This window comes from Nothobranchius furzeri, chromosome 10 (genome assembly GCF_043380555.1).
Source record: "Nothobranchius furzeri strain GRZ-AD chromosome 10, NfurGRZ-RIMD1, whole genome shotgun sequence".
Taxonomy (NCBI): Eukaryota; Metazoa; Chordata; class Actinopteri; order Cyprinodontiformes; family Nothobranchiidae; genus Nothobranchius; species Nothobranchius furzeri.
In genome coordinates, this window is record NC_091750.1 from 15,452,938 (window position 1) to 15,525,026 (window position 72,089).

Sequence of the window (72,089 nt, forward strand, 5' to 3'; positions counted from 1 at the left end):
GTCAAACAATGTCCCAAAGGTCACCGGATCTGGTGTCACTTTAAAGAAGTAGTCCAGTTACACATTTGTGGGCTTATAACTTGGCTTCTGAATGTCCTAGGGAGATCAGGTTTATTTTAGTGTACTCCAATCAACAGCCCCTACAGCCACAAAAAGGAATGGAGTCATTAGCACTTATGGTTTTTAAATGGCACCCAGAATTATGTTGCACGAAGCACAATTTCACATCATTCTGGGTTCATTTGTGTGAAAACAAGGTCCAATCAGGCTGAAACGTTACAGGAAGGTAGAATCTATTGAGTTGTAAGTGATCTGAACGTTTCATGATGATAGCACTTTCCTAAAGGGGTCAAACCATGTCCCAAAGGTCACCGGATCTGGTGTCAATTTAAAGAAGTAGTCCAGTTACACATTTGTGGGCTTATAACTTGGCTTTTGAATGTCCTAGAGAGATCAGGTTTGTTTTAGTGTACTCCAATCAACAGTCCCTACATCCACAAAAAGGAATGGAGTCATTAGCACTTATGGTTTGTAAATGGCACCCAGAATTCTGTTGCACGAAGCACAATTTCACATCATTCTGGGTTCATTTGTTTGAAAACAAGGTCCAATAGGGCTGAAACGTTACAGAAAGGTAGAATCTATTGAGTTGTAAGTGATCTGAACGTTTCATGATGATAGCACTTTCCTAAGGGGGTCAAACCATGTCCCAAAGGTCATCGGATCTGGTGTCACTTTAAAGTAGTACAGTTACACATTTGTGGGCTTATAACTTGGCTTCTGAATGTCCTAGAGAGATCAGGTTTGTTTTAGTGTACTCCAATTAACAGCCCCTACAACCACAAATAGGAATGGAGTCATTAGCACTTATGGTTTGTAAATGGCACCCAGAATTATGTTGCACGAAGCACAATTTCACATCATTCTGGGTTCATTTGTGTGAAAACAAGGTCCAATCAGGCTGAAACGTTACAGAAAGGTAGAATCTATTGAGTTGTAAGTGATCTGAACGTTTCATGATGATAGCACTTTCCTAAGGGGGTCAAACTATGTCCCAAAGGTCACCGGATCTGGTGTCACTTTGAAGAAGTAGTCCAGTTACACATTTGTGGGCTTTTAACTTGGCTTCTGAATGTCATAGAGAGATCAGGTTTGTTTTAGTGTACTCCAATCAACAGCCCCTACAACCACAAAAAGGAATCGTTTCATTAGCACTTATGGTTTTTAAATGGCACCCAGAATTATGTTGCACGAAGCACAATTTCACATCATTCTGGGTCCATTTGTGTTAAAACAAGGTCCAATCAGGCTGAAACGTTACAACAAGGTAGAATCTATTGAGTTGTAAGTGATCTGAACGTTTCATGTTGATAGCACATTCCTAAGGGGGTCAAACCATGTCCCAAAGGTCACCGGATCTGGTGTCACTTTAAAGAAGTAGTCCAGTTACACATTTGTGGGCTTATAACTTGGCTTCTGAATGTCCTAGAGAGATCAGGTTTATTTTAGTGTACTCCAATCAACAGCCCCTACAGCCACAAAAAGGAATGGAGTCATTAGCACTTATGGTTTTTAAATGGCACCCAGAATTATGTTGCACGAAGCACAATTTCACATCATTCTGGGTTCATTTTTGTGAAAACAAGGTCCAATCAGGCTGAAATGTTACAGGAAGGTAGAATCTATTGAGTTGTAAGTGATCTGAACGTTTCATGATGATAGCACTTTCCTAAGGGGGTCAAACCATGTCCCAAAGGTCACCGGATCTGGTGTCAATTTAAAGAAGTAGTCCAGTTACACATTTGTGGGCTTATAACTTGGCTTCTGAATGTCCTAGAGAGATCAGGTTTGTTTTAGTGTACTCCAATCAACAGTCCCTACATCCTCAAAAAGGAATGGAGTCATTAGCACTTATGGTTTGTAAATGGCACCCAGAATTCTGTTGCACGAAGCACAATTTCACATCATTCTGGGATCATTTGTGTGAAAACAAGGTCCAATAGGGCTGAAACGTTACAGAAAGGTAGAATCTATTGAGTTGTAAGTGATCTGAACGTTTCATGATGATAGCACTTTCCTAAGGGGGTCAAACCATGTCCCAAAGGTCATCGGATCTGGTGTCACTTTAAAGTAGTCCAGTTACACATTTGTGGGCTTATAACTTGGCTTCTGAATGTCCTAGAGAGATCAGGTTTGTTTTAGTGTACTCCAATCAACAGCCCCTACAACCACAAATAGGAATGGAGTCATTAGCACTTATGGTTTGTAAATGGTACCCAGAATTATGTTGCACGAAGCACAATTTCACATCATTCTTGGTCCATTTGTGTGAAAACAAGGTCCAATCAGGCTGAAACATTACAAGAAGGTAGAATCTATTGAGTTGTAAGTGATCTGAACGTTTCATGATGATCGCACATTCCTATAGGGGGTCAAACCATGTCCCAAAGGTCACTGGGCCTGGTGTCACTTTAAAGAATTAGTCCAGTTACACATTTGTGGGCTTATAACTTGGCTTCTGAATGTCCTAGAGAGATCAGGTTTGTTTTAGTGTACTCCAATCAACAGCCCCTACAACCACAAAAAGGAATGGAGTCATTAGCACTTATGGTTTGTAAATGGCACCCAGAATTATGTTGCACGAAGCACAATTTCACATCATTCTGGGTCCATTTGTGTGAAAGCAAGGTCCAATCAGGCTGAAACGTTACAAGAAGGTAGAATCTATAGAGTTGTAAGTGATCTGAACGTTTCATGATGATCGAACATTCCTATAGGGTGTCAAACCATGTCCCAAAGGTCACGGGGCCTGGTGTCACTTTAAAGAAGTAGTCCAGTTACACCTTTGTGGTTTTATAACTTGGCTTCTGAATGTCCAAGAGAGGTCAGGTTTGTTTTAGTGTAGTCCAATCAACAGCCCCTACAACCACAAAAAGGAATGGAGTCATTAGCACTTATGGTTTGTAAATGGCACCCAGAATTATGTTGCACGAAGCACAATTTCACATCATTCTGGGTCCATTTGTGTGAAAACAAGGTCCAATCAGGCTGAAACGTTACAAGAAGGTAGAATCTATTGAGTTGTAAGTGATCTGATTGTTTCATGATGATCGCACATTCCTAAGGGGGTCAAACCATGTCCCAAAGGTCTTCGGATCTGGTGTCACTTTAAAGAAGTAGTCCAGTTACACATTTGTGGGCTTATAACTTGGCTTCTGAATGCCCTAGAGAGATCAGGTTTATTTTAGTGTACTCCAATCAACAGCCCCTACAACCACAAAAAGGAATGGAGTCATTAGCACTTATGGTTTGTAAATGGCACCCAGATTTATGTTGCACGAAGCGCAATTTCACATCATTCTGGGTTCATTTGTGTGAAAACAAGGTCCAATCAGGCTGAAACGTTACAGGAAGGTAGAATCTATTGAGTTGTAAGTGATCTGAACGTTTCATGATGATAGCCCTTTCCTAAGGGGGTAAAACCATGTCCCAAAGGTCACCGGATCTGGTGTCAATTTAAAGAAGTGGTCCAGTTACACATTTGTGGGCTTATAACTTGGCTTCTGAAAGTCCTAGAGAAATCAGGTTTGTTTTAGTGTACTCCAATCAACAGCCCCTACAACCACAAAAAGGAATGGAGTCATTAGCACTTATGGTTTGTAAATGGCACCAAGAATTATGTTGCACAAAGCACAATTTCACATCATTCTGGGTCCATTTGTGTGAAAACAAAGTCCAATCAGGCTGAAACGTTACAAGAAGGTAGAATCTATTGAGTTGTAAGTGATCTGAATGTTTCATGATGATCGCATATTCCTATAGGGGGTCAAACCATGTCCCAAAGGTCACCGGGCCTGGTGTCACTTTAAAGAAGTAGTCCAGTTACACATTTGTGGGCTTATAACTTGGCTTCTGAGTATCCTAGAGAGGTCAAGTTTGTTTTAGAGTACTCCAATTAACAGCCCCTATTACCTCAAAAAGAAATGGTTTCATTAGCACTTATGGTTTTTAAATGGCACCCAGAATTATGTTGCACGAAGCACAATTTCACATCATTCTGAGTCCATTTGTGTGAAAACAAGGTCCAATCAGGCTGAAACGTTACAAGAAGGTAGAATCTATTGAGCTGTAAGTGATCTGAACGTTTCATGTTGATCGCACATTCCTAAGGGGGTCAAACCATGTCCCAAAGGTCACCGGATCTGGTGTCACTTTAAAGAAGTAGTCAAGTTACACCTTTATGGGCTTATAACTTGGCTTCTGAATATCCTAGAGAGGTCAGGTTTGTTTTAGAGTACTCCAATTAACAGCCCCCATTACCCCAAAAAGGAATGGAGTCATTAGCACTTATGGTTATTAAATGGCACCCAGAATTATGTTGCATGAAGCACAATTTCACATCATTCTGGGTTCATTTGTGTGAAAACAAGGTCCAATCAGGCTGAAACGTTACAGGAAGGTAGAATCTATTGAGTTGTAAGTGATCTGAACGTTTCATGATGATCGCACATTCCTATAGGGGGTCAAACCATGTCCCAAAGGTCACCGGGCCTGGTGTCACTTTAAAGAAGTAGTCCAGTTACACATTTGTGGGCTTATAACTTGGCTTCTGAATATCTTAGAGAGACCAGGTTTGTTTTAGAGTACTCCAATCAACAGCCCCTACAACCACAAAAAGGAATGGAGTCATTAGCACTTATGCTTTGTAAATGGCACCCAGAATTATGTTGCACGAAGCACAATTTCACATCATTCTGGGTCCATTTGTGTGAAAACAATGTCCATTCAGGCTGAAACGTTACAAGAAGGTAGAATCTATTGAGTTGTAAGTGATCTGAACGTTTCATGATGATCGCACATTCCTATAGGGGGTCAAACCATTTCCCAAAGGTCACCGGGCCTGGTGTCACTTTAAAGAAGTAGTCCAGATACACATTTGTGGGATTATAACTTGGCTTCTGAATATCCTAGAGAGGTCAGGTTTGTTTTAGAGTACTCCAATTAACAGCCCCCATTACCCCAAATAGGAATGGAGTCATTAGCACTTATGGTTTTTAAATGGCACCCAGAATTATGTTGCATGAAGCACAAATTCACATCATTCTGGGTTCATTTGTGTGAAAACAAGGTCCAATCAGGCTGAAACGTTACAGGAAGGTAGAATCTATTGATTTGTAAGTGATCTGAACGTTTCATGATGATAGCATTTTCCTAAGGGGGTCAAACTATGTCCCAAAGGTCACCGGATCTGGTGTCAATTTAAAGAAGTGGTCCAGTTACACATTTGTGGGCTTATAACTTGGCTTCTGAATGTCCTAGAGAGATCAGGTTTGTTTTAGTGTACTCCAATCATTAGCCCCTACAACCACAAAAAGGAATGGATCATTAGCACTTATGGTTTGTAAATGGCACCCAGAATTATGTTGCACGAAGCACAATTTCACATCATTCTGGGTCCATTTGTGTGAAAACAAGGTCCAATCAGGCTGAAACGTTACAAGAAGGTAGAATCTATTGAGTTGTAAGTGATCTGAACGTTTCATGATGATCGCACATTCCTATAGGGGGTCAAACCATGTCCCAAAGGTCACCGGGCCTGGTGTCACTTTAAAGAAGTAGTGCAGTTACACCTTTGTGGGCTTATAACTTGGCTTCTGAATATCCTAGAGAGGTCAGGTTTAATTTAGAGTACTCCAATTAACAGCCCCCATTACCCCAAAAAGGAATGGAGTCATTAGCACTTATGGTTTGTAAATGGCACCCAGAATTATGTTGCACGAAGCACAATTTCACATCATTCTGGGTCCATTTGTGTGAAAACAAGGTCCAATCAGGCTGAAACGTTACAAGAAGGTAGAATCTATTGTGTTGTAAGTTATCTGAACGTTTCATGATGATCGCACATTCCTATAGGGGGTCAAACCATGTCACAAAGGTCACTGGGCCTGGTGTCACTTTAAAGAAGTAGTCCAGTTACACCTTTGTGGGCTTATAACTTGGCTTCTGAATGTCCTAGAGAGGTCAGGTTTGTTTTAGTGTACTCTAATCAACAGCCTCTACAACCACAAAAAGGAATGGAGTCATTAGCACTTATGGTTTGTAAATGGCACCCAGAATTATGTTGCACAAAGCACAATTTCACATCATTCTGGGTTCATTTGTGTAAAAACAAGGTCCATTCAGGCTGAAACGTTACAGGAAGGTAGAATCTATTGAGTTGTAAGTGATCTGAACGTTTCATGATGATAGCACTTTCCTAAGGGGGTCAAACCATGTCCCAAAGGTCACCGGATCTGGTGTCAATTTAAAGAAGTGGTCCAGTTACACATTTGTGGGCTTATAACTTGGCTTCTGAATGTCCTAGAGAGATCAGGTTTGTTTTAGTGTACTCCAATCAACAGCCCCTACAACCACAAAAAGGAATGGAGTCATTAGCACTTATGGTTTGTAAATGGCATCCAGAATTATGTTGCACGAAGCACAATTTCACATCATTCTGGGTCCATTTGTGTGAAAACAAGGTCCAATCAGGCTGAAACGTTACAAGAAGGTAGAATCTATTGAGTTGTAAGTGATCTGAACGTTTCATGATGATCGCAAATTCCTATAGGGGGTCAAACCATGTCCCAAAGGTCACCGGGCCTGGTGTCACTTTAAAGAAGTAGTCCAGTTACACTTTGTGGTTTTATAACTTGGCTTCTGAATGTCCTTGAGAGGTCAGGTTTGTTTTAGTGTACTCCAATCAACAGCCCCTACAACCACAAAAAGGAATGTAGTCATTATCACTTATGGTTTGTAAATGGCACCCAGAATTATGTTGCACAAAGCACAATTTCACATCATTCTGGGTCCATTTGTGTGAAAACAAGGTCCAATCAGGCTGAAACGTTACAAGAAGGTAGAATCTATTGAGTTGTAAGTGATCTGAACGTTTCATGATGATAGCATTTTCCTAAGGGGGTCAAACCATGTCCCAAAGGTCACCGGATCTGGTGTCAATTTAAATAAGTAGTCCAGTTACACATTTTTGGGCTCATAACTTGGCTTCTGAATGTCCTAGAGTGATCATGTTTGTTTCAGAGTACTCCAATCAACAGCCCCTACAACCACAACAAGGAATGGAGTCATTAGCACTTATGGTTTGTAAATGGCACCCAGAATTATCTTAAACGAAGCACAATATCACATCATTCTGGGTCCATTTGTGTGAAAACAAGGTCCATTCAGGTTGAAACGTTACAAGAAGGTAGAATCTATTGAGTTGTAAGTTATCCGAACGTTTCATGATGATCGCACATTCCTAAGGGGGTCAAACCATGTCCCAAAGGTCACCGGATCTGTTGTCAATTTAAAGAAGTAGTCCAGTTACACATTTGTGGGCTTATAACTTGGCTTCTGAATATCCTAGAGAGATCAGGTTTGTTTTAGTGTACTACAATCAACAGCCCCTACAACCACAAAAAGGAATGGAGTCATTAGCACTTATGGTTTGTAAATGGCACCCAGAATTATGTTGCACGAAGCACAATTTCACATCATTCTGGGTCCATTTGTGTGAAAACAAGGTCCAATCAGGCTGAAACGTTACAAGAAGGTAGAATCTATTGAGTTGTAAGTGATCTGAACGTTTCATGATGATCGCACATTCCTATAGGGGGTCAAACCGTGTCCCACAGGTCACCGGGCCCGGTGTCACTTTAAAGAAGTAGTGCAGTTACACCTTTGTGGGCTTATAACTTGGCTTCTGAATAACCTAGAGAGGTCAGGTTTAATTTAGAGTACTCCAATTAACAGCCCCCATTACCCCAAAAAGGAATGGAGTCATTAGCACTTATGGTTTGTAAATGGCACCCAGAATGATGTTGCACGAAGCACAATTTCACATCATTCTGGGTCCATTTGTGTGAAAACAAGGTCCAATCAGGCTGAAACGTTACAAGAAGGTAGAATCTATTGAGTTGTAAGTGATCTGAACGTTTCATGATGATCGCACATTCCTATAGGGGATCAAACCATGTCCCAAAGGTCACTGGGCCTGGTGTCACTTTAAAGAAGTAGTCCAGTTACACCTTTGTGGGCTTATAACTTGGCTTCTGAATGTCCTAGAGAGGTCAGGTTTGTTTTTGTGTACTCCAATCAACAGTCCCTACAACCACAAAAAGGAATGGAGTCATTAGCACTTATGGTTTGTAAATGGCACCAAGAATTAGGTTGCACAAAGCACAATTTCACATCATTTTGGGTCCATTTGTGTGAAAACAAGGTCCAATCAGGCTGAAACGTTACAAGAAGGTAGAATCTATTGAGTTGTAAGTGATCTGAACGTTTCATGATGATTGCATATTCCTATAGGGGGTCAAACCATGTCCCAAAGGTCACTGGGCCTGGTGTCACTTTAAAGAAGTAGTCCAGTTACACATTTCTGGGCTTATAACTTGGCTTCTGAATATCCTAGAGAGGTCAAGTTTGTTTTAGAGTACTCCAATTAACAGCCCCTATTACCTCAAAAAGGAATAGAGTCATTAGCACTTATGGTTTTTAAATGGCACCCAGAATTATGTTGCACGAAGCACAATTTCACATCATTCTGGGTCCATTTGTGTGAAAACAAGGTCCAATCAGGCTGAAACGTTACAAGAAGGTAGAATCTATTGAGTTGTAAGTGATCTGAATGTTTCATGATGATAGCACTTTCCTAAGGGGGTCAAACCATGTCCAAAAGGTCACCGGATCTGGTGTCAATTTAAATTAGTCCAGTTACACATTTTTGGGCTCATAACTTGGCTTCTGAATGTCCTAGAGTGATCATGTTTGTTTCAGAGTACTCCAATCAACAGCCCCTACAACCACAACAAGGAATGGAGTCATTAGCACTTATGGTTTGTAAATGGCACCCAGAATTATGTTAAACGAAGCACAATATCACATCATTCTGGGTCCATTTGTGTGAAAACAAGGTCCATTCAGGTTGAAACGTTACAAGAAGGTAGAGTCTATTGAGTTGTAAGTGATCTGAACGTTTCATGATGATCGCACATTCCTAAGGGGGTCAAACCATGTCCCAAAGGTCACCGGATCTGTTGTCAATTTAAAGAAGTAGTCCAGTTACACATTTGTGGGCTTATAACTTGGCTTCTGAATATCCTAGAGAGATCAGGTTTGTTTTAGTGTACTACAATCAACAGCCCCTACAACCACAAAAAGGAATGGAGTCATTAGCACTTATGGTTTGTAAATGGCACCCAGAATTATGTTGCACGAAACACAATTTCACATCATTCTGGGTCCATTTGTGTGAAAACAAGGTCCAATCAGGCTGAAATGTTACAAGAAGGTAGAATCTATTGAGTTGTAAGTGATCTGAACGTTTCATGATGATCGCACATTCCTATAGGGGGTCAAACCATGTCCCACAGGTCACCGAGCCTGGTGTCACTTTAAAGAAGTAGTGCAGTTACACCTTTGTGGGCTTATAACTTGGCTTCTGAATAACCTAGAGAGGTCAGGTTTAATTTAGAGTACTCCAATTAACAGCCCCCATTACCCCAAAAAGGAATGGAGTCATTAGCACTTATGGTTTGTAAATGGCACCCAGAATTATGTTGCACGAAGCACAATTTCACATCATTCTGGGTCCATTTGTGTGAAAACAAGGTCCAATCAGGCTGAAACGTTAAAAGAAGGTAGAATCTATTGAGTTGTAAGTGATCTGAACGTTTCATGATGATCGCACATTCCTATAGGGGATCAAACCATGTCCCAAAGGTCACTGGGCCTGGTGTCACTTTAAAGAAGTAGTCCAGTTACACCTTTGTGGGCTCATAACTTGGCTTCTGAAGGTCCTAGAGAGGTCAGGTTTGTTTTTGTGTACTCCAATCAACAGTCCCTACAACCACAAAAAGGAATGGAGTCATTAGCACTTATGGTTTGTAAATGGCACCAAGAATTAGGTTGCACAAAGCACAATTTCACATCATTTTGGGTCCATTTGTGTGAAAACAAGGTCCAATCTGGCTGAAACGTTACAAGAAGGTAGAATCTATTGAGTTGTAAGTGATCTGAACGTTTCATGATGATTGCATATTCCTATAGGGGGTCAAACCATGTCCCAAAGGTCACTGGGCCTGGTGTCACTTTAAAGAAGTAGTCCAGTTACACATTTGTGGGCTTATAACTTGGCTTCTGAATATCCTAGAGAGGTCAGGTTTGTTTTAGAGTACTCCAATTAACAGCCCCCATTACCACAAATAGGAATGGAGTCATTAGCACTTATGGTTTTTAAATGGCACCCAGAATTATGTTGCATGAAGCACAATTTCACATCATTCTGGGTTCATTTGTGTGAAAACAAGGTCCAATCAGGCTGAAACGTTACAAGAAGGTAGAATCTATTGAGTTGTAAGTGATCTGAACGTTTCATGATGATCGCACATTCCTATAGGGGGTCAAACCATGTCCCAAAGGTCACTGGGCCTGGTGTCACTTTAAAGAAGTAGTCCAGTTACACATTTGTGGGCTTATAACTTGGCTTCTGAATATCCTAGAGAGGTCAGGTTTGTTTTAGAGTACTCCAATTAACAGCCCCCATTACCACAAATAGGAATGGAGTCATTAGCACTTATGGTTTTTAAATGGCACCCAGAATTATGTTGCATGAAGCACAATTTCACATCATTCTGGGTTCATTTGTGTGAAAACAAGGTCCAATCAGGCTGAAACGTTACAGGAAGGTAGAATCTATTGAGTTGTAAGTGATCTGAACGTTACATGATGATAGCACTTTCCTAAGGGGGTCAAACCATGTTACAAAGGTCACCGGATCTGGTGTCAATTTAAAGCAGTGGTCCAGTTACACATTTGTGGGCTTATAACTTGGCTTCTGAATGTCCTAGAGAGATCAGGTTTGTTTTAGTGTACTCCAATCATTAGCCCCTACAACCACAAAAAGGAATGGAGTCATTAGCACTTATGGTTTGTAAATGGCACCCAGAATTATGTTGCACGAAGCACAATTTCACATCATTCTGGGTCCATTTGTGTGAAAACAAGGTCCAATCAGGCTGAAACGTTACAAGAAGGTAGAATCTATTGAGTTGTAAGTGATCTGAACGTTTCATGATGATCGCACATTCCTATAGGGGGTCAAACAATGTCCCAAAGGTCACCGGGCCTGGTGTCACTTTAAAGAAGTAGTGCAGTTACACCTTTCTGGGCTTATAACTTGGCTTCTGAATATCCTAGAGAGGTCAGGTTTAATTTAGAGTACTCCAATTAACAGCCCCCATTACCCCAAAAAGGAATGGAGTCATTAGCACTTATGGTTTGTAAATGGCACCCAGAATTATGTTGCACGAAGCACAATTTCACATCATTCTGGGTCCATTTGTGTGAAAACAAGGTCCAATCAGGCTGAAACGTCACAAGAAGGTAGAATCTATTGAGTTGTAAATAATCTGAACGTTTCATGATGATCGCACATTCCTATAGGGGGTCAAACCATGTCCCAAAGGTCACCGGGCCTGGTGTCACTTTAAAGAAGTAATCCTGTTACACATTTGTGGGCTTATAACTTGGCTTCTGAATGTCCTAGAGAGATCAGGTTTGTTTTAGTGTACTCCAATCAACAGCCCCTACAACCACAAAAAGGAATGGAGTCATTAGCACTTATGGTTTGTAAATGGCACCCAGAATTATGTTGCACGAAGCACAATTTCACATCATTCTGGGTCCATTTGTGTGAAAACAAGGTCCAATCAGGCTGAAACGTTACAAGAAGGTAGAATCTATTGAGTTGTAAGTGATCTGAACGTTTCATGATGATCGCACATTCCTGTAGGGGGTCAAACCATGTCCCAAAGGTCACCGGGCCTGGTGTCACTTTAAAGAAGTGGTCCAGTTACACCTTTGTGGTTTTATGACTTGGCTTCTGAATGTCCTAGAGAGGTCAGGTTTGTTTTAGTGTACTCCAATCAACATCCCCTACAACCACAAAAAGGAATGGAGTCATTAGCACTTATGGTTTTTAAATGGCACCCAGAATTATGTTGCACGAAGCACAATTTCACATCATTCTGGGTTCATTTGTGTGAAAACAAGGTCCAATCAGGCTGAAACGTTACAGGAAGGTAGAATCTATTGAGTTGTAAGTGATCTGAACGTTACATGATGATAGCACTTTCCTAAGGGGGTCAAACCATGTTACAAAGGTCACCGGATCTGGTGTCAATTTAAAGCAGTGGTCCAGTTACACATTTGTGGGCTTATAACTTGGCTTCTGAATGTCCTAGAGAGATCAGGTTTGTTTTAGTGTACTCCAATCATTAGCCCCTACAACCACAAAAAGGAATGGAGTCATTAGCACTTATGGTTTGTAAATGGCACCCAGAATTATGTTGCACGAAGCACAATTTCACATCATTCTGGGTCCATTTGTGTGAAAACAAGGTCCAATCAGGCTGAAACGTTACAAGAAGGTAGAATCTATTGAGTTGTAAGTGATCTGAACGTTTCATGATGATCGCACATTCCTATAGGGGGTCAAACAATGTCCCAAAGGTCACCGGGCCTGGTGTCACTTTAAAGAAGTAGTGCAGTTACACCTTTGTGGGCTTATAACTTGGCTTCTGAATATCCTAGAGAGGTCAGGTTTAATTTAGAGTACTCCAATTAACAGCCCCCATTACCCCAAAAAGGAATGGAGTCATTAGCACGTATGGTTTGTAAATGGCACCCAGAATTATGTTGCACGAAGCACAATTTCACATCATTCTGGGTCCATTTGTGTGAAAACAAGGTCCAATCAGGCTGAAACGTCACAAGAAGGTAGAATCTATTGAGTTGTAAATAATCTGAATGTTTCATGATGATCGCACATTCCTATAGGGGGTCAAACCATGTCCCAAAGGTCACCAGGCCTGGTGTCACTTTGAAGAAGTAGTCCAGTTACACCTTTGTGGGCTTATAACTTGGCTTCTTAATGTCCTAGAGAGGTCAGGTTTGTTTTAGTGTACTCCAATCAACAGCCCCTACAACCAGAAAAAGGAATGGAGTCATTAGCACTTATGGTTTGTAAATGGCACCAAGAATAAGGTTGCACAAATCACAATTTCACATCATTCTGGGTCCATTTGTGTGAAAACAAGGTCCAATCAGGCTGAAACGTTACAAGAAGGTAGAATCTATTGAGTTGTAAGTGATCTGAACGTTTCATGATGATCGCATATTCCTATAGGGGGTCAAACCATGTCCCAAAGGTCACCGGGCCTGGTGTCACTTTAAAGAAGTAGTCAAGTTACACATTTGTGGGCTTATAACTTGGCTTCTGAATATCCTAGAGAGTTCAAGTTTGTTTTAGAGTACTCCAATTAACAGCCCCTATTACCTCAAAAAGGAATGGAGTCATTAGCACTTATGGTTTGTAAATGGCACCCAGAATTATGTTGCACGAAGCACAATTTCACATCATTCTGGGTCCATTTGTGTGAAAACAAGGTCCAATCAAGCTGAAACGTTACAAGAAGGTAGAATCTATTGAGTTGTAAGTGATCTGAACGTTTCATGATGATCGCACATTCCTATAGGGGGTCAAACCATGTCCCAAAGGTCACCGGATCTGGTGTCACTTTAAAGAAGTGGTCCAGTTACACATTTGTGGGCTTATAACTTGGCTTCTGAATGTCCTAGAGAGATCAGGTTTGTTTTAGTGTACTCCAATCAACAGCCCCTACAACCACAAAAAGGAATGGAGTCATTAGCACTTATGGTTTTTAAATGGCACCCAGAATTATGTTGCACGAAGCACAATTTCACATCATTCTGGGCCCATTTGTGTGAAAACAAGGTCCAATAGGGCTGAAACGTTACAGGAAGGTAGAATGTATTGAGTTGTAAGTGATCTGAACGTTTCATGATGATAGCACTTTCCTAAGGGGGTCAAACCATGTCCCAAAGGTCACCGGATCTGGTGTCAATTTAAAGAAGTGGTCCAGTTACACATTTGTGGGCTTATAACTTGGCTTCTGAATGTCCTAGAGAGATCAGGTTTGTTTTAGTGTACTCCAATCATTAGCCCCTACAACCACAAAAAGGAATGGAGTCATTAGCACTTATGGTTTGTAAATGGCACCCAGAATTATGTTGCACGAAGCACAATTTCACATCATTCTGGGTCCATTTGTGTGAAAACAAGGTCCAATCAGGCTGAAGCGTTACAAGAAGGTAGAATCTATTGAGTTGTAAGTGATCTGAACGTTTCATGATGATCGCACATTTCTATAGGGGGTCAAACCATGTCCCAAAGGTCACCGGGCCTGGTGTCACTTTAAAGAAGTAGTCCAGTTACACCTTTGTGGTTTTATAACTTGGCTTCTGAATGTCCTAGAGAGGTCAGGTTTGTTTTAGTGTACTCCAATCAACAGCCCCTACAACCACAAAAAGGAATGGAGTCATTAGCACTTATGGTTTTTAAATGGCACCCAGAATTATGTTGCACGAAGCACAATTTCACATCATTCTGGGTTCATTTGTGTGAAAACAAGGTCCAATCAGGCTGAAACGTTACAGGAAGGTAGAATCTATTGAGTTGTAAGTGATCTGAACGTTTCATGATGATAGAACTTTCCTAAGGGGGTCAAACCATGTCCCAAAGGTCACCGGATCTGGTGTCAATTTAAAGAAGTGGTCCAGTTACACATTTGTGGGCTTATAACTTGGCTTCTGAATGTCCTAGAGAGATCAGGTTTGTTTTAGTGTACTCCAATCATTAGCCCCTACAACCACAAAAAGGAATGGAGTCATTAGCACTTATGGTTTGTAAATGGCACCCAGATTATGTTGCACGAAGCACAATTTCACATCATTCTGGGTCCATTTGTGTGAAAACAAGGTCCAATCAGGCTGAAACGTTCCAAGAAGGTAGAATCTATTGAGTTGTAAGTGATCTGAACGTTTCATGTTGCACATTCCTATAGGTGGTCAAACCATGTCCCAAAGGTCACTGGGCCTGGTGTTACTTTAAAGAAGTAGTCCAGTTACAGATTTGTGGGCTTATAACTTGGCTTCTGAATGTCCTAGAGAGATCAGGTTTGTTTTAGTGTACTCCAATCAACAGCCCCTACAACCACAAAAGGAATGGAGTCATTAGCACTTATGGTTTGTAAATGGCACCCAGAATTATGTTGCATGAAGCACAATTTCACATCATTCTGGGTCCATTTGTGTGAAAACAAGGTCCAATCAGGCTGAAGCGTTACAAGAAGGTAGAATCTATTGAGTTGTAAGTGATCTGAACGTTTCATGATGATCGCACATTTCTATAGGGGGTCAAACCATGTCCCAAAGGTCACCGGGCCTGGTGTCACTTTAAAGAAGTAGTCCAGTTACACCTTTGTGGTTTTATAACTTGGCTTCTGAATGTCCTAGAGAGGTCAGGTTTGTTTTAGTGTACTCCAATCAACAGCCCCTACAACCACAAAAAGGAATGGAGTCATTAGCACTTATGGTTTTTAAATGGCACCCAGAATTATGTTGCACGAAGCACAATTTCACATCATTCTGGGTTCATTTGTGTGAAAACAAGGTCCAATCAGGCTGAAACGTTACAGGAAGGTAGAATCTATTGAGTTGTAAGTGATCTGAACGTTTCATGATGATAGAACTTTCCTAAGGGGGTCAAACCATGTCCCAAAGGTCACCGGATCTGGTGTCAATTTAAAGAAGTGGTCCAGTTACACATTTGTGGGCTTATAACTTGGCTTCTGAATGTCCTAGAGAGATCAGGTTTGTTTTAGTGTACTCCAATCATTAGCCCCTACAACCACAAAAAGGAATGGAGTCATTAGCACTTATGGTTTGTAAATGGCACCCAGATTATGTTGCACGAAGCACAATTTCACATCATTCTGGGTCCATTTGTGTGAAAACAAGGTCCAATCAGGCTGAAACGTTCCAAGAAGGTAGAATCTATTGAGTTGTAAGTGATCTGAACGTTTCATGATGATCGCATATTCCTATAGGGGGTCAAACCATGTCCCAAAGGTCACCGGGCCTGGTGTCACTTTAAAGAAGTAGTCAAGTTACACATTTGTGGGCTTATAACTTGGCTTCTGAATATCCTAGAGAGTTCAAGTTTGTTTTAGAGTACTCCAATTAACAGCCCCTATTACCTCAAAAAGGAATGGAGTCATTAGCACTTATGGTTTGTAAATGGCACCCAGAATTATGTTGCACGAAGCACAATTTCACATCATTCTGGGTCCATTTGTGTGAAAACAAGGTCCAATCAAGCTGAAACGTTACAAGAAGGTAGAATCTATTGAGTTGTAAGTGATCTGAACGTTTCATGATGATCGCACATTCCTATAGGGGGTCAAACCATGTCCCAAAGGTCACCGGATCTGGTGTCACTTTAAAGAAGTGGTCCAGTTACACATTTGTGGGCTTATAACTTGGCTTCTGAATGTCCTAGAGAGATCAGGTTTGTTTTAGTGTACTCCAATCAACAGCCCCTACAACCACAAAAAGGAATGGAGTCATTAGCACTTATGGTTTTTAAATGGCACCCAGAATTATGTTGCACGAAGCACAATTTCACATCATTCTGGGCCCATTTGTGTGAAAACAAGGTCCAATAGGGCTGAAACGTTACAGGAAGGTAGAATGTATTGAGTTGTAAGTGATCTGAACGTTTCATGATGATAGCACTTTCCTAAGGGGGTCAAACCATGTCCCAAAGGTCACCGGATCTGGTGTCAATTTAAAGAAGTGGTCCAGTTACACATTTGTGGGCTTATAACTTGGCTTCTGAATGTCCTAGAGAGATCAGGTTTGTTTTAGTGTACTCCAATCATTAGCCCCTACAACCACAAAAAGGAATGGAGTCATTAGCACTTATGGTTTGTAAATGGCACCCAGAATTATGTTGCACGAAGCACAATTTCACATCATTCTGGGTCCATTTGTGTGAAAACAAGGTCCAATCAGGCTGAAGCGTTACAAGAAGGTAGAATCTATTGAGTTGTAAGTGATCTGAACGTTTCATGATGATCGCACATTTCTATAGGGGGTCAAACCATGTCCCAAAGGTCACCGGGCCTGGTGTCACTTTAAAGAAGTAGTCCAGTTACACCTTTGTGGTTTTATAACTTGGCTTCTGAATGTCCTAGAGAGGTCAGGTTTGTTTTAGTGTACTCCAATCAACAGCCCCTACAACCACAAAAAGGAATGGAGTCATTAGCACTTATGGTTTTTAAATGGCACCCAGAATTATGTTGCACGAAGCACAATTTCACATCATTCTGGGTTCATTTGTGTGAAAACAAGGTCCAATCAGGCTGAAACGTTACAGGAAGGTAGAATCTATTGAGTTGTAAGTGATCTGAACGTTTCATGATGATAGAACTTTCCTAAGGGGGTCAAACCATGTCCCAAAGGTCACCGGATCTGGTGTCAATTTAAAGAAGTGGTCCAGTTACACATTTGTGGGCTTATAACTTGGCTTCTGAATGTCCTAGAGAGATCAGGTTTGTTTTAGTGTACTCCAATCATTAGCCCCTACAACCACAAAAAGGAATGGAGTCATTAGCACTTATGGTTTGTAAATGGCACCCAGATTATGTTGCACGAAGCACAATTTCACATCATTCTGGGTCCATTTGTGTGAAAACAAGGTCCAATCAGGCTGAAACGTTCCAAGAAGGTAGAATCTATTGAGTTGTAAGTGATCTGAACGTTTCATGTTGCACATTCCTATAGGTGGTCAAACCATGTCCCAAAGGTCACTGGGCCTGGTGTTACTTTAAAGAAGTAGTCCAGTTACAGATTTGTGGGCTTATAACTTGGCTTCTGAATGTCCTAGAGAGATCAGGTTTGTTTTAGTGTACTCCAATCAACAGCCCCTACAACCACAAAAGGAATGGAGTCATTAGCACTTATGGTTTGTAAATGGCACCCAGAATTATGTTGCATGAAGCACAATTTCACATCATTCTGGGTCCATTTGTGTGAAAACAAGGTCCAATCAGGCGGAAACGTTACAAGAAGGTAGAATCTATTGAGTTGTAAGTGATCTGAACGTTTCATGATGATCGCACATTCCTATAGGGGGTCAAACCATGTCCCAAAGGTCACCGGGCCTGGTGTCACTTTAAAGAAGTAGTCCAGTTACACCTTTGTGGTTTTATAACTTGGCTTCTGAATGTCCTAAAGAGGTCAGGTTTGTTTTAGTGTACTCCAATCAACAGCCCCTACAACCACAAAAAGGAATGGAGTCATTAGCACTTATGGTTTTTAAATGGCACCCAGAATTATGTTGCACGAAGCACAATTTCACATCATTCTGGGTCCATTTGTGTGAAAACAAGGTCCAATCAGGCTGAAACGTTACAGGAAGGTAGAATCTATTGAGTTGTAAGTGATCTGAACGTTTCATGATGACACTACTTTCCTAAGGGGGTCAAACCATGTCCCAAAGGTCACCGGATCTGGTGTCAATTTAAAGAAGTGGTCCAGTTACACATTTGTGGGCTTATAACTTGGCTTCTGAATGTCCTAGAGAGATCAGGTTTGTTTTAGTGTACTCCAATCATTAGCCCCTACAACCACAAAAAGGAATGGAGTCATTAGCACTTATGGTTTGTAAATGGCACCCAGAATTATGTTGCACGAAGCACAATTTCACATCATTCTGGGTCCATTTGTGTGAAAACAAGGTCCAATCAGGCTGAAACGTTACAAGAAGGTAGAATCTATTGAGTTGTAAGTGATCTGAACATTTCATGATGATCACATATTCCTATAGGGGGTCAAAACATGTCCTAAAGGTCACGGGGCCTGGGGTCACTTTAAAGAAGTAGTCCAGTTACACATTTGTGGGCTTATAACTTGGCTTCTGAATATCCTAGAGAGGTCAAGTTTGTTTTAGAGTACTCCGATTAACAGCCCCTATTACCTCAAAAAGGAATGGAGTCATTAACACTTATGGTTTTTAAATGGCACCCAGAATTATGTTGCACGAAGCACAATTTCACATCATTCTGGGTCCATTTGCGTGAAAACAAGGTCCAATCAGGCTGAAACGTTACAAGAAGGTAGAATCTATTGAGTTGTAAGTGATCTGAACGTTTCATGGTGATAGCACTTTCCTAAGGGGGTCAAACCATGTCCCAAAGGTCACTGGATCTGGTGTCAATTCAAATAAGTAGTCCAGTTACACATTTGTGGGCTCATAACTTGGCTTCTGAATGTCCTAGAGTGATCAGGTTTAATTTAGAGTACTCCAATCAACAGCCCCTACAACCACAAAAAGGAATGGAGTCATTAGCACTTATGGTTTGTAAGTGGCACCCAGAATTATGTTGCACGAAGCACAATATCACATCATTCTGGGTCCATTTGTGTGAAAACAAGGTCCCTTCAGGTTGTAACGTTACAAGAAGGTAGAATCTATTGAGTTGTAAGTGATCTGAACGTTTCATGATGATCGCACATTCCTAAGGGGGTCAAACCATGTCCCAAACGTCACCGGATCTGGTGTCAATTTAAAGAAGTAGTCCAGTTACACATTTGTGGGCTTATAACTTGGCTACTGAATATCCTAGAGAGATCAGGTTTGTTTTAATGTACTACAATCAACAGCCCCTACAACCACAAAAAGGAATGGAGTCATTCGCACTTATGGTTTGTAAATGGCACCCAGAATTATGTTGCACGAAGCACAATTTCACATCATTCTGGGTCCATTTGTGTGAAAACAAGGTCCAATAGGGCTGAAACGTTACAGGAAGGTAGAATGTATTGAGTTGTAAGTGATCTGAACGTTTCATGATGATAGCACTTTCCTAAGGGGGTCAAACCATGTCCCAAAGGTCACTGGGCCTGGTGTCACTTTAAAGAAGTAGTCCAGTTACAGATTTGTGGGCTTATAACTTGGCTTCTGAATGTCCTAGAGAGATCAGGTTTGTTTTAGTGTACTCCAATCAACAGCCCCTACAACCACAAAAGGAATGGAGTCATTAGCACTTATGGTTTGTAAATGGCACCCAGAATTATGTTGCATGAAGCACAATTTCACATCATTCTGGGTCCATTTGTGTGAAAACAAGGTCCAATCAGGCGGAAACGTTACAAGAAGGTAGAATCTATTGAGTTGTAAGTGATATGAACGTTTCATGATGATCGCACATTTCTATAGGGGGTCAAACCATGTCCCAAAGGTCACTGGGCCTGGTGTCACTTTAAAAAAGTAGTCCAGTTACAGATTTGTGGGCTTATAACTTGGCTTCTGAATGTCCTAGAGAGATCAGGTTTGTTTTAGTGTACTCCAATCAACAGCCCCTACAACCACAAAAGGAATGGAGTCATTAGCACTTATGATTTGTAAATGGCACCCAGAATTATGTTGCATGAAGCACAATTTCACATCATTCTGGGTCCATTTGTGTGAAAACAAGGTCCAATCAGGCGGAAACGTTACAAGAAGGTAGAATCTATTGAGTTGTAAGTGATCTGAACGTTTCATGATGATCGCACATTCCTATAGGGGGTCAAACCATGTCCCAAAGGTCACCGGGCCTGGTGTCACTTTAAAGAAGTAGTCCAGTTACACCTTTGTGGTTTTATAACTTGGCTTCTGAATGTCCTAGAGAGGTCAGGTTTGTTTTAGTGTACTCCAATCAACAGCCCCTACAACCACAAAAAGGAATGGAGTCATTAGCACTTATGGTTTTTAAATGGCACCCAGAATTATGTTGCACGAAGCACAATTTCACATCATTCTGGGTTCATTTGTGTGAAAACAAGGTCCAATCAGGCTGAAACGTTACAGGAAGGTAGAATCTATTGAGTTGTAAATGATCTGAACGTTTCATGATGATAGAACTTTCCTAAGGGGGTCAAACCATGTCCCAAAGGTCACCGGATCTGGTGTCAATTTAAAGAAGTGGTCCAGTTAAACATTTGTGGGCTTATAACTTGGCTTCTGAATGTCCTAGAGAGATCAGGTTTGTTTTAGTGTACTCCAATTATTAGCCCCTACAACCACAAAAAGGAATGGAGTCATTAGCACTTATGGTTTGTAAATGGCACCCAGATTATGTTGCACAAAGCACAATTTCACATCATTCTGGGTCCATTTGTGTGAAAACAAGGTCCAATCAGACTGAAACGTTACAAGAAGGTAGAATCTATTGAGTTGTAAGTGATCTGAACGTTTCATGATGATCGCACATTCCTATAGGGGGTCAAACCATGTCCCAAAGGTCACCGGGCCTGGTGTCACTTTAAAGAAGTAGTCCAGTTACACCTTTGTGGTTTTATAACTTGGCTTCTGAATGTCCTAAAGAGGTCAGGTTTGTTTTAGTGTACTCCAATCAACAGCCCCTACAACCACAAAAAGGAATGGAGTCATTAGCACTTATGGTTTTTAAATGGCACCCAGAATTATGTTGCACGAAGCACAATTTCACATCATTCTGGGTCCATTTGTGTGAAAACAAGGTCCAATCAGGCTGAAACGTTACAGGAAGGTAGAATCTATTGAGTTGTAAGTGATCTGAACGTTTCATGATGACACTACTTTCCTAAGGGGGTCAAACCATGTCCCAAAGGTCACCGGATCTGGTGTCAATTTAAAGAAGTGGTCCAGTTACACATTTGTGGGCTTATAACTTGGCTTCTGAATGTCCAAGAGAGATCAGGTTTGTTTTAGTGTACTCCAATCATTAGCCCCTACAACCACAAAAAGGAATGGAGTCATTAGCACTTATGGTTTGTAAATGGCACCCAGAATTATGTTGCACGAAGCACAATTTCACATCATTCTGGGTCCATTTGTGTGAAAACAAGGTCCAATCAGGCTGAAACGTTACAAGAAGGTAGAATCTATTGAGTTGTAAGTGATCTGAACGTTTCATGATGATCACATATTCCTATAGGGGGTCAAAACATGTCCTAAAGGTCACGGGGCCTGGGGTCACTTTAAAGAAGTAGTCCAGTTACACATTTGTGGGTTTATAACTTGGCTTCTGAATATCCTAGAGAGGTCAAGTTTGTTTTAGAGTACTCCGATTAACAGCCCCTATTACCTCAAAAAGGAATGGAGTCATTAACACTTATGGTTTTTAAATGGCACCCAGAATTATGTTGCACGAAGCACAATTTCACATCATTCTGGGTCCATTTGCGTGAAAACAAGGTCCAATCAGGCTGAAACGTTACAAGAAGGTAGAATCTATTGAGTTGTAAGTGATCTGAACGTTTCATGGTGATAGCACTTTCCTAAGGGGGTCAAACCATGTCCCAAAGGTCACTGGATCTGGTGTCAATTCAAATAAGTAGTCCAGTTACACATTTGTGGGCTCATAACTTGGCTTCTGAATGTCCTAGAGTGATCAGGTTTAATTTAGAGTACTCCAATCAACAGCCCCTACAACCACAAAAAGGAATGGAGTCATTAGCACTTATGGTTTGTAAGTGGCACCCAGAATTATGTTGCACGAAGCACAATATCACATCATTCTGGGTCCATTTGTGTGAAAACAAGGTCCCTTCAGGTTGTAACGTTACAAGAAGGTAGAATCTATTGAGTTGTAAGTGATCTGAACGTTTCATGATGATCGCACATTCCTAAGGGGGTCAAACCATGTCCCAAACGTCACCGGATCTGGTGTCAATTTAAAGAAGTAGTCCAGTTACACATTTGTGGGCTTATAACTTGGCTTCTGAATATCCTAGAGAGGTCAGGTTTAATTTAGAGTACTCCAATTAACAGCCCCCATTACCCCAAAAAGGAATGGAGTCATTAGCACTTATGGTTTTTAAATGGCACCCAGAATTATGTTGCACAAAGCACAATTTCACATCATTCTGGGTTCATTTGTGTGAAAACAAGGTCCAATCAGGCTGAAACGTTACAAGACGGTAGAATCTATTGAGTTGTAAGTGATCTGAACGTTTCATGATGATCGCACATTCCTATAGCGGGTCAAACCATGTCCCAAAGGTCACTGGATCTGGTGTCAATTCAAATAAGTAGTCCAGTTACACATTTGTGGGCTCATAACTTGGCTTCTGAATGTCCAAGAGTGATCAGGTTTAATTTAGAGTACTCCAATCAACAGCCCCTACAACCACAAAAAGGAATGGAGTCATTAGCACTTATGGTTTGAAGTGGCACCAAGAATTATGTTGCACGAAGCACAATATCACATCATTCTGGGTCCATTTGTGTGAAAACAAGGTCAATTCAGGTTGTAACGTTACAAGAAGGTAGAATCTATTGAGTTGTAAGTGATCTGAACGTTTCATGATGATCGCACATTCCTAAGGGGGTCAAACCATGTCCCAAACGTCACCGGATCTGGTGTCAATTTAAAGAAGTAGTCCAGTTACACATTTGTGGGCTTATAACTTGGCTTCTGAATATCCTAGAGAGATCAGGTTTGTTTTAATGTACTACAATCAACAGCCCCTACAACCACAAAAAGGAATGGAGTCATTCGCACTTATGGTTTGTAAATGGCACCCAGAATTATGTTGCACGAAGCACAATTTCACATCATTCTGGGTCCATTTGTGTGAAAACAAGGTCCAATCAGGCTGAAACGTTACAAGAAGGTAGAATCTATTGAGTTGTAAGTGATCTGAACGTTTCATGATGATCGCACATTCCTATAGCGGGTCAAACCATGTCCCAAAGGTCACCGGGCCTGGTGTCACTTTAAAGAAGTAGTGCAGTTACACCTTTGTGGGCTTATAACTTGGCTTCTGAATATCCTAGAGAGGTCAGGTTTAATTTAGAGTACTCCAATTAACAGCCCCTATTACCTCAAAAAGGAATGGAGTCATTAGCACTTATGGTTTTTAAATGGCACCCAGAATTATGTTGCACGAAGCACAATTTCACATCATTCTGGGTCCATTTGTGTGAAAACAAGGTCCAATCAGGCTGAAACGTTACAAGAAGGTAGAATCTATTGAGTTGTAAGTGATCTGAACGTTTCATGTTGCACATTCCTATAGGTGGTCAAACCATGTCCCAAAGGTCACTGGGCCTGGTGTCACTTTAAAGAAGTAGTCCAGTTACAGATTTGTGGGCTTATAACTTGGCTTCTGAATGTCCTAGAGAGATCAGGTTTGTTTTAGTGTACTCCAATCAACAGCCCCTACAACCACAAAAGGAATGGAGTCATTAGCACTTATGGTTTGTAAATGGCAACCAGAATTATGTTGCATGAAGCACAATTTCACATCATTCTGGGTCCATTTGTGTGAAAACAAGGTCCAATCAGGCGGAAACGTTACAAGAAGGTAGAATCTATTGAGTTGTAAGTGATCTGAACGTTTCATGATGATCACACATTCCTATAGGGGGTCAAACCATGTCCCAAAGGTCACCGGGCCTGGTGTCACTTTAAAGAAGTAGTCCAGTTACACCTTTGTGGTTTTATAACTTGGCTTCTGAATGTCCTAAAGAGGTCAGGTTTGTTTTAGTGTACTCCAATCAACAGCCCCTACAACCACAAAAAGGAATGGAGTCATTAGCACTTATGGTTTTTAAATGGCACCCAGAATTATGTTGCACGAAGCACAATTTCACATCATTCTGGGTCCATTTGTGTGAAAACAAGGTCCAATCAGGCTGAAACGTTACAGGAAGGTAGAATCTATTGAGTTGTAAGTGATCTGAACGTTTCATGATGACACTACTTTCCTAAGGGGGTCAAACCATGTCCCAAAGGTCACCGGATCTGGTGTCAATTTAAAGAAGTGGTCCAGTTACACATTTGTGGGCTTATAACTTGGCTTCTGAATGTCCTAGAGAGATCAGGTTTGTTTTAGTGTACTCCAATCATTAGCCCCTACAACCACAAAAAGGAATGGAGTCATTAGCACTTATGGTTTGTAAATGGCACCCAGAATTATGTTGCACGAAGCACAATTTCACATCATTCTGGGTCCATTTGTGTGAAAACAAGGTCCAATCAGGCTGAAACGTTACAAGAAGGTAGAATCTATTGAGTTGTAAGTGATCTGAACGTTTCATGATGATCACATATTCCTATAGGGGGTCAAAACATGTCCTAAAGGTCACGGGGCCTGGGGTCACTTTAAAGAAGTAGTCCAGTTACACATTTGTGGGCTTATAACTTGGCTTCTGAATATCCTAGAGAGGTCAAGTTTGTTTTAGAGTACTCCGATTAACAGCCCCTATTACCTCAAAAAGGAATGGAGTCACTAACACTTATGGTTTTTAAATGGCACCCAGAATTATGTTGCACGAAGCACAATTTCACATCATTCTGGGTCCATTAGCGTGAAAACAAGGTCCAATCAGGCTGAAACGTTACAAGAAGGTAGAATCTATTGAGTTGTAAGTGATCTGAACGTTTCATGGTGATAGCACTTTCCTAAGGGGGTCAAACCATGTCCCAAAGGTCACTGGATCTGGTGTCAATTCAAATAAGTAGTCCAGTTACACATTTGTGGGCTCATAACTTGGCTTCTGAATGTCCTAGAGTGATCAGGTTTAATTTAGAGTACTCCAATCAACAGCCCCTACAACCACAAAAAGGAATGGAGTCATTAGCACTTATGGTTTGTAAGTGGCACCCAGAATTATGTTGCACGAAGCACAATATCACATCATTCTGGGTCCATTTGTGTGAAAACAAGGTCCCTTCAGGTTGTAACGTTACAAGAAGGTAGAATCTATTGAGTTGTAAGTGATCTGAACGTTTCATGATGATCGCACATTCCTAAGGGGGTCAAACCATGTCCCAAACGTCACCGGATCTGGTGTCAATTTAAAGAAGTAGTCCAGTTACACATTTGTGGGCTTATAACTTGGCTACTGAATATCCTAGAGAGATCAGGTTTGTTTTAATGTACTACAATCAACAGCCCCTACAACCACAAAAAGGAATGGAGTCATTCGCACTTATGGTTTGTAAATGGCACCCAGAATTATGTTGCACGAAGCACAATTTCACATCATTCTGGGTCCATTTGTGTGAAAACAAGGTCCAATCAGGCTGAAACGTTACAAGAAGGTAGAATCTATTGAGTTGTAAGTGATCTGAACGTTTCATGATGATCGCACATTCCTATAGCGGGTCAAACCATGTCCCAAAGGTCACCGGGCCTGGTGTCACTTTAAAGAAGTAGTGCAGTTACACCTTTGTGGGCTTATAACTTGGCTTCTGAATATCCTAGAGAGGTCAGGTTTAATTTAGAGTACTCCAATTAACAGCCCCCATTACCCCAAAAAGGAATAGAGTCATTAGCACTTATGGTTTTTAAATGGCACCCAGAATTATGTTGCACCAAGCACAATTTCACATCATTCTGGGTTCATTTGTGTGAAAACAAGGTCCAATCAGGCTGAAACGTTACAAGACGGTAGAATCTATTGAGTTGTAAGTGATCTGAACGTTTCATGATGATCGCACATTCCTATAGCGGGTCAAACCATGTCCCAAAGGTCACTGGATCTGGTGTCAATTCAAATAAGTAGTCCAGTTACACATTTGTGGGCTCATAACTTGGCTTCTGAATGTCCTAGAGTGATCAGGTTTAATTTAGAGTACTCCAATCAACAGCCCCTACAACAACAAAAAGGAATGGAGTCATTAGCACTTATGGTTTTAAGTGGCACCAAGAATTATGTTGCACGAAGCACAATATCACATCATTCTGGGTCCATTTGTGTGAAAACAAGGTCAATTCAGGTTGTAACGTTACAAGAAGGTAGAATCTATTGAGTTGTAAGTGATCTGAACGTTTCATGATGATCGCACATTCCTAAGGGGGTCAAACCATGTCCCAAACGTCACCGGATCTGGTGTCAATTTAAAGAAGTAGTCCAGTTACACATTTGTGGGCTTATAACTTGGCTTCTGAATATCCTAGAGAGATCAGGTTTGTTTTAATGTACTACAATCAACAGCCCCTACAACCACAAAAAGGAATGGAGTCATTCGCACTTATGGTTTGTAAATGGCACCCAGAATTATGTTGCACGAAGCACAATTTCACATCATTCTGGGTCCATTTGTGTGAAAACAAGGTCCAATCAGGCTGAAACGTTACAAGAAGGTAGAATCTATTGAGTTGTAAGTGATCTGAACGTTTCATGATGATCGCACATTCCTATAGCGGGTCAAACCATGTCCCAAAGGTCACCGGGCCTGGTGTCACTTTAAAGAAGTAGTGCAGTTACACCTTTGTGGGCTTATAACTTGGCTTCTGAATATCCTAGAGAGGTCAGGTTTAATTTAGAGTACTCCAATTAACAGCCCCTATTACCTCAAAAAGGAATGGAGTCATTAGCACTTATGGTTTTTAAATGGCACCCAGAATTATGTTGCACGAAGCACAATTTCACATCATTCTGGGTCCATTTGTGTGAAAACAAGGTCCAATCAGGCTGAAACGTTACAAGAAGGTAGAATCTATTGAGTTGTAAGTGATCTGAACTTTTCATGATGATCACACATTCCTGAGGGGGTCAAACCATGTCCCAAAGGTCACCGGGCCTGGTGTGACTTTAAAGAATAGTCCAGTTACACATTTGTGGGCTTATAACTTGGCTTCTGAATGTCCTAGAGAGATCAGGTTTATTTTAGTGTACATCAATCAACAGCCCCTACAACCACAAAAAGGAATGGAGTCATTCGCACTTATGGTTTGTAAATGGCACCCAGAATTATGTTGCACGAAGCACAATTTCACATCATTCTGGGTCCATTTGTGTGAAAACAAGGTCCAATCAGGCTGAAACGTTACAAGAAGGTAGAATCTATTGAGGTGTAAGTGATCTGAACGTTTCATGATGATCGCACATTCCTATAGGGGGTCAAACCATGTCCCAAAGGTCACCGGGCATGGTGTCACTTTAAAGAAGTAGTCCAGTTACACATTTGTGGGCTTATAACTTGGCTTCTGAATATCCTAGAGAGGTCAAGTTTGTTTTAGAGTACTCCAATTAACAGCCCCTATTACCTCAAAAAGGAATGGAGTCATTAGCACTTATGGTTTTTAAATGGCACCCAGAATTATGTTGCACGAAGCACAATTTCACATCATTCTGGGTCCATTTGTGTGAAAACAAGGTCCAATCAGGCTGAAACGTTACAAGAAGGTAGAATCTATTGAGTTGTAAGTGATCTGAATGTTTCTTGATGATCGCACATTCCTAAGGGGGTCAAACCATGTCCCAAAGGTCACCGGATCTGGTGTCACTTTAAAGAAGTAGTCCAGTTACACATTTGTGGGCTTATAACTTGGCTTCTGAATGTCCTAGAGAGATCAGGTTTATTTTAGTGTACTTCAATCAACAGCCCCTACAACCACAAAAAGGAATGTTGTCATTAGCACTTATGGTTTTTAAATGGCACCCAGAATTATGTTGCACGAAGCACAATTTCACATCATTCTGGGTTCATTTGTGTGAAAACAAGGTCGATAGGGCTGAAACGTTACAGAAAGGTAGAATCTATTGAGTTGTAAGTGATCTGAACGTTTCATGGTGATAGCAATTTCCTAAGGGGTTCAAACCATGTCCCAAAGGTCACCGGATCTGGTGTCACTTTAAAGAAGTAGTCCAGTTACACATTTGTGGGCTTATACCTTGGCTTCTGAATGTCCTAGAGAGATCAGGTTTGTTTTAGTGTACTCCAATCAACAGCCCCTACAACCACAAAAAGGAATGGAGTCATTAGCACTTATGGTTTGTAAATGGCACCCAGAATTATGTTGCACGAAGCACAATTTCACATCATTCTGGGTCCATTTGTGTGAAAACAAGGTCCAATCAGGCTGAAACGTTACAAGAAGGTAGAATCTATTGAGTTGTAAGTGATCTGAACGTTTCATGATGATCACACATTCCTATAGGGGGTCAAACCATATCCCAAAGGTCACCGGGCCTGGTGTCACTTTAAAGAAGTAGTCCAGTTACACCTTTGTGGGCTTACAACTTGGCTTCTGAATATCCTAAAGAGGTCAGGTTTGTTTTAGAGTACTCCAATTAAGAGCCCCCATTACCCCAAAAAGGAATGGAGTCATTAGCACTTATGGTTTTTAAATGGCACCCAGAATTATGTTGCACAAAGCACAATTTCACATCATTCTGGGTTCATTTGTGTGAAAACAAGGTCCAATCAGGCTGAAACATTACAGGAAGGTAGAATCTATTGAGTTGTAAGTGATCTGAACGTTTCATGATGATAGCACTTTCCTAACGGGGTCAATCCATGTCCCACAGGTCACCGGGCCTGGTGTCAATTTAAATAAGTAGTCCAGTTACACATTTGTGGGCTCATAACTTGGCTTCTGAATGTCCTAGAGTGATCAGGTTTAATTTAGAGTACTCCAATTAACAGCCCCCATTACCCCAAAAAGGAATGGAGTCATTAGCACTTATGGTTTGTAAGTGGCACCCAGAATTATGTTGCACGAAGCACAATATCACATCATTCTGGGTCCATTTGTGTGAAAACAAGGTCCCTTCAGGTTGTAACGTTACAAGAAGGTAGAATCTATTGAGTTGTAAGTGATCTGAACGTTTCATGATGATCGCACATTCCTAAGGGGGTCAAACCATGTCCCAAACGTCACCGGATCTGGTGGCAATTTAAAGAAGTAGTCCAGTTACACATTTGTGGGCTTATAACTTGGCTTCTGAATATCCTAGAGAGGTCAGGTTTAATTTAGAGTACTCCAATTAACAGCCCCCATTACCCCAAAAAGGAATGGAGTCATTAGCACTTATGGTTTTTAAATGGCACCCAGAATTATGTTGCACGAAGCACAATATCACATCATTCTGGGTCCATTTGTGTGAAAACAAGGTCCCTTCAGGTTGTAACGTTACAAGAAGGTAGAATCTATTGAGTTGTAAGTGATCTGAACGTTTCATGATGATCGCACATTCCTAAGGGGGTCAAACCATGTCCCAAACGTCACCGGATCTGGTGTCAATTTAAAGAAGTAGTCCAGTTACACATTTGTGGGCTTATAACTTGGCTTCTGAATATCCTAGAGAGGTCAGGTTTAATTTAGAGTACTCCAATTAACAGCCCCCATTACCCCAAAAAGGAATGGAGTCATTAGCACTTATGGTTTTTAAATGGCACCCAGAATTATGTTGCACGAAGCACAATTTCACATCATTCTGGGTCCATTTGTGTGAAAACAAGGTCCAATCAGGCTGAAACGTTACAAGAAGGTAGAATCTATTGAGTTGTAAGTGATCTGAACGTTTCATGATGATCGCACATTCCTATAGGGGGTAAAACCATGTCCCAAAGGTCACTGGGCCTGGTGTCACTTCAAAGAAGTAGTCCAGTTACACCTTTGTGGGCTTATAACTTGGCTTCTGAATGTCCTAGAGAGGTCAGGTTTGTTTTAGTGTACTCCAATCAACAGCCCCTACAACCACAAAAAGGAATGGAGTCATTAGCACTTATAGTTTGTAAATGGCACCAAGAATTAGGTTGCACAAATCACAATTTCACATCATTCTGGGTCCATTTGTGTGAAAACAAGGTCCAATCAGGCTGAAACGTTACAAGAAGGTAGAATCTATTGAGTTGTAAGTGATCTGAACGTTTCATGATGATCGCATATTCCTATAGGGGGTCAAACCATGTCCCAAAGGTCACCGGGCCTGGTGTCACTTTAAAGAAGTAGTCCAGTTACACATTTGTGGGCTTATAACTTGGCTTCTGAATATCCTAGAGAGGTCAAGTTTGTTTTAGAGTACTCCAATTAACAGCCCCTATTACCTCAAAAAGGAATGGAGTCATTAGCACTTATGGTTTTTAAATGGCACCCAGAATTATGTTGCACGAAGCACAATTTCACATCATTCTGGGTCCATTTGTGTGAAAACAAGGTCCAATCAGGCTGAAATGTTACAAGAAGGTAGAATCTATTGAGTTGTAAGTGATCTGAACGTTTCATGATGATCGCACATTCCTAAGGGGGTCAAACCATGTCCCAAAGGTCACCAGATCTGGTGTCACTTTAAAGAAGTAGTCCAGTTACACATTTGTTGGCTTATAACTTGGCTTCTGAATGTCCTAGAGAGATCAGGTTTGTTTTAGTGTACTCCAATCAACAGCCCCTACAACCACAAAAAAGAATGGAGTCATTAGCACTTATGGTTTGTAAATGGCACCCAGAATTATGTTGCACGAAGCACAATTTCAAATCATTCTGGGTCCATTTGTATGAAAACAAGGTCCAATCAGGCTGAAACGTTACAAGAAGGTAGAATCTATTGAGTTGTAAGTTATCTGAACGTTTCATGATGATCGCACATTCCTATAGGGGGTCAAACCATGTCCCAAAGGTCACCGGGCCTGGTGTCACTTTAAAGAAGTAGTCCAGTTACACCTTTGTGGTTTTATAACTTGGCTTCTGAATGTCCTAGAGAGATCAGGTTTGTTTTAGTGTACTCCAATCAACAGTCCCTACATCCACAAAAAGGAATGGAAACATTAGCACTTATGGTTTTTAAATGGCACCCAGAATTATGTTGCACGAAGCACAATTTCACATCATTCTGGGTTCATTTGTGTGAAAACAAGGTCCAATAGGGCTGAAACGTTACAGAAAGGTAGAATCTATTGAGTTGTAAGTGATCTGAACGTTTCATGATGATCGCACATTCTCATAGGGGGTCAAACCATGTCCCAAAGGTCAACGGGCCTGGTGTCACTTTAAAGAAGTAGTGCAGTTACACCTTTGTGGGCTTATAACTTGGCTTCTGAATATCCTAGAGAGGTCAGGTTTAATTTAGAGTACTCCAATTAACAGCCCCCATTACCCCAAAAAGGAATGGAGTCATTAGCACTTATGGTTTGTAAATGGCACCCAGAATTATGTTGCACGAAGCACAATTTCACATCATTCTGGGTTCATTTGTGTGAAAACAAGGTCCAATCAGGCTGAAACTTTACAAGAAGGTAGAATCTATTGAGTTGTAAGTGATCTGAACATTTCATGATGATCGCACATTCCTATAAGGGGTCAAACCATGTCCCAAAGGTCACTGGGCCTGGTGTCACTTTAAAGAAGTAGTCCAGTTACACCTTTGTGGGCTTATAACTTGGCTTCTGAATGTCCTAGAGAGGTCAGGTTTGTTTTAGTGTACTCCAATCAACAGCCCCTACAACCACAAAAAGGAATGGAGTCATTAGCACTTATGGTTTGTAAATGGCACCAAGAATTAGGTTGCACAAAGCACAATTTCACATCATTCTGGGTCCATTTGTGTGAAAACAAGGTCCATTCAGGCTGAAACGTTACAAGAAGGTAGAATCTATTGAGTTGTAAGTGATCTGAACGTTTCATGATGATCGCATATTCCTATAGGGGGTCAAACCATGTCCCAAAGGTCACTGGGCCTGGTGTCACTTTAAAGAAGTAGTCCAGTTACACATTTGTGGGCTTATAACTTGGCTTCTGAATATCCTAGAGTGGTCAAGTTTTTTTTAGAGTACTCCAATCAACAGCCCCTATTACCTCAAAAAGGAATGGAGTCATTAGCACTTATGGTTTTTAAATGGCACCCAGAATTATGTTGCACGAAGCACAATTTCACATCATTCTGGGTCCATTTCTGTGAAAACAAGGTCCAATCAGGCTGAAACGTTACAAGAAGGTAGAATCTATTGAGTTGTAAGTGATCTGAACGTTTCATGATGATCGCATATTCCTATAGGGGGTCAAACCATGTCCCAAAGGTCACCGGGCCTGGTGTCACTTTAAAGAAGTAGTCCAGTTACACATTTGTGGGCTTATAACTTGGCTTCTGAATATCCTAGAGAGGTCAAGTTCGTTTTAGAGTACTCCAATTAACAGCCCCTATTACCTCAAAAAGGAATGGAGTCATTAGCACTTATGGTTTTTAATAGGCACCCAGAATTATGTTGCACGAAGCACAATTTCACATCATTCTGGGTTCATTTGTGTGAAAACAAGGTCCAATCAGGCTGAAACGTTACAGAAAGGTAGAATCTATTGAGTTGTAAGTGATCTGAACGTTTCATGATGATCACACATTCCTAAGGGGGTCAAACCATGTCCCAAAGGTCACCGGATCTGGTGTCACTTTAAAGAAGTAGTCCAGTTACACATTTGTGGGCTTATAACTTGGCTTCTGAATGTCCTAGAGAGATCAGGTTTATTTTAGTGTACATCAATCAACAGCCCCTACAACCACAAAAAGGAATGGAGTCATTAGCACTTATGGTTTGTAAATGGCACCCAGAATTATGTTGCACGAAGCACAATTTCACATCATTCTGGGTTCATTTGTGTGAAAACAAGGTCCAATCAGGCTGAAACGTTACAAGAAGGTAGGATCTATTGAGTTGTAAGTGATCTGAACGTTTCATGATGATCTTACATTCCTATAGGGGGTCAAACCATGTCCCAAAGGTCACCGGGCCTGGTGTCACTTTAAAGAAGTAGTCCAGTTACACATTTGTGGGCTTATAACTTGGCTTCTGAATATCCTAGAGAGGTCAAGTTTGTTTTAGAGTACTCCAATTAACAGCCCCTATTACCTCAAAAAGGAATGGAGTCATTAGCACTTATGGTTTTTAAATGGCACGCAGAATTATCTTGCACGAAGCACAATTTCACATCATTCTGGGTCCATTTGTGTGAAAACAAGGTCCAATCAGGCTGAAACTTTACAAGAAGGTAGAATCTATTGAAGTGTAAGTGATCTGAACGTTTCATGATGATCGCACATTCCTAAGGGGGTCAAACCATGTCCCAAAGGTCACCGGATCTGGTGTCACTTTAAAGAAGTAGTCCAGTTACACATTTGTGGGCTTATAACTTGGCTTCTGAATGTCCTAGAGAGATCAGGTTTATTTTAGTGTACTTCAATCAACAGCCCCTACAACCACAAAAAGGAATGGAGTCATTAGCACTTATGGTTTTTAAATGGCACCCAGAATTATGTTGCACGAAGCACAATTTCACATCATTCTGGGTTCATTTGTGTGAAAACAAGGACCAATAGGGCTGAAACGTTACAGAAAGGTAGAATATATTGAGTTGTAAGTGATCTGAACGTTTCATGATGATAGCACTTTCCTAAGGGGGTCAAACCATGTCCCAAAGGTCACCGGATCTGGTGTCACTTTAAAGAAGTAGTCCAGTTACACATTTGTGGGCTTATACCTTGGCTTCGGAATGTCCTAGAGAGATCAGGTTTGTTTTAGTGTACTCCAATCAACAGCCCCTACAACCACAAAAAGGAATGGAGTCATTAGCACTTATGGTTTGTAAATGGCACCCAGAATTATGTTGCACGAAGCACAATTTCACATCATTCTGGGTCCATTTGTGTGAAAACAAAGTCCAATCAGGCTAAAACGTTACAAGAAGGTAGAATCTATTGAGTTGTAAGTGATCTGAACGTTTCATGATGATCACACATTCCTATAGGGGGTCAAACCATGTCCCAAAGGTCACCGGGCCTGGTGTCACTTTAAAGAAGTAGTCCAGTTACACATTTGTGGGCTTACAACTTGGCTTCTGAATATCCTAAAGAGGTCAGGTTTGTTTTAGAGTACTCAAATTAAGAGCCCCCATTACCCCAAAAAGGAATGGAGTCATTAGCACTTATGGTTTTTAAATGGCACCCAGAATTATGTTGCACAAAGCACAATTTCACATCATTCTGGGTTCATTTGTTTGAAAACAAGGTCCAATCAGGCTGAAACGTTACAGGAAGGTAGAATCTATTGAGTTGTAAGTGATCTGAACGTTTCATGATGATAGCACTTTCCTAAGGGGGTCAAACCATGTCCCAAAGGTCACCGGGCCTGGTGTCAATTTAAATAAGTAGTCCAGTTACACATTTGTGGGCTCAAAACTTGGCTTCTGAATGTCCTAGAGTGATCAGGTTTGTTTCAGAGTACTCCAATCAACAGTCCCTACAACCACAAAAAGTAATGGAGTCATTAGCACTTATGGTTTGTAAATGGCACCCAGAATTATGTTGCACGAAGCACAATTTCACATCATTCTGGGTCCATTTGTGTGAAAACAAGGTCCAATCAGGCTGAAACGTTACAAGAAGGTAGAATCTATTGAGTTGTAAGTGATCTGAACGTTTCATGATGATCGCACATTCCTAAGGGGGTCAAACCATGTCCCAAAGGTCACCGGATCTGTTGTCAATTTAAAGAAGGAGTCCAGTTGCACATTTGTGGGCTTATACCTTGGCTTCTTAATATCCTAGAGAGGTCAGGTTTAATTTAGAGTACTCCAATTAACAGCCCCCATTACCCCAAAAAGGAATGGAGTCATTAGCACTTATGGTTTTTAAATGGCACCCAGAATTATGTTGCACGAAGCACAATTTCACATCATTCTGGGTCCATTTGTGTGAAAACAAGGTCCAATCAGGCTGAAACGTTACAAGAAGGTAGACTCTATTGAGTTGTAAGTGATCTGAACATTTCATGATGATCGCACATTCCTATAGGGGGTCAAACCATGTCCCAAAGGTCACTGGGCCTGGTGTCACTTTAAAGAAGTAGTCCAGTTACACCTTTGTGGGATTATAACTTGGATTCTGAATGTCCTAGAGAGGTCAGGTTTGTTTTAGTGTACTCCAATCAACAGCCCCTACAACCACAAAAAGGAATGGAGTCATTAGCACTTATGGTTTGTAAATGGCACCAAGAATTAGGTTGCACAAAGCACAATTTCACATCATTCTGGGTCCATTTGTGTGAAAACAAGGTCCAATCAGGCTGAAACGTTACAAGAAGGTAGAATCTATTGAGTTGTAAGTGATCTGAACGTTTCATGATGATAGCACTTTCCTAAGGGGGTCAAACCAAGTCCCAAAGGTCACCGGATCTGGTGTCAATTTAAAGAAGTAGTCCAGTTACACCTTTGTGGGCTTATAACTTGGCTTCTGAATGTCCTAGAGAGGTCAGGTTTGTTTTAGTGTACTCCAATCAACAGCCCCTACAACCACAAAAAGGAATGGAGTCATTAGCACTTATGGTTTTTAAATGGCACCCAGAATTATGTTGCACGAAGCACAATTTCACATCATTCTGGGTCCATTTGTGTGAAAACAAGGTCCATTCAGGCTGAAACGTTACAAGAAGGTAGAATCTATTGAGTTGTAAGTGATCTGAATGTTTCATGATGATCGCACATTCCTAAGGGGGTCAAACCATGTCCCAAAGGTCACCGGATCTGTTGTGAATTTAAAGGAGTCCAGTTACACATTTGTGGGCTTATACCTTGGCTTCTGAATATCCTAGAGAGGTCAGGTTTAATTTAGAGTACTCCAATTAACAGCCCCCATTACCCCAAAAAGGAATGGAGTCATTAGCACGTATGGTTTTTAAATGGCACCCAGAATTATGTTGCACGAAGCACAATTTCACATCATTCTGGGTCCATTTGTGTGAAAACAAGGTCCAATCAGGCTGAAACGTTACAAGAAGGTAGAATCTATTGAGTTGTAAGTGATCTGAACATTTCATGATGATCGCACATTCCTATAGGGGGTCAAACCATGTCCCAAAGGTCACTGGGCCTGGTGTCACTTTAAAGAAGTAGTCCAGTTACACGTTTGTGGGCTTATAACTTGGCTTCTGAATGTCCTAGAGAGGTCAGGTTTGTTTTAGTGTACTCCAATCAACAGCCCCTACAACCACAAAAAGGAATGGAGTCATTAGCACTTATGGTTTGTAAATGGCACCAAGAATTATGTTGCACAAAGCACAATTTCACATCATTCTGGGTCCATTTGTGTGAAAACAAGGTCAAATCAGGCTGAAACGTTACAATAAGGTAGAATCTATTGAGTTGTAAGTGATCTGAATGTTTCATGATGATAGCATTTTCCTAAGGGGGTCAAACCAAGTCCCAAAGGTCACCGGATCTGGTGTCAATTTAAAGAAGTAGTCCAGTTACACATTTGTGGGCTTATAACTTGGCTTCTGAATGTCCTAGAGAGATCAGGTTTGTTTTAGTGTACTCCAATCAACAGCCTCTACAACCACAAAAAGGAATGGAGTCATTAGCACTTATGGTTTTTAAATGGCACCCAGAATTATGTTGCACGAAGCACAATTTCACATCATTCTGGGTCCATTTGTGTGAAAACAAGGTCCATTCAGGCTGAAACGTTACAAGAAGGTAGAATCTATTGAGTTGTAAGATATCTGAACGTTTCATGATGATCGCACATTCCTAAGGGGGTCAAACCATGTCCCAAAGGTCACCGGATCTGTTGTCAATTTAAAGAAGTAGTCCAGTTACACATTTGTGGGCTTATAACTTGGCTTCTGAATATCCTAGAGAGGTCAGGTTTAATTTAGAGTACTCCAATTAACAGCCCCCATTACCCCAAAAAGGAATGGAGTCATTAGCACTTATGGTTTTTAAATGGCACCCAGAATTATGTTGCACGAAGCACAATTTCACATCATTCTGGGTCCATTTGTGTGAAAACAAGGACCAAACAGGCTGAAACGTTACAAGAAGGTAGAATCTATTGAGTTGTAAGTGATCTGAACGTTTCATGATGATCGCACATTCCTATAGGGGGTCAAACCATGTCCCAAAGGTCACTGGGCCTGGTGTCACTTTAAAGAAGTAGTCCAGTTACACCTTTGTGGGCTTATAACTTGGCTTCTGAATGTCCTAGAGAGGTCAGGTTTGTTTTAGTGTACTCCAATCAACAGCCCCTACAACCACAAAAAGGAATGGAGTCATTAGCACTTATGGTTTGTAAATGGCACCAAGAATTAGGTTGCACAAATCACAATTTCACATCATTCTGGGTCCATTTGTGTGAAAACAAGGTCCAATCAGGCTGAAACGTTACAAGAAGGTAGAATCTATTGAGTTGTAAGTGATCTGAACGTTTCATGATGATCGCATATTCCTATAGGGGGTCAAACCATGTCCCAAAGGTCACTGGGCCTGGTGTCACTTTAAAGAAGTAGTCCAGTTACACCTTTGTGGGCTTATAACTTGGCTTCTGAATGTCCTAGAGAGGTCAGGTTTGTTTTAGTGTACTCCAATCAACAGCCCCTACAACCACAAAAAGGAATGGAGTCATTAGCACTTATGGTTTTTAAATGGCACCCAGAATTATGTTGCACGAAGCACAATTTTACATCATTCTGGGTCCATTTGTGTGAAAACAAGGTCCATTCAGGCTGAAACGTTACAAGAAGGTAGAATCTATTGAGTTGTAAGTGATCTGAATGTTTCATGATGATCGCACATTCCTAAGGGGGTCAAACCATGTCCCAAAGGTCACCGGATCTGTTGTGAATTTAAAGGAGTCCAGTTACACATTTGTGGGCTTATACCTTGGCTTCTGAATATCCTAGAGAGGTCAGGTTTAATTTAGAGTACTCCAATTAACAGCCCCCATTACCCCAAAAAGGAATGGAGTCATTAGCACGTATGGTTTTTAAATGGCACCCAGAATTATGTTGCACGAAGCACAATTTCACATCATTCTGGGTCCATTTGTGTGAAAACAAGGTCCAATCAGGCTGAAACGTTACAAGAAGGTAGAATCTATTGAGTTGTAAGTGATCTGAACATTTCATGATGATCGCACATTCCTATAGGGGGTCAAACCATGTCCCAAAGGTCACTGGGCCTGGTGTCACTTTAAAGAAGTAGTCCAGTTACACCTTTGTGGGCTTATAACTTGGCTTCTGAATGTCCTAGAGAGGTCAGGTTTGTTTTAGTGTACTCCAATCAACAGCCCCTACAACCACAAAAAGGAATGGAGTCATTAGCACTTATGGTTTGTAAATGGCACCAAGAATTAGGTTGCACAAAGCACAATTTCACATCATTCTGGGTCCATTTGTGTGAAAACAAGGTCCAATCAGGCTGAAACGTTACAATAAGGTAGAATCTATTGAGTTGTAAGTGATCTGAATGTTTCATGATGATAGCATTTTCCTAAGGGGGTCAAACCAAGTCCCAAAGGTCACCGGATCTGGTGTCAATTTAAAGAAGTAGTCCAGTTACACATTTGTGGGCTTATAACTTGGCTTCTGAATGTCCTAGAGAGATCAGGTTTGTTTTAGTGTACTCCAATCAACAGCCTCTACAACCACAAAAAGGAATGGAGTCATTAGCACTTATGGTTTTTAAATGGCACCCAGAATTATGTTGCACGAAGCACAATTTCACATCATTCTGGGTCCATTTGTGTGAAAACAAGGTCCATTCAGGCTGAAACGTTACAAGAAGGTAGAATCTATTGAGTTGTAAGTGATCTGAACGTTTCATGATGATCGCATATTCCTATAGGGGGTCAAACCATGTCCAAAAGGTAACCAGGCCTGGTGTCACTTTAAAGAAGTAGTCCAGTTACACATTTGTGGGCTTATAACTTGGCTTCTGAATATCCTAGAGAGGTCAAGTTTGTTTTAGAGTACTCCAATTAACAGCCCCTATTACCTCAAAAAGGAATGGAGTCATTAGCACTTATGGTTTTTAAATGGCACCCAGAATTATGTTGCACAAAGCACAATTTCACATCATTCTGGGTTCATTTGTGTGAAAACAAGGTCCAATCAGGCTGAAACGTTACAGGAAGGTAGAATCTATTGAGTTGTAAGTGATCTGAACGTTTCATGATGATAGCTTTTTCCTAAGGGGGTCAAACCATGTCCCAAAGGTCACCGGATCTGGTGTCAATTTAAAGAAGTGGTCCAGTTACACATTTGTGGGCTTATAACTTGGCTTCTAAATGTCCTAGAGAGATCAGGTTTGTTTTAGTGTACTCCAATCAACAGCCCCTACAACCACAAAAAAGAATTGAGTCATTAGCACTTATGGTTTGTAAATGGCACCCAGAATTATGTTGCACGAAGCACAATTTCACATCATTCTGGGTCCATTTGTATGAAAACAAGGTCCAATCAGGCTGAAACGTTACAAGAAGGTAGAATCTATTGAGTTGTAAGTGATCTGAACGTTTCATAATGATCGCACATTCCTATAGGGGGTCAAACCATGTCCCAAAGGTCACCGGGCCTGGTGTCACTTTAAAGAAGTAGTCCAGTTACACCTTTGTGGTTTTATAACTTGGCTTCTGAATGTCCTAGAGAGATCAGGTTTGTTTTAGTGTACTCCAATCAAGCGCCCCTACAACCACAAAAAGGAATGGAGTCATTAGCACTTATGGTTTTTAAATGGCACCCAGAATTATGTTGCACGAAGCACAATTTCACATCATTCTGGGTCCATTTGTGTGAAAACAAGGTCCATTCAGGCTGAAACGTTACAAGAAGGTAGAATCTATTGAGTTGTAAGTGATCTGAATGTTTCATGATGATCGCACATTCCTAAGGGGGTCAAACCATGTCCCAAAGGTCACCGAATCTGTTGTCAATTTAAAGGAGTCCAGTTACACATTTGTGGGCTTATACCTTGGCTTCTGAATATCCTAGAGAGGTCAGGTTTAATTTAGAGTACTCCAATTAACAGCCCCCATTACCCCAAAAAGGAATGGAGTCATTAGCACTTATGGTTTTTAAATGGCACCCAGAATTATGTTGCACGAAGCACAATTTCACATCATTCTGGGTCCATTTGTGTGAAAACAAGGTCCAATCAGGCTGAAACGTTACAAGAAGGTAGAATCTATTGAGTTGTAAGTGATCTGAACGTTTCATGATGATCACATATTCCTATAGGGGGTCAAACCATGTCCCAAAGGTCACTGGGCCTGGTGTCACTTTAAAGAAGTAGTCCAGTTACACATTTGTGGGCTTATAACTTGGCTTCTGAATATCCTAGAGAGGTCAAGTTTGTTTTAGAGTACTCCAATTAACAGCCCCTATTACCTCAAAAAGGAATGGAGTCATTAGCACTTATGGTTTTTAAATGGCACCCAGAATTATGTTGCACGAAGCACAATTTGGATTTGGAGAAGGCTTATGACCGTGTCCCCAGGGGCACCCTGTGGGGGACGCTCCAGGAGTATGGGGTGGGTGGCTTTCTGTTAAGGGCCATTCAGTCCCTTTACCAGAGGAGCGTGAGTTTGGTCCGCATAGCCGGTAGTAAGTCGGACCTTTTCCCAGTGAGGGTTGGACTCCGCCAGGGCTGCCCTTTGTCACCGGTTCTGTTCATCACTTTTATGGACAGAATTTCTAGACGCAGCCGTGGTGTGGAGTGTGTCGAGTTTGGTGGAAGGAGAATCTCGTCTCTGCTTTTTGCGGATGATGTGGTCCTCCTAGCTTCATCCAGCTCTGACCTTCAGCTCTTGCTGGGTAGGTTCGCGGCCGAATGTGAAGCGGCTGGGATGACGATCAGCACCTCCAAATCTGAGACCATGGTTCTCGACCGGAAAAGGGTGGCTTGCCACCTCCGGGTCGGGGGAGAGGTCCTACCTCAAGTGGAGGAGTTTAAGTATCTCGGGGTCTTTTTCACGAGTGAGGGTAGGAGGGATCGGGAGATCGACAGGCAGATTGGTTCGGCGTCTGCAGTGATGCGGACGCTGAGCCGATCTGTCGTGGGGAAGAGGGAGCTGAGCCAGAAAGCCAGGCTCTCGATTTACCGGTCGATCTACGTCCCAATCCTCACCTATGGTCATGAGCTTTGGGTAATGACCGAAAGAACGAGATCGCGGATACAAGCGGCCGAAATGAGTTTCCTCCGTAGGGTGGCCGGGCTCAGCCTTAGAGATAGGGTGAGGAGCTCGGACATTCGGGAGGGACTCGGAGTAGAACCGCTGCTCCTCCGGATCGAAAGGAGCCAGTTGAGGTGGTTTGGGCATCTGGTCAGGATGCCTCCTGGACGTCTCCCCGGGGAGGTGTTTCGGGCATGTCCTGCCGGCAGAAGGCCCCCGGGTCGACCCAGGACACGTTGGAGAGGTTACATCTCCAATCTGGTCCAGGAACGCCTTGGGGTCCTGCCGGAGGAGCTGGTGGACAAGGCCGGGGAGAGGACGGCCTGGAGTTCCCTAGTTGGGATGCTGCCCCCGCGACCCGGACCCGGATAAGCGGAGGAAGACGAAAAAGACGAAGCACAATTTCACATCATTCTGGGTTCATTTGTGTGAAAACAAGGTCCAATCAGGCTGAAACGTTACAGAAAGGTAGAATCTATTGAGTTGTAAGTGATCTGAACGTTTCATGATGATAGCACTTTCCTAAGGGGGTCAAACCATGTCCCAAAGGACACCGGATCTGGTGTCAATTTAAAGAAGTGGTCCAGTTACACATTTGTGGGCTTATAACTTGGCTTCTGAATGTCCTAGAGAGATCAGATTTGTTTTAGTGTACTCCAATCAACAGCCCCTACAACCACAAAAAAGAATGGAGTCATTAGCGCTTATGGTTTGTAAATGGCACCCAGAATTATGTTGCACGAAGCACAATTTCACATCATTCTGGGTCCATTTGTATGAAAACAAGGTCCAATCAGGCTGAAACGTTACAAGAAGGTAGAATCTATTGAGTTGTAAGTGATCTGAACGTTTCATGATGATCGCACATTCCTATAGGGGGTCAAACCATGTCCCAAAGGTCACCGGGCCTGGTGTCACTTTAAAGAAGTAGTCCAGTTACACCTTTGTGGTTTTATAACTTGGCTTCTGAATGTCCTAGAGAGATCAGGTTTGTTTTAGTGTACTCCAATCAACAGCCCCTACAACCACAAAAAGGAATGGAGTCATTAGCACTTATGGTTTGTAAATGGCACCAAGAATTAGGTTGCACAAAGCACAATTTCACATCATTCTGGGTCCATTTGTGTGAAAACAAGGTCCAATCAGGCTGAAACGTTACAAGAAGGTAGAATCTATTGAGTTGTAAGTGATCTGAACGTTTCATGATGATCACATATTCCTATAGGGGGTCAAACCATGTCCCAAAGGTCACTGGGCCTGGTGTCACTTTAAAGAAGTAGTCCAGTTACACCTTTGTGGGCTTATAACTTGGCTTCTGAATATCCTAGAGAGGTCAAGTTTGTTTTAGAGTACTCCAATTAACAGCCCCTATTACCTCAAAAAGGAATGGAGTCATTAGCACTTATGGTTTTTAAATGGCACCCAGAATTGTGTTGCACGAAGCACAATTTCACATCATTCTGGGTTCATTTGTGTGAAAACAAGGTCCAATCAGGCTGAAACGTTACAGAAAGGTAGAATCTATTGAGTTGTAAGTGATCTGAACGTTTCATGATGATAGCACTTTCCTAAGGGGGTCAAACCATGTCCCAAAGGTCACCGGATCTGGTGTCAATTTAAAGAAGTGGGCCAGTTACACATTTGTGGGCTTATAACTTGGCTTCTGAATATCCTAGAGAGATCAGGTTTGTTTTAGTGTACTCCAATCAACAGCCCCTACAACCACAAAAAAGAATGGAGTCATTAGCGCTTATGGTTTGTAAATGGCACCCAGAATTATGTTGCACGAAGCACAATTTCACATCATTCTGGGTCCATTTGTATGAAAACAAGGTCCAATCAGGCTGAAACGTTACAAGAAGGTAGAATCTATTGAGTTGTAAGTGATCTGAACGTTTCATGATGATCGCACATTCCTATAGGGGGTCAAACCATGTCCCAAAGGTCACCGGGCCTGGTGTCACTTTAAATAAGTAGTCCAGTTACACCTTTGTGGTTTTATAACTTGGCTTCTGAATGTCCTAGAGAGATCAGGTTTGTTTTAGTGTACTCCAATCAACAGTCCCTACATCCACAAAAAGGAATGGAAACATTAGCACTTATGGTTTTTAAATGGCACCCAGAATTATGTTGCACGAAGCACAATTTCACATCATTCTGGGTTCATTTGTGTGAAAACAAGGTCCAATAGGGCTGAAACGTTACAGAAAGGTAGAATCTATTGAGTTGTAAGTGATCTGAACGTTTCATGATGATCGCACATTCTCATAGGGGGTCAAACCATGTCCCAAAGGTCACCGGGCCTGGTGTCACTTTAAAGAAGTAGTGCAGTTACACCTTTGTGGGCTTATAACTTGGCTTCTGACTTTCCTGGAGAGGTCAGGTTTAATTTAGAGTACTCCAATTAACAGCCCCCATTACCCCAAAAAGGAATGGAGTCATTAGCACTTATGGTTTGTAAATGGCACCCAGAATTATGTTGCACGAAGCACAATTTCACATCATTCTGGGTCCATTTGTGTGAAAACAAGGTCCAATCAGGCTGAAACGTTACAAGAAGTTAGAATCTATTGAGTTGTAAGTGATCTGAACGTTTCATGATGATCACATATTCCTATAGGGGGTCAAACCATGTCCCAAAGGTCACTGGGCCTGGTGTCACTTTAAAGAAGTAGTCCAGTTACGCATTTGTGGGCTTATAACTTGGCTTCTGAATATCCTAGAGAGGTCAAGTTTGTTTTAGAGTACTCCAATTAACAGCCCCTATTACCTCAAAAAGGAATGGAGTCATTAGCACTTATGGTTTTTAAATGGCACCCAGAATTATGTTGCACGAAGCACAATTTCACATCATTCTGGGTTCATTTGTGTGAAAACAAGGTCCAATCAGGCTGAAACGTTACAAAAAGGTAGAATCTATTGAGTTGTAAGTGATCTGAACGTTTCATGATGATAGCACTTTCCTAAGGGGGTCAAACCATGTCCCAAAGGTCACCGGATCTGGTGTCAATTTAAAGAAGTGGTCCAGTTACACATTTGTGGGCTTATAACTTGGCTTCTGAATGTCCTAGAGAGATCAGGTTTGTTTTAGTGTACTCCAATCAACAGCCCCTACAACCACAAAAAAGAATGGAGTCATTAGCACTTATGGTTTGTAAATGGCACCCAGAATTATGTTGCACGAAGCACAATTTCACATCATTCTGGGTCCATTTGTGTGAAAACAAGGTCCAATCAGGCTGAAACATTACAAGAAGGTAGAATCTACTGAGTTGTAAGTGATCTGAACGTTTCATGATGATCGCACATTCCTAAGGGGGTCAAACCATGTCCCAAAGGTCACCGGATCTGGTGTCACTTTAAAGAAGTAGTCCAGTTACACATTTGTGGGCTTATAACTTGGCTTCTGAATGTCCTAGAGAGATCAGGTTTATTTTAGTGTACTCCTATGGTTTTTAAATGGCACCCAGAATTATGTTGCACAAAGCACAATTTCACATCATTCTGGGTTCATTTGTATGAAAACAAGGTCCAATCAGGCTGAAACGTTACAGGAAGGTAGAATCTATTGAGTTGTAAGTGATCTGAACGTTTCATGATGATAGCACTTTCCTAAGGGGGTCAAACCATGTCCCAAAGGTCACCGGATCTGGTGTCAATTTAAAGAAGTGGTCCAGTTACACATTTGTGGGCTTATAACTTGGCTTCTGAATGTCCTAGAGAGATCAGGTTTGATTTAGTGTACTCCAATCAACAGCCCCTACAACCACAAAAAAAGAATGGAGTCATTAGCACTTATGGTTTGTAAATGGCACCCAGAATTATGTTGCACGAAGCACAATTTCACATCATTCTGGGTCCATTTGTATGAAAACAACGTCCAATCAGGCTGAAACGTTACAAGAAGGTAGAATCTATTGAGTTGTAAGTGATCTGAACGTTTCATGATGATCGCACATTCCTATAGGGGGTCAAACCATGTCCCAAAGGTCACCGGGCCTGGTGTCACTTTAAAGAAGTAGTCCAGTTACACCTTTGTGGTTTTATAACTTGGCTTCTGAATGTCCTAGAGAGATCAGGTTTGTTTTAGTGTACTCCAATCAACAGTCCGTACATCCACAAAAAGGAATGGAAACAATAGCACTTATGGTTTTTAAATGGCACCCAGAATTATGTTGCACGAAGCACAATTTCACATCATTCTGGGTTCATTTGTGTGAAAACAAGGTCCAATAGGGCTGAAACGTTACAGAAAGGTAGAATCTATTGAGTTGTAAGTGATCTGAACGTTTCATGATGATAGCACTTTCCTAAGGGGGTCAAACCATGTCCCAAAGGTCACCGGATCTGGTGTCACTTTAAAGAAGTAATCCAGTTACACATTTGTGGGCTTATAACTTGGCTTCTGAATGTCCTAGAGAGATCAGGTTTGTTTTAGTGTACTCCAATCAACAGCCCCTACAACCACAAAAAGGAATGGAGTCATTAGCACTTATGGTTTGTAAATGGCACCCAGAATTATGTTGCACGAAGCACAATTTCACATCTTTCTGGGTCCGTTTGTGTGAAAACAAGGTCCAATAGGGCTGAAACGTTACAAGAAGGTAGAATCTATTGAGTTTTAAGTGATCTGAACGTTTCATGATGATCGCACATTCTCATAGGGGGTCAAACCATGTCCCAAAGGTCACCGGGCCTGGTGTCACTTTAAAGAAGTAGTTCAGTTACACCTTTGTGGGCTTATAACTTGGCTTCTGAATTTCCTGGAGAGGTCAGGTTTAATTTAGAGTACTCCAATTAACAGCCCCCATTACCCCAAAAAGGAATGGAGTTATTAGCACTTATGGTTTGTAAATGGCACCCAGAATAATGTTGCACGAAGCACAATTTCACATCATTCTGGGTCCATTTGTGTGAAAACAAGGTCCAATCAGGCTGAAACGTTACAAGAAGGTAGAATCTATTGAGTTGTAAGTGATCTGAACGTTTCATGATGATCACACATTCCTATAGGGGGTCAAACCATGTCCCAAAGGTCACTGGGCCTGGTGTCACTTTAAAGAAGTAGTCCAGTTACACCTTTGTGGGCTTATAACTTGGCTTCTGAATGTCCTAGAGAGGTCAGGTTTGTTTTAGTGTACTCCAATCAACAGCCCCTACAACCACAAAAAGGAATGGAGTCATTAGCACTTATGGTTTGTAAATGGCACCAAGAATTAGGTTGCACGAAGCACAATTTCACATCATTCTGGGTCCATTTGTGTGAAAACAAGGTACAATCAGGCTGAAACGTTACAAGAAGGTAGAATCTATTGAGTTGTAAGTGATCTGAACGTTTCATGATGATCACATATTCCTATAGGGGGTCAAACCATGTCCCAAAGGTCACTGGGCCTGGTGTCACTTTAAAGAAGTAGTCCAGTTACACATTTGTGGGCTTATAACTTGGCTTCTGAATATCCTAGAGAGGTCAAGTTTGTTTTAGAGTACTCCAATTGACAGACCCTATTACCTCAAAAAGGAATGGAGTCATTAGCACTTATGGTTTTTAAATGGCACCTAGAATTATGTTGCACGAAGCACAATTTCACATCATTCTGGGTTCATTTGTGTGAAAACAAGGACCAATCAGGCTGAAACGTTACAGAAAGGTAGAATCTATTGAGTTGTAAGTGATCTGAACGTTTCATGATGATAGCACTTTCCTAAGGGGGTCAAACCATGTCCCAAATGTCACCGGATCTGGTGTCAATTTAAAGAAGTGGTCCAGTTACACATTTGTGGGCTTATAACTTGGCTTCTGAATGTCCTAGAGAGATCAGGTTTGTTTTAGTGTACTCCAATCAACAGCCCCTACAACCACAAAAAAGAATGGAGTCATTGGCACTTATGGTTTGTAAATGGCACCCAGAATTATGTTGCACGAAGCACAATTTCACATCATTCTTGGTCCATTTGTGTGAAACACCAATCAGGCTGAAACATTACAAGAAGGTAGAATCTACTGAGTTGTAAGTGATCTGAACGTTTCATGATGATCGCACATTCCTAAGGGGGTCAAACCATGTCCCAAAGGTCACCGGATCTGGTGTCATTTTAAAGAAGTAGTCCAGTTACACATTTGTGGGCTTATAACTTGGCTTCTGAATGTCCTAGAGAGATCAGGTTTGATTTAGTGTACTCCAATCAACAGCCCCTACAACCACAAAAAAGAATGGAGTCATTAGCACTTATGGTTTGTAAATGGCACCCAGAATTATGTTGCACGAAGCACAATTTCACATCATTCTGGGTCCATTTGTATGAAAACAAGGTCCAATCAGGCTGAAACGTTACAAGAAGGTAGAATCTATTGAGTTGTAAGTGATCTGAACGTTTCATGATGATCGCACATTCCTATAGGGGGTCAAACCATGTCCCAAAGGTCACCGGGCCTGGTGTCACTTTAAAGAAGTAGTCCAGTTACACCTTTGTGGTTTTATAACTTGGCTTCTGAATGTCCTAGAGAGATCAGGTTTGTTTTAGTGTACTCCAATCAACAGTCCGTACATCCACAAAAAGGAATGGAAACAATAGCACTTATGGTTTTTAAATGGCACCCAGAATTATGTTGCACGAAGCACAATTTCACATCATTCTGGGTTCATTTGTGTGAAAACAAGGTCCAATAGGGCTGAAACGTTACAGAAAGGTAGAATCTATTGAGTTGTAAGTGATCTGAACGTTTCATGATGATAGCACTTTCCTAAGGGGGTCAAACCATGTCCCAAAGGTCACCGGATCTGGTGTCACTTTAAAGAAGTAATCCAGTTACACATTTGTGGGCTTATAACTTGGCTTCTGAATGTCCTAGAGAGATCAGGTTTGTTTTAGTGTACTCCAATCAACAGCCCCTACAACCACAAAAAGGAATGGAGTCATTAGCACTTATGGTTTGTAAATGGCACCCAGAATTATGTTGCACGAAGCACAATTTCACATCTTTCTGGGTCCGTTTGTGTGAAAACAAGGTCCAATAGGGCTGAAACGTTACAAGAAGGTAGAATCTATTGAGTTTTAAGTGATCTGAACGTTTCATGATGATCGCACATTCTCATAGGGGGTCAAACCATGTCCCAAAGGTCACCGGGCCTGGTGTCACTTTAAAGAAGTAGTTCAGTTACACCTTTGTGGGCTTATAACTTGGCTTCTGAATTTCCTGGAGAGGTCAGGTTTAATTTACAGTACTCCAATTAACAGCCCCCATTACCCCAAAAAGGAATGGAGTTATTAGCACTTATGGTTTGTAAATGGCACCCAGAATAATGTTGCACGAAGCACAATTTCACATCATTCTGGGTCCATTTGTGTGAAAACAAGGTCCAATCAGGCTGAAACGTTACAAGAAGGTAGAATCTATTGAGTTGTAAGTGATCTGAACGTTTCATGATGATCACACATTCCTATAGGGGGTCAAACCATGTCCCAAAGGTCACTGGGCCTGGTGTCACTTTAAAGAAGTAGTCCAGTTACACCTTTGTGGGCTTATAACTTGGCTTCTGAATGTCCTAGAGAGGTCAGGTTTGTTTTAGTGTACTCCAATCAACAGCCCCTACAACCACAAAAAGGAATGGAGTCATTAGCACTTATGGTTTGTAAATGGCACCAAGAATTAGGTTGCACGAAGCACAATTTCACATCATTCTGGGTCCATTTGTGTGAAAACAAGGTACAATCAGGCTGAAACGTTACAAGAAGGTAGAATCTATTGAGTTGTAAGTGATCTGAACGTTTCATGATGATCACATATTCCTATAGGGGGTCAAACCATGTCCCAAAGGTCACTGGGCCTGGTGTCACTTTAAAGAAGTAGTCCAGTTACACATTTGTGGGCTTATAACTTGGCTTCTGAATATCCTAGAGAGGTCAAGTTTGTTTTAGAGTACTCCAATTGACAGACCCTATTACCTCAAAAAGGAATGGAGTCATTAGCACTTATGGTTTTTAAATGGCACCTAGAATTATGTTGCACGAAGCACAATTTCACATCATTCTGGGTTCATTTGTGTGAAAACAAGGACCAATCAGGCTGAAACGTTACAGAAAGGTAGAATCTATTGAGTTGTAAGTGATCTGAACGTTTCATGATGATAGCACTTTCCTAAGGGGGTCAAACCATGTCCCAAATGTCACCGGATCTGGTGTCAATTTAAAGAAGTGGTCCAGTTACACATTTGTGGGCTTATAACTTGGCTTCTGAATGTCCTAGAGAGATCAGGTTTGTTTTAGTGTACTCCAATCAACAGCCCCTACAACCACAAAAAAGAATGGAGTCATTAGCACTTATGGTTTGTAAATGGCACCCAGAATTATGTTGCACGAAGCACAATTTCACATCATTCTTGGTCCATTTGTGTGAAACACCAATCAGGCTGAAACATTACAAGAAGGTAGAATCTACTGAGTTGTAAGTGATCTGAACGTTTCATGATGATCGCACATTCCTAAGGGGGTCAAACCATGTCCCAAAGGTCACCGGATCTGGTGTCATTTTAAAGAAGTAGTCCAGTTACACATTTGTGGGCTTATAACTTGGCTTCTGAATGTCCTAGAGAGATCAGGTTTGATTTAGTGTACTCCAATCAACAGCCCCTACAACCACAAAAAAGAATGGAGTCATTAGCACTTATGGTTTGTAAATGGCACCCAGAATTATGTTGCACGAAGCACAATTTCACATCATTCTGGGTCCATTTGTATGAAAACAAGGTCCAGTCAGGCTGAAACGTTACAAGAAGGTAGAATCTATTGAGTTGTAAGTGATCTGAACGTTTCATGATGATCGCACATTCCTATAGGGGGTCAAACCATGTCCCAAAGGTCACCGGGCCTGGTGTCACTTTAAAGAAGTAGTCCAGTTACACCTTTGTGGTTTTATAACTTGGCTTCTGAATGTCCTAGAGAGATCAGGTTTGTTTTAGTGTACTCCAATCAACAGTCCCTACATCCACAAAAAGGAATGGAAACAATAGCACTTATGGTTTTTAAATGGCACCCAGAATTATGTTGCACGAAGCACAATTTCACATCATTCTGGGTTCATTTGTGTGAAAACAAGGTCCAATAGGGCTGAAACGTTACAGAAAGGTAGAATCTATTGAGTTGTAAGTGATCTGAACGTTTCATGATGATAGCCCTTTCCTAAGGGGGTCAAACCATGTCCCAAAGGTCACCGGATCTGGTGTCACTTTAAAGAAGTAGTCCAGTTACACATTTGTGGGCTTATAACTTGGCTTCTGAATGTCCTAGAGAGATCAGGTTTGTTTTAGTGTACTCCAATCAACAGCCCCTACAACCACAAAAAGGAATGGAGTCATTAGCACTTATGGTTTGTAAATGGCACCCAGAATTATGTTGCACGAAGCACAATTTCACATCTTTCTGGGTCCATTTGTGTGAAAAAAAGGTCCAATCAGGCTGAAACGTTACAAGAAGGTAGAATCTATTGAGTTCTAATTGATCTGAACGTTTCATGATGATCGCACATTCTCATAGGGGGTCAAACCATGTCCCAAAGGTCACCGGGCCTGGTGTCACTTTAAAGAAGTAGTGCAGTTACACTTTTGTGGGCTTATAACTTGGCTTCTGAATATCCTAGAGAGGTCAGGTTTAATTTAGAGTACTCCAATTAACAGCCCCCATTACACCAAAAAGGAATGGAGTCATTAGCACTTATGGTTTGTAAATGGCACCCAGAATTATGTTGCACGAAGCACAATTTCACATCATTCTGGGTCCATTTGTGTGAAAACAAGGTCCAATCAGGCTGAAACGTTACAAGAAGGTAGAATCTATTGAGTTGTAAGTGATCTGAACGTTTCATGATGATCGCACATTCCTATAGGGGGTCAAACCATGTCCCAAAGGTCACTGGGCCAGGTGTCACTTTAAAGAAGTAGTCCAGTTACACCTTTGTGGGCTTATAACTTGTCTTCTGAATGTCCTAGAGAGGTCAGGTTTGTTTTAGTGTACTCAAATCAACAGCCCCTACAACCACAAAAAGGAATGGAGTCATTAGCACTTATGGTTTGTAAATGGCACCAAGAATTAGGTTGCACAAAGACAATTTCACATCATTCTGGGTCCATTTGTGTGAAAACAAGGTCCAATCAGGCTGAAACGTTACAAGAAGGTACAATCTATTGAGTTGTAAGTGATCTGAACGTTTCATGATGATCGCATATTCCTATAGGGGGTCAAACCATGTCCCAAAGGTCACCGGGCCTGGTGTCACTTTAAAGAAGTAGTCCAGTTACACATTTGTGGGCTTATAACTTGGCTTCTCAATATCCTAGAGAGGTCAAGTTTGTTTTAGAGTACTCCAATTAACAGTCCCTATTACCTCAAAAAGGAATGGAGTCATTAGCACTTATGGTTTGTAAATGGCACCAAGAATTAGGTTGCACAAAGCACAATTTCACATCATTCTGGGTCCATTTGTGTGAAAACAAGGTCCAATCAGGCTGAAACGTTACAAGAAGGTAGAATCTATTGAGTTGTAAGTGATCTGAACGTTTCATGATGATCGCATATTCCTATAGGGGGTCAAACCATGTCCCAAAGGTCACCGGGCCTGGTGTCACTTTAAAGAAGTAGTCCAGTTACACATTTGTGGGCTTATAACTTGGCTTCTCAATATCCTAGAGAGGTCAAGTTTGTTTTAGAGTACTCCAATTAACAGTCCCTATTACCTCAAAAAGGAATGGAGTCATTAGCACTTATGGTTTTTAAATGGCACCCAGAATTATGTTGCACGAAGCACAATTTCACATCATTCTGGGTCCATTTCTGTGAAAACAAGGTCCAGTCAGGCTGAAACGTTACAAGAAGGTAGAATCTATTGAGTTGTAAGTGATCTGAACGTTTCATGATGATCGCATATTCCTATAGGGGGTCAAACCATGTCCCAAAGGTCACAGGGCCTGGTGTCACTTTAAAGAAGTAGTCCAGTTACACATTTGTGGGCTTATAACTTGGCTTCTGAATATCCTAGAGAGGTCAAGTTTGTTTTAGAGTACTCCAATTAACAGCCCCCATTACCTCAAAAAGGAATGGAGTCATTAGCACTTATGGTTTTTAAATGGCACCCAGAATTATGTTGCACGAAGCACAATTTCACATCATTCTGGGTTCATTTGTGTGAAAACAAGGTCCAATCAGGCTGAAACGTTACAGGAAGGTAGAATCTATTGAGTTGTAAGTGATCTGAACGTTTCATGATGATAGCACTTTCCTAAGGGTGTCAAACCATGTCCCAAAGGTCACCGGATCTGGTGTCAATTTAAAGAAGTGGTCCAGTTACACATTTGTGGGCTTATAACTTGGCTTCTGAATGTCCTGGAGAGATCAGGTTTGTTTTAGTGTACTCCAATCAACAGCCCTTACAACCACAAAAAGGAATGGAGTCATTAGCACTTATGGTTTGTAAATGGCACCAAGAATTAGGTTGCACAAAGCACAATTTCACATCATTCTGGGTCCATTTGTGTGAAAACAAGGTCCAATCAGGCTGAAACGTTACAAGAAGGTAGAATCTATTGAGTTGTAAGTGATCTGAACGTTTCATGATGATCGCATATTCCTATAGGGGGTCAAACCATGTCCCAAAGGTCACCGGGCCTGGTGTCAATTTAAAGAAGTAGTCCAGTTACACATTTGTGGGCTTATAACTTGGCTTCTCAATATCCTAGAGAGGTCAAGTTTGTTTTAGAGTACTCCAATTAACAGTCCCTATTACCTCAAAAAGGAATGGAGTCATTAGCACTTATGGTTTTTAAATGGCACACAGAATTATGTTGCACGAAGCACAATTTCACATCATTCTGGGTCCATTTCTGTGAAAACAAGGTCCAGTCAGGCTGAAACGTTACAAGAAGGTAGAATCTATTGAGTTGTAAGTGATCTGAACGTTTCATGATGATCGCATATTCCTATAGGGGGTCAAACCATGTCCCAAAGGTCACAGGGCCTGGTGTCAATTTAAAGAAGTAGTCCAGTTACACATTTGTGGGCTTATAACTTGGCTTCTGAATATCCTAGAGAGGTCAAGTTTGTTTTAGAGTACTCCAATTAACAGCCCCTATTACCTAAAAAAGGAATGGAGTCATTAGCACTTATGGTTTTTAAATGGCACCCAGAATTATGTTGCACGAAGCACAATTTCACATCATTCTGGGTCCATTTGTGTGAAAAAAAGGTCAAATCAGGCTGAAACGTTACAAGAAGGTAGAATCTATTGAGCTGTAAGTGATCTGAACGTTTCATGATGATCGCACATTCCTATAGGGGGTCAAACCATGTCCCAAAGGTCACCAGCCCTGGTGTCACTTTAAAGAAGTAGTCCAGTTACACATTTGTGGGATTATAACTTGGCTTCTGAATACCCTAGAGAGGTCAGGTTTGTTTTAGAGTACTCCAATTAAGAGCCCCCATTACCCCAAAAAGGAATGGAGTCATTAGCACTTATGGTTTTTAAATGGCACCCAGAATTATGTTGCACGAAGCACAATTTCACATCATTCTGGGTTCATTTGTGTGAAAACAAGGTCCAATCAGGCTGAAACGTTACAGGAAGGTAGAATCTATTGAGTTGAAAGTGATCTGAACGTTTCATGATGATAGCACTTTCCTAAGGGTGTCAAACCATGTCCCAAAGGTCACCGGATCTGGTGTCAATTTAAAGAAGTGGTCCAGTTACACATTTGTGGGCTTATAACTTGGCTTCTGAATGTCCTAGAGAGATCAGGTTTGTTTTAGTGTACTCCAATCAACAGCCCTTACAACCACAAAAAGGAATGGAGTCATTAGCACTTATGGTTTGTAAATGGCACCAAGAATTAGGTTGCACAAAGCACAATTTCACATCATTCTGGGTCCATTTGTGTGAAAACAAGGTCCAATCAGGCTGAAACGTTACAAGAAGGTAGAATCTATTGAGTTGTAAGTGATCTGAACGTTTCATGATGATCGCACATTCCTATAGGGGGTCAAACCATGTCCCAAAGGTCACCGGGCCTTGTGTCACTTTAAAGAAGTAGTGCAGTTACACCTTTGTGGGCTTATAACTTGGCTTCTCAATATCCTAGAGAGGTCAGGTTTAATTTATAGTACTCCAATTAACAGCCCCCATTACCCCAAAAAGGAGTGGAGTCATTAGCACTTATGGTTTTTAATTGGCACCCAGAATTATGTTGCACGAAGCACAATTTCACATCATTCTGGGTTCATTTGTGTGAAAACAAGGTCCAATCAGGCTGAAACGTTACAGGAAGGTATAATCTATTGAGTTGTAAGTGATCTGAACGTTTCATGATGATAGCACTTTCCTAAGGGGGTCAAACCATGTCCCAAAGGTCACCGGATCTGGTGTCAATTTAAAGTAGTAGTCCAGTTACACATTTGTGGGCTTATAACTTGGCTTCTGAATGTCCAAGAGAGATCAGGTTTGTTTTAGTGTACTCCAATCAACAGTTCCTACATCCACAAAAAGGAATGGAGTCTTTCGCACTTATGGTTTTTAAATGGCACCCAGAATTATGTTGCACGAAGCACAATTTCACATCATTCTGGGTTCAATTGTGTGAAAACAAGGTCCAATAGGGCTGAAACGTTACAGAAAGGTAGAATCTATTGAGTTGTAAGTGGTCTGAACGTTTCATGATGATAGCACTTTCCTAAGGGGGTCAAACCATGTCCCAAAGGTCACCGGATCTGGTGTCAATTTAAAGAAGTGGTCCAGTTACACATTTGTGGGCTTATAACTTGGCTTCTGAATGTCCTAGAGAGATCATGTTTGTTTTAGTGTACTCCAATCAACAGCCCCTACAACCACAAAAAGGAATGGAGTCATTAGCACTTATGGTTTGTAAATGGCACCCAGAATTATGTTGCACGAAGCACAATTTCACATCATTCTGGGTCCATTTGTGTGAAAACAAGGTCCAATCAGGCTGAAACGTTACAAGAAGGTAGAATCTATTGAGTTGTAAGTGATCTGAACGTTTCATGATGATCGCACATTCCTATAGGGGGTCAAACCATGTCCCAAAGGTCACTGGGCCAGGTGTCACTTTAAAGAAGTAGTCCAGTTACACCTTTGTGGGCTTATAACTTGTCTTCTGAATGTCCTAGAGAGGTCAGGTTTGTTTTAGTGTACTCAAATCAACAGCCCCTACAACCACAAAAAGGAATGGAGTCATTAGCACTTATGGTTTGTAAATGGCACCAAGAATTAGGTTGCACAAAGCACAATTTCACATCATTCTGGGTCCATTTGTGTGAAAACAAGGTCCAATCAGGCTGAAACGTTACAAGAAGGTAGAATCTATTGAGTTGTAAGTGATCTGAACATTTCATGATGATCGCATATTCCTATAGGGGGTCAAACCATGTCCCAAAGGTCACCGGGCCTGGTGTCACTTTAAAGAAGTAGTGCAGTTACACATTTGTGGGCTTATAACTTGGCTTCTCAAAATCCTAGAGAGGTCAAGTTTGTTTTAGAGTACTCCAATTAACAGTCCCTATTACCTCAAAAAGGAATGGAGTCATTAGCACTTATGGTTTTTAAATGGCACCCAGAATTATGTTGCACGAAGCACAATTTCACATCATTCTGGGTCCATTTCTGTGAAAACAAGGTCCAGTCAGGCTGAAACGTTACAAGAAGGTAGAATCTATTGAGTTGTAAGTGATCTGAACATTTCATGATGATCGCATATTCCTATAGGGGGTCAAACCATGTCCCAAAGGTCACAGGGCCTGGTGTCACTTTAAAGAAGTAGTCCAGTTACACATTTGTGGGCTTATAACTTGGCTTCTGAATATCCTAGAGAGGTCAAGTTTGTTTTAGAGTACTCCAATTAACAGCCCCCATTACCTCAAAAAGGAATGGAGTCATTAGCACTTATGGTTTTTAAATGGCACCCAGAATTATGTTGCACGAAGCACAATTTCACATCATTCTGGGTCCATTTGTGTGAAAACAAGGTCAAATCAGGCTGAAACGTTACAAGAAGGTAGAATCTATTGAGCTGTAAGTGATCTGAACGTTTCATGATGATCGCACATTCCTATAGGGGGTCAAACCATGTCCCAAAGGTCACCGGCCCTGGTGTCACTTTAAAGAAGTAGTCCAGTTACACATTTGTGGGATTATAACCTGGCTTCTGAATACCCTAGAGAGGTCAGGTTTGTTTTAGTGTACTCCAATTAAGAGCCCCCATTACCCCAAAAAGGAATGGAGTCATTAGCACTTATGGTTTTTAAATGGCACCCAGAATTATGTTGCACGAAGCACAATTTCACATCATTCTGGGTTCATTTGTGTGAAAACAAGGTCCAATCAGGCTGAAACGTTACAGGAAGGTTGAATCTATTGAGTTGTAAGTAATCTGAACGTTTCATGATGATAGCACTTTCCTAAGGGTGTCAAACCATGTCCCAAAGGTCACCGGATCTGGTGTCAATTTAAAGAAGTGGTCCAGTTACACATTTGTGGGCTTATAACTTGGCTTCTGAATGTCCAAGAGAGATCAGGTTTGTTTTAGTGTACTCCAATCAACAGCCCTTACAACCACAAAAAGGAATGGAGTCATTAGCACTTATGGTTTGTAAATGGCACCAAGAATTAGGTTTCACAAAGCACAATTTCACATCATTCTGGGTCCATTTGTGTGAAAACAAGGTCCAATCAGGCTGAAACGTTACAAGAAGGTAGAATCTATTCAGTTGTAAGTGATCTGAACGTTTCATGATGATCGCATATTCCTATAGGGGGTCAAACCATGTCCCAAAGGTCACCGGGCCTGGTGTCACTTTAAAGAAGTAGTCCAGTTACACATTTGTGGGCTTATAACTTGGCTTCTCAATATCCTAGAGAGGTCAAGTTTGTTTTAGAGTACTCCAATTAACAGTCCCTATTACCTCAAAAAGGAATGGAGTCATTAGCACTTATGGTTTTTAAATGGCACCCAGAATTATGTTGCACGAAGCACAATTTCACATCATTCTGGGTCCATTTCTGTGAAAACAAGGTCCAGTCAGGCTGAAACGTTACAAGAAGGTAGAATCTATTGAGTTGTAAGTGATCTGAACGTTTCATGATGATCGCATATTCCTATAGGGGGTCAAACCATGTCCCAAAGGTCACAGGGCCTGGTGTCACTTTAAAGAAGTAGTCCAGTTACACATTTGTGGGCTTATAACTTGGCTTCTGAATATCCTAGAGAGGTCAAGTTTGTTTTAGAGTACTCCAGTTAACAGCCCCTATTACCTCAAAAAGGAATGGAGTCATTAGCACTTATGGTTTTTAAATGGCACCCAGAATTATGTTGCACGAAGCACAATTTCACATCATTCTGGGTCCATTTGTGTGAAAACAAGGTCAAATCAGGCTGAAACGTTACAAGAAGGTAGAATCTATTGAGCTGTAAGTGATCTGAACGTTTCATGATGATCGCACATTCCTATAGGGGGTCAAACCATGTCCCAAAGGTCACCGGCCCTGGTGTCACTTTAAAGAAGTAGTCCAGTTACACATTTGTGGGATTATAACTTGGCTTCTGAATACCCTAGAGAGGTCAGGTTTGTTTTAGAGTACTCCAATTAAGAGCCCCCATTACCCCAAAAAGGAATGGAGTCATTAGCACTTATGGTTTTTAAATGGCACCCAGAATTATGTTGCACGAAGCACAATTTCACATCATTCTGGGTTCATTTGTGTGAAAACAAGGTCCAATCAGGCTGAAACGTTACAGGAAGGTAGAATCTATTGAGTTGTAAGTGATCTGAACGTTTCATGATGATAGCACTTTCCTAAGGGTGTCAAACCATGTCCCAAAGGTCACCGGATCTGGTGTCAATTTAAAGAAGTGGTCCAGTTACACATTTGTGGGCTTATAACTTGGCTTCTGAATGTCATAGAGAGATCAGGTTTGTTTTAGTGTACTCCATTCAACAGCCCTTACAACCACAAAAAGGAATGGAGTCATTAGCACTTATGGTTTGTAAATGGCACCCAGAATTATGTTGCACGAAGCACAATTTCACATCATTCTGGGTCCATTTGTGTGAAAACAAGGTCCAATCAGGCTGAAACGTTACAAGAAGGTAGAATCTATTGAGTTGTAAGTGATCTGAACGTTTCATGATGATCGCACATTCCTATAGGGGGTCAAACCATGTCCCAAAGGTCACTGGGCCTTGTGTCACTTTAAAGAAGTAGTGCAGTTACACCTTTGTGGGCTTATAACTTGGCTTCTCAATATCCTAGAGAGGTCAGGTTTAATTTAGAGTACTCCAATTAACAGCCCCCATTACCCCAAAAAGGAGTGGAGTCATTAGCACTTATGGTTTTTAATTGGCACCCAGAATTATGTTGCACGAAGCACAATTTCACATCATTCTGGGTTCATTTGTGTGAAAACAAGGTCCAATCAGGCTGAAACGTTACAGGAAGGTAGAATCTATTGAGTTGTAAGTGATCTGAACGTTTCATGATGATAGCACTTTCCTAAGGGGGTCAAACCATGTCCCAAAGGTCACCGGATCTGGTGTCAATTTAAAGTAGTAGTCCAGTTACACATTTGTGGGCTTATAACTTGGCTTCTGAATGTCCAAGAGAGATCAGGTTTGTTTTAGTGTACTCCAATCAACAGCCCTTACAACCACAAAAAGGAATGGAGTCATTAGCACTTATGGTTTGTAAATGGCACCAAGAATTAGGTTGCACAAAGCACAATTTCACATCATTCTGGGTCCATTTGTGTGAAAACAAGGTCCAATCAGGCTGAAACGTTACAAGAAGGTAGAATCTATTGAGTTGTAAGTGATCTGAACGTTTCATGATGATCGCATATTCCTATAGGGGGTCAAAACATGTCCCAAAGGTCACCGGGCCTGGTGTCACTTTAAAGAAGTAGTCCAGTTACACATTTGTGGGCTTATAACTTGGCTTCTCAATATCCTAGAGAGGTCAAGTTTGTTTTAGAGTACTCCAATTAACAGTCCCTATTACCTCAAAAAGGAATGGAGTCATTAGCACCTATGGTTTTTAAATGGCACCCAGAATTATGTTGCACGAAGCACAATTTCACATCATTCTGGGTCCATTTCTGTGAAAACAAGGTCCAGTCAGGCTGAAACGTTACAAGAAGGTAGAATCTATTGAGTTGTAAGTGATCTGAACGTTTCATGATGATCGCATATTCCTATAGGGGGTCAAACCATGTCCCAAAGGTCACAGGGCCTGGTGTCACTTTAAAGAAGTAGTTCAGTTACACATTTGTGGGCTTATAACTTGGCTTCTGAATATCCTAGAGAGGTCAAGTTTGTTTTAGAGTACTCCAATTAACAGCCCCTATTACCTCAAAAAGGAATGGAGTCATTAGCACTTATGGTTTGTAAATGGCACCAAGAATTAGGTTGCACAAAGCACAATTTCACATCATTCTGGGTCCATTTGTGTGAAAACAAGGTCCAATCAGGCTGAAACGTTACAAGAAGGTAGAATCTATTGAGTTGTAAGTGATCTGAACGTTTCATGATGATCGCACATTCCTATAGGGGGTCAAACCATGTCCCAAAGGTCACCGGCCCTGGTGTCACTTTAAAGAAGTAGTCCAGTTACACATTTGTGGGATTATAACTTGGCTTCTGAATACCCTAGAGAGGTCAGGTTTGTTTTAGAGTACTCCAATTAAGAGCCCCCATTACCCCAAAAAGGAATGGAGTCATTAGCACTTATGGTTTTTAAATGGCACCCAGAATTATGTTGCACGAAGCACAATTTCACATCATTCTGGGTTCATTTGTGTGAAAACAAGGTCCAATCAGGCTGAAACGTTACAGGAAGGTAGAATCTATTGAGTTGTAAGTGATCTGAACGTTTCATGATGATAGCACTTTCCTAAGGGTGTCAAACCATGTCCCAAAGGTCACCGGATCTGGTGTCAATTTAAAGAAGTGGTCCAGTTACACATTTGTGGGCTTATAACTTGGCTTCTGAATGTCCTAGAGAGATCAGGTTTGTTTTAGTGTACTCCAATCAACAGCCCTTACAACCACAAAAAGGAATGGAGTCATTAGCACTTATGGTTTGTAAATGGCACCCAGAATTATGTTGCACGAAGCACAATTTCACATCATTCTGGGTCCATTTGTGTGAAAACAAGATCCAATCAGGCTGAAACGTTACAAGAAGGTAGAATCTATTGAGTTGTAAGTGATCTGAACGTTTCATGATGATCGCACATTCCTATAGGGGGTCAAACCATGTCCCAAAGGTCACCGGGCCTTGTGTCACTTTAAAGAAGTAGTGCAGTTACACCTTTGTGGGCTTATAACTTGGCTTCTCAATATCCTAGAGAGGTCAGGTTTAATTTAGAGTACTCCAATTAACAGCCCCCATTACCCCAAAAAGGAGTGGAGTCATTAGCACTTATGGTTTTTAATTGGCACCCAGAATTATGTTGCACGAAGCACAATTTCACATCATTCTGGGTTCATTTGTGTGAAAACAAGGTCCAATCAGGCTGAAACGTTACAGGAAGGTAGAATCTATTGAGTTGTAAGTGATCTGAACGTTTCATGATGATAGCACTTTCCTAAGGGGGTCAAACCATGTCCCAAAGGTCACCGGATCTGGTGTCAATTTAAAGTAGTAGTCCAGTTACACATTTGTGGGCTTATAACTTGGCTTCTGAATGTCCAAGAGAGATCAGGTTTGTTTTAGTGTACTCCAATCAACAGTTCCTACATCCACAAAAAGGAATGGAGTAATTAGCACTTATGGTTTTTAAATGGCACCCAGAATTATGTTTCACGAAGCACAATTTCACATCATTCTGGGTTCAATTGTGTGAAAACAAGGTCCAATAGGGCTGAAACGTTACAGAAAGGTAGAATCTATTGAGTTGTAAGTGGTCTGAACGTTTCATGATGATAGCACTTTCCTAAGGGGGTCAAACCATATCCCAAAGGTCACCGGATCTGGTGTCAATTTAAAGAAGTAGTCCAGTTACACATTTGTGGGCTTATAACTTGGCTTCTGAATGTCCTAGAGAGATCAGGTTTGTTTTAGTGTACTCCAATCAACAGCCCCTACAACCACAAAAATGAATGGAGTCATCAGCACTTATGGTTTGTAAATGGCACCCAGAATTATGTTGCACGAAGCACAATTTCACATCATTCTGGGTTCATTTGTGTGAAAACAAGGTCCAATCAGGCTGAAACGTTACAGGAAGGTAGAATCTATTGAGTTGTAAGTTATCTGAACGTTTCATGATGATAGCACTTTCCTAAGGGGGTCAAACCATGTCCCAAAGGTCACCGGATCTGGTGTCAATTTAAAGAAGTAGTCCAATTACACATTTGTGGGCTCATAACTTGGCTTCTGAATGTCCTAGAGTGAACAGGTTTGTTTCAGAGTACTCCAATCAACAGCCCCTACAACCACAAAAAGGAATGGAGTCATTAGCACTTATGGTTTGTAAATGGCACCCAGAATTATGTTGCACGAAGCACAATTTCACATCATTCTGGGTCCATTTGTGTGAAAACAGGGTCCATTCAGGCTGAAACGTTACAAGAAGGTAGAATCTATTGAGTTGTAAGTGATCTGAACGTTTCATGATGATCACACATTCCTAAGGGGGTCAAACCATGTCCCAAAGGTCACCGGATCTGTTGTCAATTTAAAGAAGTAGTCCAGTTATACATTTGTGGGCTTATAACTTGGCTTGTGAATATCCTAGAGAGATCAGGTTTGTTTTAATGTACTACAATCAACAGTCCCTACATCCACAAAAAGGAATGGAAACATTAGCACTCATGGTTTTTAAATGGCACCCAGAATTATGTTGCACGAAGCACAATTTCACATCATTCTGGGTTCATTTGTGTGAAAACAAGGTCCAATAGGGCTGAAATGTTACAGAAAGGTAGAATCTATTGAGTTGTAAGTGATCTGAATGTTTCATGATGATAGCACTTTCCTAAGGGGGTCAAACCATGTCCCAAAGGTCACCGGATCTGGTGTCACTTTAAAGAAGTAGTCCAGTTACACATTTGTGGGCTTATAACTTGGCTTCTGAATGTCCTAGAGAGATCAGGTTTGTTTTAGTGTACTCCAATCAACAGCCCCTACAACCACAAAAAGGAATGGAGTCATTAGCACTTATGGTTTGTAAATGGCACCCAGAATTATGTTGCACGAAGCACAATTTCACATCATTCTGGGTCCATTTGTGTTAAAACAAGGTCCAATCAGGCTGAAACGTTACAAGAAGGTATAATCTATTGAGTTGTAAGTGATCTGAACGTTTCATGATGATCGCACATTCCTATAGGGGGTCAAACCATGTCCCAAAGGTCACCGGGCCTGTTGTCACTTTAAAGAAGTAGTCCAGTTACACCTTTGTGGTTTTATAACTTGGCTTCTGAATGTCCTAGAGAGATCAGGTTTGTTTTAGTGTACTCCAATCAACAGTCCCTACATCCACAAAAAGGAATGGAAACAATAGCACTTATGGTTTTTAAATGGCACCCAGAATTATGTTGCACGAAGCACAATTTCACATCATTCTGGGTTCATTTGTGTGAAAACAAGGTCCAATAGGGCTGAAACGTTACAGAAAGGTAGAATCTATTGAGTTGTAAGTGATCTGAACGTTTCATGATGATAGCACTTTCCTAAGGGGGTCAAACCATGTCCCAAAGGTCACCGGATCTGGTGTCACTTTAAAGAAGTAGTCCAGTTACACATTTGTGGGCTTATAACTTGGCTTCTGAATGTCCTAGAGAGATCAGGTTTGTTTTAGTGTACTCCAATCAACAGCCCCTACAACCACAAAAAGTAATGGAGTCATTAGCACTTATGGTTTGTAAATGGCACCCAGAATTATGTTGCACGAAGCACAATTTCACATCTTTCTGGGTCCATTTTTGTGAAAAAAAGGTCCAATCAGGCTGAAACGTTACAAGAAGGTAGAATCTATTGAGTTGTAAGTGATCTGAACGTTTCATGATGATCGCACATTCTCATAGGGGGTCAAACCATGTCCCAAAGGTCACCGGGCCTGGTGTCACTTTAATGAAGTAGTGCAGTTACACCTTTGTGGGCTTATAACTTGGCTTCTGAATATCATAGAGAGGTTACGTTTAATTTAGAGTACTCCAATTAACAGCCCCCATTACCCCAAAAAGGAATGGAGTCATTAGCACTTATGGTTTGTGAATGGCACCCAGAATTATGTTGCACGAAGCACAATTTCACATCATTCTGGGTCCATTTGTGTGAAAACAAGGTCCAATCAGGCTGAAACGTTACAAGAAGGTAGAATCTATTGAGTTGTAAGTGATCTGAACGTTTCATGATGATTGCACATTCCTATAGGGGGTCAAACCATGTCCCAAATGTCACTGGGCCAGGTGTCACTTTAAAGAAGTAGTCCAGTTACACCTTTGTGGGCTTATAACTTGTCTTCTGAATGTCCTAGAGAGGTCAGGTTTGTTTTAGTGTACTCCAATCAACAGCCCCTACCACCACAAAAAGGAATGGAGTCATTAGCACTTATGGTTTGTAAATGGCACCAAGAATTAGGTTGCACAAAGCACAATTTCACATCATTCTGGGTCCATTTGTGTGAAAACAAGGTCCAATCAGGCTGAAACGTTACAAGAAGGTAGAATCTATTGAGTTGTAAGTGATCTGAACGTTTCATGATGATCGCATATTCCTATAGGGGGTCAAACCATGTCCCAAAGGTCACAGGGCCTGGTGTCACTTTAAAGAAGTAGTCCAGTTACACATTTGTGGGCTTATAACTTGTCTTCTCAATATCCTAGAGAGGTCAAGTTTGTTTTAGAGTACTCCAATTAACAGCCCCTATTACCTCAAAAAGGAATGGAGTCATTAGCACTTATGGTTTTTAAATGGCACCCAGAATTATGTTGCACGAAGCACAATTTCACATCATTCTGGGTCCATTTCTGTGAAAACAAGGTCCAATCAGGCTGAAACGTTACAAGAAGGTAGAATCTATTGAGTTGTAAGTGATCTGAACGTTTCATGATGATCGCATATTCCAATAGGGGGTCAAACCATGTCCCAAAGGTCACAGGGCCTGGTGTCACTTTAAAGAAGTAGTCCAGTTACACATTTGTGGGCTTATAACTTGGCTTCTGAATATCTTAGAGAGGTCAAGTTTGTTTTAGAGTACTCCAATTAACAGCCCCTATTACCTCAAAAAGGAATGGAGTCATTAGCACTTATGGTTTTTAAATGGCACCCAGAATTATGTTGCACGAAGCACAATTTCACATCATTCTGGGTTCATTTGTGTGAAAACAAGGTCCAATCAGGCTGAAACGTTACAGGAAGGTAGAATCTATTGAGTTGTAAGTGATCTGAACGTTTCATGATGATAGCACTTTCCTAAGGGTGTCAAACCATGTCCCAAAGGTCACCGGATCTGGTGTCAATTTAAAGAAGTGGTCCAGTTACACATTTGTGGGCTTATAACTTGGCTTCTGAATGTCCTAGAGAGATCAGGTTTGTTTTAGTGTACTCCAATCAACAGCCCCTACAACCACAAAAAGGAATGGAGTCATTAGCACTTATGGTTTGTAAATGGCACCCAGAATTATGTTGCACGAAGCACAATTTCACATCATTCTGGGTCCATTTGTGTGAAAACAAGGTCCAATCAGGCTGAAACGTTACAAGAAGGTAGAATCTATTGAGTTGTAAGTGATCTGAACGTTTCATGATGATCGCACATTCCTATAGGGGGTCAAACCATGTCCCAAAGGTCACCGGGCCTTGTGTCACTTTAAAGAAGTAGTGCAGTTACACCTTTATGGGCTTATAACTTGGCTTCTGAATATCCTAGACAGGTCAGGTTTAATTTAGAGTACTCCAATTAACAGCCCCCATTACCCCAAAAAGGAATGGAGTCATTAGCAATTATGGTTTGTAAATGGCACCCAGAATTATGTTGCACGAAGCACAATTTCACATCATTCTGGGTTCATTTGTGTGAAAACAAGGTCCAATCAGGCTGAAACGTTACAGGAAGGTAGAATCTATTGAGTTGTAAGTGATCTGAACGTTTCATGGGGGTCAAACAGTGTCCCAAAGGTCACCGGATCTGGTGTCAATTTAAAGAAGTAGTCCAGTTACACATTTGTGGGCTTATAACTTGGCTTCTGAATGTCCTAGAGAGATCAGGTTTTTTTTAGTGTACTCCAATCAACAGTTCCTACATCCACAAAAAGGAATGGAGTCATTAGCACTTATGGTTTTTAAATGGCACCCAGAATTATGTTGCACGAAGCACAATTTCACATCATTCTGGGTTCATTTGTGTGAAAACAAGGTCCAATAGGGCTGAAACGTTACAGAAAGGTAGAATCTATTGAGTTGTAAGTGATCTGAACGTTTCATGATGATAGAACTTTCCTAAGGGGGTCAAACCATATCCCAAAGGTCACCGGATCGGTGTCAATTTAAAGAAGTAGTCCAGTTACACATTTGTGGGCTTATAACTTGGCTTCTGAATGTCCTAGAGAGATCAGGTTTGTTTTAGTGTACTCCAATCAACAGCCCCTACAACCACAAAAAGGAATGGAGTCATTAGCACTTATGGTTTGTAAACTGCACCCAGAATTATGTTGCACGAAGCACAATTTCACATCATTCTGGGTCCATTTGTGTGAAAACAAGGTCCAATCAGGCTGAAACATTACAAGAAGGTAGAATCTACTGGGTTGTAAGTGATCTGAACGTTTCATGATGATCGCACATTCCTAAGGGGGTCAAACCATGTCCCAAAGGTCACCGGATCTGGTGTCACTTTAAAGAAGTAGTCCAGTTACACATTTGTGGGCTTATAACTTGGCTTCTGAATGTCCTACAGAGATCAGGTTTATTTTAATGTACTCCTATGGTTTTTAAATGGCACCGAGATTTATGTTGCACAAAGCACAATTTCACATCATTCTGGGTTCATTTGTGTGAAAACAAGGTCCAATCAGGCTGAAACATTACAGGAAGGTAGAATCTATTGAGTTGTAAGTGATCTGAACGTTTCATGATGATAGCACTTTCCTAAGGGGGTCAAACCATGTCCCAAAGGTCACCGGATCTGGTGTCAATTTAAAGAAGTAGTCCAGTTACACATTTGTGGGCTTATAACTTGGCTTCTGAATGTCCTAGAGAGATCAGGTTTGTTTTAGTGTACTCCAATCAACAGTTCCTACATCCACAAAAAGGAATGGAGTCATTAGCACTTATGGTTTTTAAATGGCACCCAGAATTATGTTGCACGAAGCACAATTTCACATCATTCTGGGTTCATTTGTGTGAAAACAAGGTCCAATAGGGCTGAAACGTTACAGAAAGGTAGAATCTATTGAGTTGTAAGTGATCTGAACGTTTCATGATGATAGAACTTTCCTAAGGGGGTCAAACCATATCCCAAAGGTCACCGGATCTGGTGTCAATTTAAAGAAGTAGTCCAGTTACACATTTGTGAGCTTATAACTTGGCTTCTGAATGTCCTAGAGAGATCAGGTTTGTTTTAGTGTACTCCAATCAACAGCCCCTACAACCACAAAAAGGAATGTAGTCATGAGCACTTATGGTTTGTAAATGGCACCCAGAATTATGTTGCACGAAGCACAATTTCACATCATTCTGGGTCCATTTGTGTGAAAACAAGGTTCAATCAGGCTGAAACGTTACAAGAAGGTAGAATCTATTGAGTTGTAAGTGATCTGAACGTTTCATGATGATCGCACATTCCTATAGGGGGTCAAACCATGTCCCAAAGGTCACCGGGCCTGGTGTCACTTTAAAGAAGTAGTGCAGTTACACCTTTGTGGGCTTATAACTTGGCTTCTGAATATCGTAGAGAGGTCAGGTTTAATTTAGAGTACTCCAATTAACAGCCCCCATTACCCCAAAAAGGAATGGAGTCATTAGCACTTATGGTTTTTAAATGGCACCCAGAATTATGTTGCACGAAGCACAATTTCACATCATTCTGGGTTCATTTGTGTGAAAACAAGGTCCAATCAGGCTGAAACGTTACAGTAAGGTAGAATCTATTGAGTTGTAAGTGATCTGAACGTTTCATGATGATAGCACTTTCCTAAGGGGGTCAAACCATGTCCCAAAGGTCACCGGATCCGGTGTCAATTTAAATTAGTCCAGTTACACATTTGTGCGCTCATAACATGGCTTCTGAATGTCCTAGAGTGATCAGGTTTGTTTCAGAGTACTCCAATCAACAGCCCCTACATCCACAAAAAGGAATGGAGTCATTAGCACTTATGGTTTGTAAATGGCACCCAGAATTATTTTGCACGAAGCACAATTTCACATCATTCTGGGTCCATTTGTGTGAAAACAAGGTCCAATCAAGTTGAACGTTACAAGAAGGTAGAATCTATTGAGCTCTAAGTGATCTGAACGTTTCATGATGATCGCACATTCCTATAGGGGGTCAAACCATGTCCCAAAGGTCACCGGGCCGGGTGTCACTTTAAAGAAGTAGTGCAGTTACACCTTTATGGGCTTATAACTTGGCTTCTGAATGACCTAGAGAGGTCAGGTTTAATTTAGAGTACTCCAATTAACAGCCCACATTACCCCAAAAAGGAATGGAGTCATTAGCACTTATGGTTTGTAAATGGCACCCAGAATTATTTTGCACGAAGCACAATTTCACATCATTCTGGGTCCATTTGTGTGAAAACAAGGTCCAATCAAGCTGAAACGTTACAAGAAGGTAGAATCTATTGAGCTGTAAGTGATCTGAACGTTTCATGATGATCGCACATTCCTATAGGGGGTAAAACCATGTCCCAAAGGTCACTGGGCCTGGTGTCACTTTAAAGAAGTAGTGCAGTTACACCTTTATGGGCTTATAACTTGGCTTCTGAATATCCTAGAGAGGTCAGGTTTAATTTAGAGTACTCCAATTAACAGCCCCCATTACCCCAAAAAGGAATGGAGTCATTAGCACTTATGGTTTGTAAATGGCACCCAGAATTATGTTGCACGAAGCACAATTTCACATCATTCTGGGTTCATTTGTGTGAAAACAAGGTCCAATCAGGCTGAAACGTTACAGGAAGGTAGAATCTATTGAGTTGTAAGTGATCTGAACATTTCATGGGGGTCAAACCATGTCCCAAAGGTCACCGGATCTGGTGTCAATTTAAAGAAGTAGTCCAGTTACACATTTGTGGGCTTATAACTTGGCTTCTGAATGTCCTAGAGAGATCAGGTTTGTTTTAGTGTACTCCAATCAACAGTTCCTACATCCACTAAAAGGAATGGAGTCATTAGCACTTATGGTTTTTAAATGGCACCCAGAATTATGTTGCACGAAGCACAATTTCACATCATTCTGGGTTCATTTGTGTGAAAACATGGTCCAATAGGGCTGAAACGTTACAGAAAGGTAGAATCTATTGAGTTGTAAGTGATCTGAACGTTTAATGATGATAGAACTTTCCTTAGGGGGTCAAACCATATCCCAAAGGTCACCGGATCTGGTGTCAATTTGAAGAAGTAGTCCAGTTACACATTTGTGGGCTTATAACTTGGCTTCTGAATTTCCTAGAGAGATCAGGTTTGTTTTAGTGTACTCCAATCAACAGCCCCTACAACCACAAAAAGGAATGGAGTCATTAGCACTTTTGGTTTGTAAATGGCACCCAGAATTATGTTGCACGAAGCACAATTTCACATCATTCTGGGTCCATTTGTGTGAAAACAAGGTCCAATCAGGCTGAAACGTTACAAGAAGGTAGAATCTATTGAGTTGTAAGTGATCTGAACGTTTCATGATGATCGCACATTCCTATAGGGGGTCAAACCATGTCCCAAAGGTCACCGGGCCTGGTGTGACTTTAAAGAAGTAGTGCAGTTACACCTTTGTGGGCTTATAACTTGGCTTCTGAATATCCTAGAGAGGTCAGGTTTAATTTAGAGTACTCCAATTAACAGCCCCCATTACCCCAAAAAGGAATGGAGTCATTAGCACTTATGGTTTTTAAATGGCACCCAGAATTAAGTTGCACGAAGCACAATTTCACATCATTCTGGGTTCATTTGTGTGAAAACAAGGTCCAATCAGGCTGAAACGTTACAGGAAGGTAGAATCTATTGAGTTGTAAGTGATCTGAACGTTTCATCATGATAGCACTTTCCTAAGGGGGACAAACCATGTCCCAAAGGTCACCGGGTCTGGTGTCAATTTAAATAAGTAGTCCAGTTACACATTTGTGCGCTCATAACATGGCTTCTGAATGTCCTAGAGTGATCAGGTTTGTTTCAGAGTACTCCAATCAACAGCCCCTACAACCACAAAAAGGAATGGAGTCATTAGCACTTATGGTTTGTTAATGGCACCCAGAATTATTTTGCACGAAGCACAATTTCACATCATTCTGGGTCCATTTGTGTGAAAACAAGGTCCAATCAAGCTGAAACGTTACAAGAAGGTAGAATCTATTGAGCTGTAAGTGATCTGAATGTTTCATGATGATCGCACATTCCTATAGGGGGTCAAACCATGTCCCAAAGGTCACCGGGCCTGGTGTCACTTTAAAAGAAGTAGTGCAGTTACACCTTCATGGGCTTATAACTTGGCTTCTTAATGACCTAGAGAGGTCAGGTTTAATTTAGAGTACTCCAATTAACAGCCCACATTACCCCAAAAAGGAATGGAGTCATTAGCACTTATGGTTTGGAAATGGCACCCAGAATTATGTTGCACGAAGCACAATTTCACATCATTCTGGGTTCATTTGTGTGAAAACAAGGTCCAATCAGGCTGAAACGTTACAGGAAGGTAGAATCTATTGAGTTGTAAGGGGTCTGAACGTTTCATGATGATAGCACTTTCCTAAGGGGGTCAAACCATGTCCCAAAGGTCACCGGATCTGGTGTCAATTTAAAGAAGTAGTCCAGTTACACATTTGTGGGCTTATAACTTGGCTTCTGAATGTCCTAGATAGATCAGGTTTGTTTTAGTGTACTCCAATCAACAGCCCCTACAACGACAAAAAGGAATGGAGTCATTAGCACTTATGGTTTGTAAATTGCACCCAGAATTATGTTGCACGAAGCACAATTTCACATCATTCTGGGTTCATTTGTGTGAAAACAGGGTCCATTCAGGCTGAAACGTTACAAGAAGGTAGAATCTATTGAGTTGTAAGTGATCTGAACGTTTCATGATGATCGCACATTCCTAAGGGGGTCAAACCATGTCCTAAAGGTCACCGGATCTGTTGTCAATTTAAAGAAGTAGTCCAGTTATACATTTGTGGGCTTATAACTTGGCTTGTGAATATCCTAGAGAGATCAGGTTTGTTTTAATGTACTACAATCAACAGCCCCTACAACCACAAAAAGGAATTGAGTCATTAGCACTTATGGTTTGTAAATGGCACCCAGAATTATGTTGCACGAAGCACAATTTCACATCATTCTGGGTCCATTTGTGTGAAAACAAGGTCCAATCAGGCTGAAACATTACAAGAAGGTAGAATCTATTGAGTTGTAAGTAATCTGAATGTTTCATGATGATAGAACTTTCCTAAGGGGGTCAAACCATGTCCCAAAGGTCACCGGGGCTGGTGTCACTTTAAAGAAGTAGTCCAGTTACACCTTTGTGGTTTTATAACTTGGCTTCTGAATGTCCTAGAGAGATCAGGTTTGTTTTAGTGTACTCCAATCAACAGTTCCTACATCCACAAAAAGGAATGGAAACATTAGCACTTATGGTTTTTAAATGGCACCCAGAATTATGTTGCACGAAGCACAATTTCACATCATTCTGGGTTCATTTGTGTGAAAACAAGGTCCAATAGGGCTGAAACGTTACAGAAAGGTAGAATCTATTGAGTTGTAAGTGATCTGAATGTTTCATGATGATAGCACTTTCCTAAGGGGGTCAAACCATGTCCCAAAGGTCACCGGATCTGGTGTCACTTTAAAGAAGTAGTCCAGTTACATATTTGTGGGCTTATAACTTGGCTTCTGAATGTCCTAGAGAGATCAGGTTTGTTTTATTGTACTCCAATCAACAGCCCCTACAACCACAAAAAGGAATGGAGTCATTAGCACTTATGGTTTGTAAATGGCACCCAGAATTATGTTGCACGAAGCACAATTTCACATCATTCTGGGTCCATTTGTGTTAAAACAAGGTCCAATCAGGCTGAAACGTTACAAGAAGGTAGAATCTATTGAGTTGTAAGTGATCTGAACGTTTCATGATGATAGCACTTTCCTAAGGGGGTCAAACCATGTCCCAAAGGTCACCGGATCTGGTGTCAATTTAAATAAGTAGTCCAGTTACACATT